The sequence below is a fragment of the Vipera ursinii genome (genome assembly GCF_947247035.1).
Source record: "Vipera ursinii genome assembly, chromosome: W".
Lineage (NCBI taxonomy): Eukaryota > Metazoa > Chordata > Lepidosauria > Squamata > Viperidae > Vipera > Vipera ursinii.
Genome location: NC_139522.1, coordinates 37,279,526 through 37,351,614, shown reverse-complemented (window position 1 = coordinate 37,351,614; position 72,089 = coordinate 37,279,526). Strand labels below are relative to the sequence as shown.

Below are 72,089 nucleotides of genomic sequence, written 5' to 3'. Positions count from 1 at the left end.
TCTGAAGGCAACAGTCATGCTGATGCTGCTGTTCATGTTTTACCCACTTTGTTTTCAGATCCTTTCTTCAGTCACTCTTTTTTCCATCAAAATGCCAGGGGGCTGGCACAAGCTTGCCATATTCCACTTGACCAAGCCAAGCAAATTGTTTCATCCTGTCCCCAATGTTCTGGGGCATCCCCCTCGGGGGACACGGGAGTTAATCCCTGTGGTTTTGCCTCTAATCAACTATGGCAAATGGATGTCACCCATGTTCCCTCCTTGGCTCCCTGGAAGTATATTCATTTATCTATTGCTACCTATTCAGGAGCACTTTGGGCCACACCTCAACGAGGAGAAACAGCTAATCATGTTATTTCTCATCTTTTTTCAGCCATTACTGTCTTGGGCAAACCCTCCTCTTTAAAAACTGATAACAGCCCAGCCTATTCTTCATCGGCCTTTTTGCAATTTTGTACAACCTGGAATATTGTTCTTACTCATGGGCTACCCTACAATTCCACAGGTCAAGCTATCGTCGAACATGCTAATCGGTCCTTTAAGGACTGTTTTCACAAACAAATAAAAAAGGAGGGATCTCGGGTACCCAATTTGTCGTGGATAACACAACAGGTTAAAAAAGTATTATTTACCTTAAATCAATTGAATGTCTCCATTCAAAATTCGACCACTTATCAGAGACACTTTCAACAGAAAACAAGCTTGCCTCCCCCTCTAGTATATTATTGGGCATTACCAGACAAAACATGGTTAGGGCCGGTCCCTCTGATTACTTGGGGAGGAGGATATGCTGCTGTGCTTGCTCCTACAGGACCCTTGTGGATTCCAGCACGTTGCATCCGCCCAGCTAAGTGGCACCAGTCCCCGAATCCGGTTCCACAAAAATTTGCTTTCTACATGTCTGGTCCCTGTTTGTACCCCTTCTGCAGCAATTCAAAACTTCACGGGCTTGAGCAAATTTCTATTAAATAAAAATTTTAACTATGGGACTATATCTAGTTGGAGGTTGACTGCCTAAGGTCCACCCCCTGATGTAATTTCTTTGCACACACCAATAATAGCAGTCCCTGAGAATATAACATGTGCTAAAATAGTTAATTGTACATCTTCAAGTAAAAAACCTCGCTGTCTTTGTATTAGTTCACCTGTTTTAAACTGCACAGCTTTTGAGGAGACTTCCTTTAATTTTGCTCATGTTTGGATCCTGCAAGGATGGTTTTTTACATGTGGTCAAGAAACTTTTAATTACATTCCTGCTAATATTAGTGAAGCACAGTGTTGTCTCAGCCGGTTGATTCCTGTTTTGCTTTCCAAACAGCAAATTCACTCAAACCGTTCTCGACGTGGAGTCACGCTAGATAGCACTTGTGACTCTGAAACAGCTTTACTTAATAAAGCAGAATACGTAGCATTGGCTATATCTATAGTGGGTGTGCCAGCACTTGCTGCTCGCGCTCATCTTAACATTAACGCTGTTGTGTGTAATTTGGCAAAAACAATGCTACTTCTACAGATATTTTAAAGAGGAAATGTACTAAAATAATTGTGAAACAAATGTATTCTTGTCCTTAGAACAGACGCTGATCAAGGAAGCCATAATTCTGTTAGCGTAACTACACGTATTTCCCGGCGACTGTCTTAAAGAAGAATGTACTAAAGTCCTTGTTTAAGCAAACATAGTTTTGTCCTTAATGCAGATGTTGATTGGGATAACCATATCCTGTCTGTGAAATTACACGTACTGCAAGTAATTTTCTTCTGTAAACTGTCTTCGGATAAGAACTGCTAAGCTTGTAAGCCGCCCTGAGTCTTCGGAGAAGGGCGGGATATTAATGGAATTAAAATAAAATAAAAAATAAAAAAAATATTAACCACATAAGTAACAATACATAACAATGTATAACTAAGAATTAGAGGTGTATAAATATGTCTGTTCATGAGCCCTTCGGGGTTCAGACCTTTTGCTTTGTTTAAGCCTTCTGAACCTGCACATTAAACCCTTCCTTTCTTGAAGAGCTGGCGTGAGTCTCTTCTTTCTACAACAGTTCAATGGCAACCACGAAGGGACTTCATTGCGAGGCGATGTTTCGCTGAGGGCAGCCCGACCCTTCGGACCCGATGAGAGGCCACTTCTGAAACATTCTTCAGGCGCCACAGGGGAAAGCACCTCTGGGAGACAGCAGTGACACCTCTGCGGGGCCGACGGTGCTGATGGCTAGTCCAAGATCCCTTGATGGAAGGAAAGGAGGTCTGAATGCGAATCCTGGCCAGGACGGGGAAAGGACAAAGTGTGAAGCCACCTCAGGCGAGTATGTGTTAAAGGGGAAAAACTACCTATCTCATTTGAAGATAGAAGAGGGGGACTGATCACCCTCCTGAACTTGGGACTAGTCCATGTGTTAGGTTGTGTATATGTTAAAGTTGTGAAGTACCTATCTCACCTGAAGATAGAAGAGGGGGACTGATCACTCTCCTGGACTCGGGACGGTGATCCTAAAGTAGTCCATGTTAGGTTGTGTGTGTGGGAGGTTAAGCCATTGCAGTTCCTATTGGTGACCGTTGGAACGTCTGGCACCGTAGGTCAGTGGCAGTGTTCTTAGAATGGGGAGGAGAAGCAGTGTTCCCAGCACACTGCTGGAATGCATGTTGAAAGGTTTTGATGATTATTTTAATCATACGCAGTATAAAGTCCCCTATCCTAAGGTGACTAAAGAGAGGTTGAGGTTTCTATGTGAAAAGCAGTGGTCACATATGGGAGTTGGGTGGCCGCCAGAGGGTACATTCAAAAATCCGGGCCATGATAGCAGCAAATGAGGAGAAGTACCCCAATCAATATCAGTATATAGATCAGTGGTGGAATTTTATTTATTTATTTATTTATTTATTTATTTATTAAATTTTTATACCGCCCTTCTCCCAAAGGACTCAGGGCAGTGTACAGGGCAATAAATATCAAAATATAAATACAAAAGTTAAAAAGAAGTTTCGCAAGAACGCTATATTATGGAATGGAGAAAATGGATTGAGTTTATCCAGAACAAGTATAGGGTTAAGAAGTTTTATGTAGCATTTGAATAAGTCTTCTTTCGTTTTTTTTTTCTTTTCTTATTTTAGTTTCTTTTTATACATATTCAATATTACTAAGGCTTGTTTTATCCTATATAAGCTAGAGAGTGATGGATTTTAGAGTTTATAGTTGTTAGTATATGATTGTTTATGATTGCTTTTTATATATATACCTTGTATTTAGCTCTGGGAAGTCGGGGGGGAGGGGGGGAGGGGGGGAGGTAGGGGGGGGAGGAGGGAGGGGGAAGGGGGGATTTTTAAAGGAAAATTGTATCTTAAAACTTTTCAATAAAAAAAAAAGTTAAAAAGAAGTTAAAAAGAATTAAATAATTATGCCCAATATAATACAATAATAAAACTGTGTTAAAACTAAATCCAACCCAAAACCCATCAGACCAGGCCAGATTGTTCAAATAAATAAGTTTTTAAATCGTGCCGGAAGGAGCGAAGGTCGGGGGCCATCCGGAGCTCAACCGGCAAGCGGTTCCATAGGTCTGGCGCACCCACAGAGAATGCCCTCCCCCTGGGGGCCACCAATCGACATTCTCTGATCGGAGGCACCCTGAGGAGGCCCACTCTGTGGGAGCGCACTGGACGGAGGGAAGTTGATGCCGGCAGCAGGTGCTGCCGTAGGTAATCCGGACCCATGCCATGTAGGGCTTTATAGGTCATTACCAGCACCTTGAATTTCACCCGGAGGGCAACTGGCAGCCAATGCAGCTCGCGGAGCAGAGGTGTAACATGGGAGTATCGGGAGACCCCCAACACAACTCGCGCGGCTGCATTCTGCACCAGTTGAAGCCTCCGAGTGGTCCTCAAGGGCAGCCCCATGTAGAGAGCATTGCAGTAGTCCAAACGAGAGGTCACGAGCGCATGAGTGACTGTACGCAAGGCATCCTGGTCTAGATAGGGCCGCAACTGGCGCACCAAGCGAACCTGGGCGAAGACCCCCCTAGTCACAGCTCCTATATGATCTTCTAAGGAGAGCTGTGAATCTAGAAGGACCCCCAAGTTGCGAGCCCGATCTACGGGGGTAATAACTCACCCCCCATATTAAGAGATGGGATATTCTGCATTTCCCGAGATGCCAACACGCACAGCCACTCAGTCTTGTCAGGGTTGAGCTGAAGCCTGTTCCTCCCCATCCAGACCCGGACTGCCTCCAGGCAACGGGACATCACGTCGAGGGCATCACTGGGGTGGTTTGGGGTTGAAATAAAAAGCTGGGTATCATCAGCGTACTGATGATAACCAACTCCAAAACCACGAATGATCTCACCCAGAGGCTTCATGTAGATGTTGAACAGGAGAGGCGAGAGGACCGATCCCTGAGGAACTCCACAAACAAGGGGCCTCAAGGTCAACCTCTGCCCTCCTGCCAACACTGACTGCGAACGCCCCAGAAGGTAGGAGGAGAACCACTGAAGAACTGTGCCTCCCACTCCCAACCCCCTGAGGCGCTGCAGTAGGATACCATGATCGATGGTATCGAAAGCCGCTGAGAGGTCTAATAGGACTAGGACAGAGGAACAACCCCTGTCCCAAGCCCGCCAGAGATCATTCACCAGCGTGACCAATGCCGTCTCCGTGCTGTACCCGGGCCTGAAGCCCGATTGGTACGGGTCTAGATAATCAGCTTCCTCCAAGAACAGAGGGAGCTGATGCGCCACCACGCTCTCAACAACCTTCGCAAGAAAGCAAAGGTTGGAGACCGGATGAAAGTTATTTAATACAGCTGGGTCCAGGGCAGGCTTCTTGAGGAGGGGTCTCACCACCGCCTCCTTCAAGGCGGCGGGAAAACGACCCTCCCTCAGAGAAGCAGTTATCACTGCCTGGAGCCAGCCTCGTGTCCCATCCCGGGCTGCATAAACTAGCCAGGAGGGGCACGGGTCCAACAAACACATGGTGGAGCTCAGCTTCCCCATGATCCTGTCCATATCTTCAGGAGTCACAGGATCAAACTCCTCCCAGATAATATCGACAAGACTGCCCTCGTCCTCATCGTCAGACTCTGCCCAGTCGGAGTCCAAACCAGTCTGAATCCGAGCGATTTTGTCCGACAGATGTTGACTAAACTCCTCAGCGCGACCCTGCAAGGGCTCCTCCCTCACCTCCTGATTAAGGAGGGAGCGAGTTACCTTAAACAGGGCGGCCGGGCGATTATCTGCGGACGCGATGAGGGTAGCAAAGTGATTAGACCTTGCCGTCCTCATCGCCGCGAGATAAGATCTCGTGAAAGACCTTAGTCGCAACCGGTCAGACTCAGATCGGCTGGCTCTCCAACAGCTCTCTAGGCCCCATCTCCGACGCTTCATCTCCCGGAGCTCCATGGAAAACCATGGTGCCCATTGGGATCTGCACCGGGTCAAGGGCCGCATGGGTACAACTTGGTCGAGTGCCTCCATGGCCGCCTTTTCCCAGGCTTCCACTAGGGCGTCGGCCGAGCTGTGAGCAAAGGAGGCAGGTGGGAACCCAAGCGCCACCTGGAACCGCTCAGGGTCCATTAAGCGCCTAGGGCGGAACCATCTCATTGGTTCAACCACCCCACGACGGGGAGTGGCAAAACGGAAGACCAACCGCAGGAGGTAATGATCGGTCCATGACAGGGGTATAACAATTGGAGAACCCCCACCTAGATCATGTAACCACCGTCCAGATAGGAAAACCAAATCGAGCATGTGACCCCTCCCCATGAGTTGGACCCTGAATAACTTGCGTCAGGTCCATGGCCATCATGGAAGCCATGAACTCCCGAGCTAACTCAGGTGATCCCCCCCAGGGATGGTAGATTAAAGTCACCCAAACCCATAAGTTTGGGGAACTCAATCACCAACCCTGAGAGGATGTTGAGAAGCTCGGGCAGGGCTGCTGCTGCGTGACTAGGCGAAAAGTACACCAGCAGCAAGCCCAACTGAGCTCTAGGGCCACATCTCAGGAGGAGGGACTCACACCCGACTATTTGGACAACGGTGGCCTCCCGTGGACATAAGGTCTCCCTCACAACTACCGCCACTCCTCCGCCCCTACCCTGAGCTCGAGGCTGGTGCAGCACCCGGAAACCCGATGGACAAAGATCAACCAGAGGGACACCACCCTCTGGGCCCAACCAGGTCTCCGTGATGCAAGCCAGGTCCGCATGCTCCTCCTCGATCAAATCACGTATAAGAGGAGCCTTATTAGCTATGGACCTGGCATTAAGATACACGAGCCTGAGCTCAGGTGGCTGCTCATCCTCGCTCCCGGAACCATAGGCTGAAACCAGGGGGTCGGAGCGCATCACCGCTCGAAGACAGCGGGGTCGCACTCCCAGATATTGATATGGCCCCCTGTTCATACGCCTGCTGCCATTCCCAACCGCCATGGGAATAGACAAACCCACACCCCGCTCTGGGGCCCCGGAGGCATCCAACCCAAGCCTCGTCATGGTGCGATCAATCCCAGGCCTGGTCTGAGAAACGGTTGGTGGAACCCCCCCAGTCTCCAACCAAACCTTTTGAGAACCCTCCCCCCTCCCTAACCCCACCAAAAATTGAGCTAAAAAGTGCACCAGGGGCCTCTTATTAAATTTGTGACGGAGGCTCCTGTCCTTGCCCAACCGTCTCTCAGGGTCCCAATAATTGGGCCCGTCATCAAGAGGATAGGTTAAAATAAAGGCGGGTCGTGCCCAGGAAGGGGGGGCACCCCTGAGCGCAAATAAGTCCGTGCTTGAATAAGATAAAACCATTTTTCGTGTAGATGCAGCCAGGCAGTCCCATAGTCACTCCAAAAGATGTGAAATAGAAGGTCAACAATGTCCAGTCTACCAGCTCCCTGCCACTTGAGCTGGCCAGGTGACTTCCAAGACAGATCGGGCATCTCCCTCTCACAGAGGGCCCAAACCTATCCAGAAGCGGACAGGATACCAACCCAAATAAAACATACCTTTGCAGATGATCTGGTTGTTACAGTGACCCAGCCAGAGAACTCTGTTGTGGACCTGATGGAGATAATAACACAATATGGGAAGGTTTCTGGATTTAAAGTAAATATACAGAAAACTAAAATTTTGGCTAGAAATATGACAGTTTCGCAGAAGGCTCTCCTAGAAGGATTAACTGGATTTGAGATTGTTAAAAGGGTTAAATATTTGGGGGTGATTTTGTCGCCCTCTAATACAAAGCTATATAAAAATAATTATGAAAAGTTATGGGGGAAAATTCAAAAAGAACAGGAGAGTTGGGAAAAATTGCAATTGTCTTTGTTGGGACGGATTGCAGCAGTGAAAATGAATGTCCTGCCCAAATTTTTATTCTTATTTCAAATGATACCGATTCTTAAGAAAGACTCTAACTTGGAGGAATGGCAGCGTGGTATCAATAAATTTGTGTGGGCAGGGAAAAAGCCACGAGTTAAACTTAAGATTATGCAGGATACTCGTGAGAGAGGTGGCCTAAAAATGCCTAATTTTAAATTATATTATGAAGCTGCTGCATTAGTAGGAATAAGTGATTGGATTAATTTGACACAATCGAGGTTATTAAATCTTGAGGGCCATGATCTGTTGTTTGGCTGGCATGCATATTTGTTGTATGATAAGAAGGTAGATACTGTGTTTAGGATGCATATTTTAAGACAGGCATTGCTGAGAGTTTGGAAGAAGTATAGACATAAGTTAAGCAGCAAGATACCATTGTGGGCAATCCCAAAACACGCAATAGAAAATATACATGCTGGTTTCAAACATGATGAGACTACTTACAAGGAAATTTTAAGTTTGGAAAGGAATATTTGGTGCTTGAAATCATATAGCTTCTTGCGAGAAGAGAAGGTTGTTCAGACTTGGTTTCAATATATTCAGTTACAGGCCAGGTGGAAAGAAGACCAAAAAAATGGATTTGCAACGACTGATGAAAATTTGATAAAGCAAATTAGAAATCAAGGACCAGCACATATTAAACGGATATATCTTGCATTGATAGAGATTGATTCAGAAACAGAGCTTGTTAAGGATTGTATGATAAAATGGGCCCAAAACATTCAGGAAGTTATTACAATGGACACGTGGGAAAAGATCTGGGTGAGGAATGTAAAATTCACTCAAGCTCAAAGTCTAAGAGAGAACTTTTACAAAATGTTTTATAGATGGCATCTAGATCCTAAAAAGCTTGCAAGTATGTATCCGAATTATCAGCCTAAATGTTGGAGGTGTGGTGATGAAGAGGCAACATATTTTCACATATGGTGGACATGTAAAAAGGTCAAGGCTTTTTGGATAAAAGTCTGGTGGAATATGCAGAAGATTTTTAAACGGAGGATAAAGTTTTGTCCGCAATTTTTTTTGTTGGGAATAATTGTTGACGCTACAGTTGTGGACTCTAAGTTGATGTTGAATTTAGTTACGGCAGCAAGACTTTTGATAGGTCAATATTGGAAGAAAGAGGAACTGCCGACTATACAAGAGTGGATTTTAAAGGTTTCCGACTTGGCAGAGATGGCGAAGATTTCGGCCTATTTGAAAGATTACTCGCAAGAACATTATATTATGGAATGGAGAAAATGGATTGAGTTTATCCAGAATAAGTATAGGGTCAAGAAGTTTTATCTAGCATTTGAATAAGTCTTCTTTCGTTTTCTTTTTTCTTTTTTTATTTTGTCTTCTATATATATTTAATAATGCTAAGTTTTGTTTGATCCTATATAAGTTAGAGAGTGATGGATTTTAGAATTTATAGTTGTTAGTATATGGTTGTTTATGATTGCTTTTATATATATATATACCTTGTATTTAGCTCTGGGAAGTCCGGGGGGGGAGGGGGGTTGGGGGGAGGTGGGGGGGAGGAGGGAGGGGGGGAGGGGGGGGGGAAGGGGGGAGGTAGGGAGGGGAGGAGGGAGGGGGAAGGGGGTTTTTTAAAGGAAAACTGTATTTTTTTTAAAAAAACTTTTCAATAAAAAAAACATACCTCCCTAGATCTCTCACCTCTAGGGAGATAGGAGATGGTATAGGGTGGTATAGTTGATGGTATAGCTGAGCCACCCTCTCACAGTGGCTCAGCTCCAAGACCTTCTGAGTCCAATGGGTTCGGTGGGTTCGTGGGGGAAGAGAGGAATTTGAGCAACAATTGCCCGACATAACCTGGAGATGACAAACGTTCCAATCACAGAAATCTTCTCAAAAGCGAGGAAAGCGAAGGAAGGCTGAAACAGCAGATGGATCCAAAACAGGTAGCACAAATCCAAATGGCCACAGAACACAAGCGCCGCGAGCTGACCTGCGCCGTCTGACCACCAGCGTGTAGCGCCAGAAATCCAACGCCCAGCCGAGGGTCCCCTTCGCCAAAAACAGGCGCGAAACAGACTCCCAGTAGCCATCAAACAGCGAGAAGCAAGAGCGAAAAGCAGCCATAATACTCCCTCTCGACTTTCTGCCCGCCGCTCCAGAGCCAGTTCTTCCACCATTTCACATACTTTCCAGCTTTCAGCGTTCCGCGTTCCGGAGGCCACTCTAGGCCGCGGCTCTATCGGCTCCGAACATCAGCTGCTCAGTGCCCTCCAAGCCGTGGCGGAATGCAGTAGAAGAAAAGGCAGATGATTTATTGCAATGTCAGGCTGAAATTGTTCGCCTTAGTATTGCTAGATCTAAGGGAAAGAAGCTGGGGGTTGTGTCAGAGAAATTTAAGGACCTGGAAAAAAATCTGAAACAAATGTGTCTGATATCAAGTGTTTTCTCCCAAGAAAGTGAAAAGAAGTGCAAGAGATCCAAGAGAGATTCTGAGGTTTCTGAGGAAGACAGTGGCCCCCATCAGAAGAAGGAAAAAAAAGGTCCCAGGATACAATCCGTAACTGCGAAAGAAGTGGTGGAAGCAGCGCCCGAGAAATCTGCAGTAGCAGAAGCAGTTCCCAAGAGGAAAGACATGACGTTTAGCAACTGGTCAGAAGAAGACGTTCCAGAGTGTGGGGAAATGGTTCTAGAAAGGACTTCTGAGGAGCCCCATAGAACTAGCCACCACGTGTGAGGTGAAACCATGGAGGTGGGGTCAAAGAAACTTCTCACCTCCGTCCTGCGGAGCAGAAGCGGAGCAGCAGCCTTGGTAGCAACAGGAGCCATTCTTCAAGTAGACTCCGATCACCCTCTAATGATTCTGCACATCGCAGCGGAGATGACCAGGCTGCAGTTAAGAAGATCCTGCGCAGCAGTTCCAGCAACAGAGACAGGAGATGCCTTGAGATTGCTGGCGAGCGGAAGTCCAGAATCGATCAGCTGAAATGAGGGGCTGCCAGCTGTAGCACCTCTTCTGATCGACAAGATTCAAGGAATCACAGTTCAAGGTGAAGTTCTCCTGAATCTGATTGCCAAGGCTATTTCAGATCTGGGTCATTCAATAGCAGAGAAAGAGTGTAAGACAAAGACCGACATGAACATAATCATGAACAGGAAAGAGAGAGGCGCTTTTGAAGGCAGGAAAACCTCCTGTCAATATGTCTGAGCCGTCTTTGGTAATGCAGGGAGCAGATGAAGGCCCGGAGAGTTTTTTTGCAATGGCTGATAGAGGTTTATGAGCTGTATACGCAGATAGATCTGAGACACGTAGACAATGTATGAATGTTGAATGAGAGATTTATAGCACAAAGTTATGGCGATATTAGGAAGAAGTTACAAAGGTTGGAAGGAGCTCTGGGAAAGGATACCAGTGAATTGTTAGAAGTGGCAAGGAAAGTGTATGTCAACAGAGATGAGGTGGAGAAGAGAGAGAGAGGGAAGCACGAATGCAGAAGAAAACGGAATTGTTGGCGGTAGCTTTCCAAAGGAAGACATCGCTTGGGTCAGACCAGTGTGTGTATTGTAGGGAAGAAGGTCATTGGCAGATGGAATGTCTGAAATGAGGGATGAGAGGACGAGGCTGAAGAGGAAGGATAGGTTTTGGAAGAGGAAGGTCTATAGGCACAGTACAGACTGGATTTCCCTTGAGAGGTAGAGGATTCCGAGGGAGCCGAGGAGGTAGAGGAAGAATGGAGAGTGAACGTGAGATAGAAGGGATTGGATTGGCAGGGACAAGTTGGACAGATTGACGGGGACTGGGCTTAGAAGAGGCTCCCCCCTGAGCCTTTGGTAACTATGAATAGAGGGGGCCATAAAATGACATTGATGGGAGATACAGGAGAGGGAAGGTCAGTCGTAAATAGCTGGGCGCGATGGCGCGAGCCTGTAATCCAGCTACTGAGGCTGAGGCTGGCGGATTGCTTGAGCTCAGGAGTTCTGGGCTGCAGTGGGTTATGCCGATCGGGTGTCCAAAAAGAAGATGCCTATGAACGGAGGAAACTAGAAAGGAAACTACGGGAAAAGGAAGCAGCTTATCAAGAGCGTCTTAAAAACTGGGAAATCAGAGAACAGAAGAAAGCTAGAGAATATGAAAAAGAAGCTGAGAAGGAAGGAGAAAGAAGATGGGAAATGGCAAAAGAAGCTAAACGTTTGAAAGAATTTCTAGAAGACTATGATGATGACAGAGATGATCCCAAATATTATAGGGGAAGCGCTCTGCAGAAGTGATTCTAGCTATTGCTGAACCAGAAAACAGAAGGCAACTGCAAGGCTTTTTGGGGTTGGCTAGTTTCTGCAGGATCTGGATACCTAAATTTGCATTATTGGCAGTTCAGTTTTATATAGCTACAAAGTGGGGAGACTTTGAATATTTTCAGTGGGGAGGAGAACAAAGAAGAGCTTTCAAGAACATTAAGCTTGCTCTTACAGCAGCACAAGCTATGGTTGTACTCAATTTCGAGAAAGCTTTCAATCTGTATGTAGATACAATGTTGCATTGTGAGAGTTGACGCAGCAGGCGGGGGTTAAGGTGGAACGAAAGAACTGCACTTTAAAGGTGGAACGAATGAATCGCACTTTAAAGGAGAAAATTACTAAGATATGTGCTGAGAGCTATTCTAAGTGGCCTGATGCTTTGCCCTTAGCAATATATTCTGTGAGATGTGCGCCGCGAAGACAATACAGATTGTCCCTGTTTGAATTGATGTTTAGCCGTCCTCCCACTCTGTTAAAACAAAACCTGTCAGGATGGCCAGAAGTGGGGCATAAGGGGGGAGTGTGGAACATGGAGATGGTACAAGAACTAAATAAACAGGTTGAAAAGTTTCGAGGTTATGTGCTGGAACAAACCCCTCCTAGAATAGTAACAAAATGTTATCCCTTCAAACCTGGAGACAGAGTCTGGGTGAAACATTGGAAGCGGGAACAGCTAGAAGGCAGATGGAAAGGACCGTATGTTGTTATTATGTCCTCTCCTCTTGCTGTCAAGATTGCAGAATCCAAATCATGGATCCACTGCACAAGGGTCAAAGCAGCAGCTGAACCTGAATGGGTGGTGTCTAAAGATCCAGTGGCTCCCACAAAGTTAACGTTTAAACGAAAGTGAAATATGATTTGTTTGTGTAGCTGGACTTATTTAAGAAGCTTTATTCGCTGAAAGGCTACTCTGCTGGAACCTTACCGGCAATAGGTTCTTCTACACACAGTAGTGAAGACCCCTGCTAAGTCACTCCGGAAGCTGACTTTCTACGCACGGGAGAAGAATGGAGAAAAGTTTGCTTCTGTTATGGGTGTATTGTGTTACTACCACATGTGACAATGTTTGTATTCATAATTATGGACTTTGGAGTAAGCCAGAGGAAGCACCTCAGATCGTTCGATGATATCTTGTAGGCACTGGAGATTGTGATGGAAATCCTCCACTTAGTTTTAATCCTGAATATTGGAATTACAGTTTACCACATCTCTGTCAGTACACACAGGTGTTTGATAGAATTGCTAAGGATGCTTGTCAAGCCAGGAAACCAGCCAATCCTGAAACCTGTAAGTATGTGGGCTATGTATACAGAAAGGGAATGTGTGTGTGAATATACTGGGGGAGGATATCAACGATGTAAATATTTGACTAATGTTCACCGAGTGGCTTACAGCAATCGAGTAGTACTAGAAGTCAGCCGAGAGATGCCTGACTGATATGCGTATGCCATAGGAATTGATGGGAAAGGGGAGGATCCAAAGTCCTTCATCACAGTTGTAAAGCAGTTGCTCTATGATGGGGAACAAAAATCCCTAGGGATTTTGCTCTATGATGGGGAACAAAAATCCCTAACCCTAACCCTAACCCTAACCCTAACCCTAACCCTAACCCTAACCCTATACGACACCTTGGCCCAAATGGAGCATTCAAAAGATCAATTCGAGGTTTCTATGAAAGCAACCAATTTATTTCTGTTGTTAGCAGAGGAAATAGCAAAAGCCCTGACTGTAAAGAATTGTTTTGTATGTGGAGGAACAAATATGGGGGAACAGTGGCCATGAGAGGCGATGGAAGCTAACCCGGAAATATATAACAACATGACAAGGGCAGGTAACATCACTCAAAGAATGCATGTATATGGCACAGTGTGGACTCTCACAACAAATCTGGTTGGTCGAAATTGCTTTACACGCAAAGGGGATCAGCCAGTGGGAGATCTTATCTGTTTGGGGGATTGGGATGAACAGTATAAGGTATGGACATCTTTGGGAAATGCCTCTGAACCTTTAAAGTTTGATATGACTATCATGCCCTATCTGAATTCCAACAAGGAAGAGGAATGGGTAGCCCCAGTGACATGTACTGGATTTGTGGCACTTTTGCTTATGAGGTATTACCTAAGAATTGGTCAGGATCATGTGTATTAGGTTGGATAAAGCCCTCATTCTTTCTTTTGCCAATACGGTCGCGACAGGTGCTTGGTGTGCCAGTCTATGATCAAATGGGAAATTGAAGAAAAAGAGAGGTGGACACAGCCTTCTCTAATTTCCCTTGTAGAGAATCCAATTATTATGAGAAAATGGGGGATTTTTGGAATTCAGAGAGGATAGTTTGTGTGTATGGCCAAGCAACCTGGGCGGAGGATGGCACCTATGGTTACAGAACACCAATCTATATGATAAACCATATAATTAGGCTGCAGGCTGTTGTGGATCTGGCAGGGCAACGCCTAGATAAAGCCTTAAACTTGTTAGCTGTAACTACTGATAAACTCCGAACAGCAGTCTATCAAAACCGATTGGCTTTAGATTACCTATTGGCAAAAGAAGGTGGAGTGTGTGGAAAATTTAATCTTTCAAATTGTTGTCTTCAAATTGATGAAACTGGACAGGTAATCAAACAATTAACCACTGAAATAAGACAATTGACACACAATGCAGATCAAACCTGGAAGGGTTTTAATTTCCAAGAGATTTTCAGTGGATGGTTTCCCAAACTTCCAGGGTTACAAGCAATCGTAGCTCTCATAGGACTGATAGCTGCAGGATGTGTGTTGATTCCTTGTATCTTGCCTATTTTTATAAGAACTATTTCCAATAGCTTAGCTTTACTTACTGAAAGAAAAGCTACTGCACAGGTAATGGCAATGTGGGAATATGAAAGATTACAAACCAAAGAAGACCTCTGTTGAGACTCATCATCACAAGTTGAGATAAGTCTCAAAAGGGTGGAATAAAGAGGAAATGTACTAAAATAATTGTGAAACAAATGTATTCTTGTCCTTAGAACAGACGCTGATCAAGGAACCCATAATCCTGTTAGCGTAACTACATGTATTTCCCGGCAACTGTCTTAAAGAGTAATGTACTAAAGTCCTTGTTTAAGCAAACATAGTCTTGTCCTTAATGCAGATGTTGATTGGGTTAACCATATCCTGTCTGTGAAACTACACGTACTGCAAGTAATTTTCTTCTGTAAACTGTCTTCAGATAAGAATGTGTAGAATATTAACCACATAAGTAACAATGTATAACAATGTATAACAATGTATAACTAAGAATTAGAGGTGTATAAATATGTCTGTTCATGAGCCCTTCGGGGTTCAGACCTTTTGCTTTGTTTAAGCCTTCTGAACCTGTGCATTAAACCTTTCTTTTCTTGAGGAGCTGGCGTGAGTCTCTTCTTTCTACAACAATTTCAGCAATCAACCACAAGCTGCAAGCTTTGCGAAAGGCTATTTTACAAAATCGCTCTGCTATTGATTATTTGCTTCTGCGTCAGCATTTGGGTTGTGAAAGTTTTGAAGGAATGTGTTGTTTCAACATCTCAGATGAATCACGAACCATCCAGAACCAGCTCAATATTTTACACAATTTGGCCTCTGATTTGAAAATTAATACTTTAGGATCTTGGTGGGAAAGCCTTTGGGCTTGGCTACCCACAGGTTTATTGGGAAATGTCCTACATTATTTAGTCATTATTTGTGCTATTTTGATTGGTGGGTGCTGTTTTGTTCAGTGTCTTCCTTCCTTTTGCAATATATGTTTCACAGCTTTTCGCCCTAAACCCCCTCCCACACTGCCTCAGGGTCAGGTATATGCCCTGTATAAGCAATTGCAAGGATGTTCCTCTCCTGATTATGACCCTTTCATTAACCCTTTTTACAATACCTTGTCTAACAAAAAAGAAAAGAGTGAGATGTAGAGATAGAGGTCATATAAAGGTTACAAAGTGGCCGTGTGCAGCAAACTGCCATGCCTTATGTGCTGTTACATCAGCCATAGAGTATTATGCAGTGCATATTGTGCTGCCACCATGTGGTTGTTTGGGATACTACAACATTTATGTTAATTTGTTCAGCCAACCCCTCCCATTTGTGACGTACTTCCTCCTTCTTACCCTGAACATTCTATCACTTCCTGCCACCATCTCACATGCGGTGGTCTCTACGTGCAGTCTCTCATGCTAGGAACATTACTGTCTTTTGACCTTGAAATACCGTCCATTTCATCATCTACCACACCTTGTCTGCTGTAATCTTCTCTGCATGCAAATAAAGGTCCTTTGGATGATTAAAAGGTAATTTCATGAGTTCTGCTATCTGGCAAATGCTGTTAACAGTGATACTATCTGCTTATACAGGCCAGGCACAGGGGTCTCAGCAAGGGGATACATCATTAAACAACAGTCAGAGTCAGAATAGTCAAAAGACAGTAATGATCCTCCTGTCCGCATGTATGGTGGAAGTGAAAGAACGGAGTTTTAGGAGAAGGAGGAAGTACGTCACAAATGGGAGGGGTTGGCTGAACAAATTAACATAAATGTTGTAGTTTCCCAAACAACCACATGGTGGCAGCACAATATGCACTGCATAATACTCTATGGCTGATGTAACAGCAAAATTAGAAAAAACTGATTTAGTTTTTTTTTTATTAAAGATTTTTACAAAAATATTTAGTTTTGACTACAGACTCCAGTTTGAACCCCGCACAATTTTTAGCAGGGAAAAGGGATACAAATGTAGAACTAGAACATTTCTGTATGGATGTGATAGACCTGCAAACTAAAGTGAGGAGTGATTTGCGTGATTCCCCACTTGAGGAAGGCTTACACTGGTTTATAGATGGTTCTTCTCGGGTGGTGGAAGGAAAGCATCATAATGGATATGCAATTGCAGATGGGTATGATAAAACTGTAGTAGAGTCTGGAAGTTTACCTAAAACCTGGTCTGCATAAACTTGTGAGCTGTATGCTCTTGGACAAGCTTTAAAATTGCTAAAAGACAAATCTGGCACTATTTACACTGATTCAAAATATGCCTGTGGAGTGGTTCACACCTTTGGGAAGATCTGGTTAGAAAGGGGATTTGTCACGACGTCCTCTGCCAGGAAACAAAAGCACTTCAAAAGGAACGGGTAACAAGGTTTGTTTCTTCTCCAAAGCAAACCGCGGTAAAGTCAGCGTTGAGGCATCCAGCCTCAACGCTCTTTTATCAGGTTACCACGCCCTGACCCCACCCCTTCAAAGCAAACCGGCATCCGCCCGCCTCCCCATAAATGCCCCACCCATCACCTTGCATAGCCACCACCCACCGTGTGCACCGCTGCGGCCCGCCAAGCCCCCTTCCCGGTAAGCCTCCCTCGTGCGCCCCAGTCCGTGCCGGCATTGTGGAAGCGAGCTCCCCCCCAGTCCTTCTAGGCGCTCAGGGAATGAGGGTGGCAACACGGGCATAGCCACACACCCCTCCACGTTTTGCTGGGGCGGCCCTGTCTGTCCGTTCGGTCCCGCGTTGCCCCCAGTCTGTTCCTGCCCGGACACCTCCTGCGGCCCAGAGTCCTGCCGCCGAGGTGAGACAGATGCGCCGATCAGCTGGGCGCCGGCCAGCTGTGCGGCGGGGCTGCGACGCGTCCTGCAGGATTCGGGCGAGGCCACGCCCATCGACCGAACGCCCGGGACCCGACGGAGCTGACGGTCCGGAGGGGGTGCACTGATCAACCGGGCGCTGGCCAGCTGTTCGGCGGAGCCACGGCGCGCTCCGCGGTGTTCGGGCGACGCCACGCCCATCCCATCGGCGTCCAGCTGGTCGGCGGAGCCTTGGCGCGCCTCACGGCGTTCGGGCGACGCCACGCCCATCTCGGTAGGTTCTGGGGCTTGACAAGGGGACTGCCGCCGATCCGGAGGGAGCGCGCCGGTCAGCTGGGCGCCGGCCAGCTGTTCGGCGGAGCCGCGGCGCGCTCCGCGGTGTTCGGGCGAAGCCACGCCCATCACAGCCGGTTTTGGGACTTGCCGGTGGCAGTGTCGAGGCCCGAGCGGGCGGCGGACCGGCGGGGCTTGACAGGATTGATGAATTCAAAAGGAAAGAATCTGGTGCATGAGGAATTAGTTAAAGAAGTAATGCAGGCATTACAGCTGCCTAAACATATAGCTGTAGTGCATGTAAATGGACACCAGAAGGGGACAACCTTTGAAGCTATAGGTAACAATTTAGCTGATCAAGAAGCTAAGGAAGCTGGATACCAGGATCAAGAAACCTTGATGTTGGTAACTCCAGTGCTAAAAGGGGACATTTTACCCATCTTCAGTGAAAACGAAGAACAAGTTTTGTTGGAAATAGGGGCGAACAAACAAGAGACAGGGAAATGGGTGTTACCTGATGGAAGACAAATGCTAAATAAACCCCTAACACAGGAGGTAATTAAAACACTCCATGAGGGATCTCATTAGGAAGCTCAAGCTTTGGTAGATGTGTTTTTGAAAAAGTATGGGTGTAAGGGGGTTTATACAATTGCAAAACAAGTAAGTGAATGATGTTTAGTCTGTAAGAAAGTAAACAAGCAGACACTGAGGAAATCAGGGTTAGGAGGCAGACCTCCTGCCCTAAGACCATTTGAACATATGCAGATTGCTTATACTGAACTTATACTGAACTATTGGCCGAATGAAGTATTTATTGTTCATGGTTGATCATCTCACAGGATGGGTGGAAGCTTTTCCTACAGTTGTAGCCACAGCCAATACAGTAATTAGGATCCTATTGGAACACATTATACCAAGATATGGTGTAGTGAATGTAATTGATAGTGATCAAGGAACACATTTTACATCTAAGATATTACAAGGGGTGATCTGGGTGTTAGGAATAAAGTGGGAACATCATGTTCCATGGTCACCAAATTTGAGTGGGCGGGTGGAAAAAGTAAATGAGGTGTTTATATTTCCACATTTTCAGGTGGGTTACATGATTCTCATGCTGTTTGGTTCTTCAAGGACAAATCACACAGGCATAATTTCAAAGGTACCTGTGAGGACTGAGGGTGTAAGATTTACATGGCAGCATGTAGGGGAGGGCAAATTTAACCCTTTGCTGGGGTTCTTCCCCCAGAAGATGCTCTTTGTACCAGGATTAAATTCCAAATAGCATTGACATCAATTCTGCAAGATGGGTACTGATTTGACTGGTTATCAATCCCTGTTCAGCATGGGGGTTTGGGGTTAGGCTGTTCAGTTAGACTTCATGTCTCTCTATTTCTAGAAAAAAACATAAGTCTGTAGGAAGCCAGGCATTTGAGATTGTATTTTAGAAAGCCAAGGACTTCCCACCATTGCTTCTTTCATGTTTTCGTAGTGAAATGTAGTTGTGAGATCCAGCATGTCCTCTTAGGAAATATATAATGTCTACTTATTTGAAAGATTCATGTTAAAAAAATATACTTGGTCTTAAAAGTTGAATGGGAACATTCTTCAGATCCAGACTTTTGTTAAGTTTTGAATTTGGATGAAACTTTACTGGACTTTTTCTCATCCTATCCAGAACTACAGAGAGACACAAAAAGCTGTATATGAAAAGTTGCTCACATAGCTCAAACTCTTATATCTTATATCTAACTTACTGTATATCTATCTTATATTTTATCTATTTTTATAAGATTTATAAAGGAACTTTCATTTGTATTATGCCAGGGTGATGCAATGGTCACAAATACATGGAAATCAAATCAGATCCAATCTCAGCTATGAATACCCTGAGTGTGTTACCTCTTGATTTTGTTCCTTATCCATAAAACTGTGGTCTCTCTCAGGAGGTGATTAAGAGATGAGGTAAGATGTTTTGCAAGAACCAATTTAAAAAGTTAACTATGATGGAAGTCCCACAGAACCTAGTGAACAACTAAATTACATTCCATTGCTCTCAATAGAAAGTACTGATAGATAATTTTAACTCTTTAATCTATTTGCTTTTGTTGGGGTGGGAGCTAATGAAGAACTATAAAGTGCTTCCCAGATGAAGTTGTTCCACAATTCAAGTGTTAAGGAGATGCCAAAGAACATGCAGTAATACTGAATTCAAATAAGAAGCAACTATTTTACATGGGTTTTTTTTAAGAAAATGCTCTATCTGTTTTTTGTGTGTGTGTGTGTGTGTGTGTAATTTTAGAAACTCCCACTGGTCTTCTGGAAGTAGGCCACCCACAACTAGAAAATATTTGTCAGTTCCTAAATCTGAAATCCACATTAATGTAGATGCAGATTAATGTACAGTACCTTAATTTAGAACAAAATATGCTTCATAGCACACCCTCAACTGAATCTCCCCATTTCTCTCTCTGTTTCAATATATACTTCCCACTGCGATCCAGCTAATCCTTTTCCCCAAATAGGGAGGGGAGATCAAGAGAATCCCCTACTTCTAGCATCTAGCTCCCTTTGAGGAGTTCCAGGTTCTCAGCAGCAGCAGAAGAAATATGTGCTTGTGGGGGCTGGTGGGGGAGTGAATTTAGTTTCTAACCCATTCTATTAAAAAAAAGTATAGAGAGATAGAAAGAGACAGAGGGAGGGGAAGAATATGTTTTGCCTGGAAGGGAATATTTCTGGAGCCAATTGGAATGTAGCATCCACCCTTCTCTGCTCCCTAATTAAAGGGTTTAAGCAAGCTGGCTGGGTAGGATTTCTTACACATTTTCCCTGGAGAACAGCAGCAGTAGTAGCAGCAAGAGCAGCAGCAGCAACAATTACTGGAGCCATGGCTGAGTAAGCCTACTCAACAGGTGGTGGTGGAGAGGATTTGCCCAAGTTAGTTGCAAGCCTTGCACACATTTGTTCTTTGGTTTCCTGGGTCATTTGGTGGACCTTCCATTAGTGGGCCCTTCTCATCATGAGTGGATCCTTTGATAAAAAGATTACCAGCATTTTGACTGACATTTCCAGCTCACTCAGTTGCCATGCAGCCACCAAGGACTCCCCTATGCTTCCTGAATCACCTATTACAGATCTGGAATGCTACAGCACCCCACTTACTCAACATGTATATTATACCAGTCAACCTTATACTCAACCTTTGAACCACTATGGATACCAACCTCAATTTAACTTCAATGGGATTGGGGCTGCTGGGACATATTCCCCTAAATCTGATTATCTTTATTGCACCTCGTATAGGCAATATGGATCTTTCCGGGATCAGCAGTTGCCTAGCCAAGAAACAGGTAAGGAAGTTTTTGAATCAAAGTCCAGAGTATGTGAGTTTGAGAGGTTGATTGTCCCTATTTGGGGTTCAGGGAGATTAAATACCTTGGAATCTCTTGGAATGTGGGATTTATTCTCCCCCATTCTGTTGAAAATATTTTAAAAGGTGTGTAAGAGATTTTGCCTTGCCAGAAAGTATTGTCTTAGTTAGTAGAAAGAAATGAATTAGACACAATGTCCCTTTCTATTATTACATACAAGACATCCAAACCTTTCTGGTGTTCCAATGCTAACAATTGAACCCTTGGATGGAATTATGTCCTCTCTTCCCCTAGTCTTCCTTTAGAGTTTTGTGCTTTGTGACTATTTCTGTAATGTTTGGAAAAAATCAATTGTCCCATCAGTAAAAATATCCATCAACTTTAGAGAGCTCAAATGATTTCTGTGACAGTGTTAGGACAATATACATATACATATAAACATTTATATATATACACACACACACTTCACCATCCACCTATAAAAGACAATTGAGGGATAATTGAAATATATTTTCTATCTTGGTCCTCATTTTTTTCTTGCCCAATTCAGATTTTGCCATGAAACAACTCTTACAATTGTAAGCTTGATTTTGCAGGGCTATGAAATTCAGCAATAGAAAGTCATGGGCTCTACAACCTTTTTCCTTAATGAGTGGAGATTCTCTGAAGAACTGATTACTGATCCATTGTGGATCAAGATTTGTGTTTTGCTCCCGTCCAGGATAAGGGTAAAAAAAGAATCAAATCAGCCTTTCTCCCCCTTCCCTTGAATTATTTCTTCCATGTTCCTGGGCAAGAAAATGTCTGCACATTTTTTTTCAATTTTTGTGTGCTAGTTCATGGATTATTTTTTAATTTGCAAAGTGCAAATGCTACTGTTGCAACAGTACCTGACATTCCATCTTTTGTTTAAGGAAGGGAAGATTGGAACTTTTCTTAGAGAAAAAAATATCAGTGCTAAGTTTGAGACTTTTTTCCTGAGGCAAAAAATCTATTTTCCCCTTCCCCTTAAAAAGAAAGGTCCCTTCCCCCCCACCCCCCAAAACACTATTTCACCAAATGTGATATTTTTAGTAGCTTGTTTTTCTCCCACACACAGACCTGTGATGTGTGCAAAATTTGCTCATTTTCTGCTTAAACTCTTGACACTATTGTCCACAATTTGATATGTTTGAAGGCACCTGTTTATTTTTATGAATTAAAAAACAGGGAAAGAAGTAGCATAAAAGTTGTAAAACTGAAAGACAAAATACACAACTGTGAAAATGGTAAAGATAAAAAAGAATGCTATCTTTAAACAGAACTGGCATGTAGATTCTAGCTACAACTGTCTGAGGCCTACAACTCATGCCCTCATTCCCCACAAACATTTCAGGAAGGGTGTATGCCGGGGTTGTGTGGTTCCAACTCTTCTGATTTAACTGGCCAATGTTGCCTGCAAAGGAGGAAAAAAACACATCAAGGATCTAGTGAGACAGAGAAATAACAAATTCTGTTTTTTAAAAAGAAGCTAGGTCAAAATGGAAGAACGGAGAAGTCCATTTGTGAGGCAGAAAGTTTGAGATGGAATAAAGCACCTAGGCTGAATCCTGCAATGGTCTCCTATGTTGAACTATTTCTTGATCCTGTTAAAAATATCAGGGGAACAAAAAATGAAAACTAAAAGGGGTAAGGAAGGGGAGAAAGGAGAGGCTAACAAGAAAAATTCAGTGGAAAAGTAATAAAAAGCAGTCGTGGGGGACAGATATCAAGCAAAAGGAGAGACCAAATAAAAGTTTAATCAATTTCCAAAAATCTTTCTTTTAATGGAATTCCACCTTCTAATTCTCCAGTAAATTGAATGGTAGAAAGCCTCTGAACTTTAGGAGTTTAACTTTTTTATGCCAACAAGCAAGTGATTGAATTAATTTCTGAAGTACAAATAGGTGGATTGATTGATTCAAACAATCTTCATACAAACTACATATAGCTGCCCTTTGATACAAGTTACCTATGAGTAAATTCTACTGAGCTGAGGGAGGCTTATTCTGAATATATTTGCTCAGCACCTGCTCAGATTGTTCTGTGTTGTATTGTTGGGAATTAATAAAGACAATAGATTCATTCTCATCTCCAGCAGTTGAGTGACTGTGAATTTGTATTCTTCTGCTGAAACAAAGCATGTGTTCTACAAATGGAACAGACTATGTTATTTTATAAAAGCAAAGGTTTAGAAACCAGCAGTACTTTGTTTTTGAACATCATTGCAACATTTCTCTCTGCTATTTGGGTTTTTCCCCCCAGTGTATTTCATTTGTCTCAATTCTCCAGTTTCAGTGAAGGAAGAATCTGAAGTGCAGATAGTCAATGGAAAACCCAAAAAAATCCGAAAGCCCCGCACAATTTACTCCAGCTACCAGCTGGCTGCTCTGCAAACACGATTCCAAAAGGCACAGTATCTGGCATTGCCAGAGAGGGCAAAATTGGCTGCACAACTTGGACTGACCCAAACTCAGGTAAAACTCTAGAAACGGGAGGGAGGGAGGAGGGGGAGAGACAGAGAGGAAGAGAGAGAACTTTTGTTTAGCCTTTTGGGAACATGAGTGTATATCTGTGTGAAACTCCAGCAAAATTTCAGGGAACTGCAAAATTTAGTGCTTTAGACAGGCTGGTTGAATTAAAATCAGTTCAGTAACTTCTAGTTATTAATTTTTTCCCAATCCATTCATTCTTTTCATTATATTTTGTAATTGATTTTTCCATATTTGTCCTCTGAAATATTTCATTTCTTTATCCCAGTCTTTGTGTATCCCTAGATTTGTTTAAAGTTTAAAAACAAAAAAGAGTCTATTGTTTTTCAGGATTGTTAACCATTTACAGTAGATAACTCTTTGCATGCTGAGAAGTAAAATATTTGTGTGAATTCTATGATAACACAGTGATGATTTAGGATTAAGGGGATCACAGAAAAGAGGTGGTGAATTCATCTGTTGTCATATGGAAGGTAAACAATGATGATCACAATAATTCTAATTAAGAGAAAGCATAAGTTGTCATAAATACAAAATGTAATAATAGAACAACAGTAAGCAAGCTGGGACAAGTTACAATATTTTGCAAAAATACTTGGGAGGAATTAACCTGCAGGGTAGTTCTGGGAAATCTTGAAGGGATACATGAGTCTGCAGTCTTAGACCTTGGAGTCTAGCTGATCAAAGTCAGTGGGATGTTTTTCCAAACAAGCATGGATGTCAGGACCCACCCCAAACCACGTCTTAGGAAGACAAAAACTCTTGGAGTCAGGATTTTAGTCCAAAAGAAATCTTTACTATGACGTGCTCGGTTGTAGGAAATGAGACAGGGCTTAATATTTCCACGATGTAAACCCTTATAAAGAGTTCCCGGTTTAACCCCCCTTAATCCCCATTTGGTCAGTCCCCCCCCATCCTTCCTCTCGTATCATCCATCTCGTGGGAAAGAGGAAGTTAGGACCCTTTTGTTTATTGCTGACAAAACCCAGATGCTAACCCCCCCTTTTGTTTCCCCAGTTCAAAAGGCTTCTCCTTTCCTTTGAAATGCCTATTGCCGGTTCAATACACATCTATCCTCTTCTCTTCGGGAGATGACAGAATCCATGGGATAATGTTTGAAACATTCCATTTATGAATATGATATAAATGGATTCTGACAATGGATATGATCTGTCAGATTGAAAACAATTCTTAAGTTCTTAGTTTTGTTTGATAAGAGCTAAAACAGTGGGGTAATATATATGGAAGAGAATGCTGCCTTTTTAAAATAACATTTGGTACTCATCCCTTCCTTAGGAAAAATCTGAATAGTAGTACTAAACTAAAACAAAACTAACGACAAAACAGAAATACTACTTTTCGAATATATGAAACCATTCAAAAGTGAGTACTAACTTTGGCTGTAATTCTATAAACATTACCCAAGAATAAGCCTAAAAATAAGTCATTTATTTTTTATGATATCTGTGTATTTTTGGATGTTGGGAGAATCAGGAATAACATTTTTATCAGGAAATTAGTGGAAAAGTTCTAATTTTCCAAAGCAGAACTTCAAGAGCTAGGTTCCTAGAACACGTGCTAAACAGTGGTTGGTTTTAACCTGAGGGTGGGAGGTTTCTTTAATGTTTTAATTTGATGACTTAGCTATATATTTCTTTGGTTAATTTATGTGGCATTGTATTGTGAGAACTGAGAAAATGGATTAATTGAATAGTGAAGTCTCATCCTGTTTGTGTCAGAGGCACCGTTTAAGGTGCTTCCAGGTTGAAAGATGCCTGTGGGGGCTCCTTTCATGTCCCTGCCTGTTGTGATTCAGGGTCAGCCTGTGGGTTCGGCAGTTGGGTCGGACGACTCAAAGGAGGAGGGGGGTGTTGAAGAGCTTGCTGAGGGGGTTGGAGAGCTTGCTGATGAGAGCCCTCAGCCAGGCCCCTCCCACCTGGTCACGACGGAGACCCAGCTGTGTGAGCCTGACAGCGTGGATGAAGATGACCCACAGCTGGCCCTGTTCAAGGACGCCCGACGCAGGAGGCAGTCAATCAGGAGTAAACAGAGGAAGGCAATGGGGCACCTCGGAAGGAGGCAGAGAGAAGCCACGCCCTGAACTGTATAAAAGGGGAATGCGTGGGAGGGCTGGTTTGCTGAAGGCAACCGCTTGAATAGCTCCTGTTTCATGGTTCGTGTCTTGTTTGCTTTTGTATCCATAAATTTGGTAGGCTTAGTTCCAGCCTCTTGCCTTCTTGTAAAAGGGGTTGTCCCTGCCTTTTCTGCAGGGCCGGTAGCAGGCTGGTACAGAACACCGCCAATGGAGTCTTTTTCTTTTTTTTATTAAAGAGTTTTACAGATACATTTTAAACATAAAAAACATAAAAACCCATCCCCCCCACCCACACCCAATTCCCCCTCCCTCTCCCTCCCCCCTGACTTCCCAGAGCAAATACAGGGTATTAACCCTAACAATCTTAAACTATAATATGCAAACTAACTATAATAACACTTTAAGTCCTATCACACTTTAACTCTCCTTAAAAATAACTAAATAATAACAAATCTTCTAAATCTAATACTCATTCAAATGCTAAATGAAACTTTTTGGTCCCATATTTATTCTGGATATAATCAATCCATCTTCTCCATTCCAAAATATATCTTTGTTGCGAATGGTCTTTTAAATATGCTGAGATTTTCGCCATTTCTGCCAGGTTCGAAACTTTTAAAGTCCATTCTTCTATAGTAGGCAAATCCTCCTTCTTCCAATGTTGCGCAACCAAACGTCTTGCTGCCGTTATTAAATTCAGCATCAATTTAGTTTCTATAGCAGTAGAGTCAATAGTAATACCCAGCAAAAATAATTGTGGAGAAAAAATTATCTTTTTCTTAAATATCTTCTGCATATTCCACCAAATTTTAATCCAAAAAGCTTTTACTTTTTTACAAGTCCACCATATATGATAATACGTTGCATCATCACAACCACACCTCCAACATTTAGGCTGATAATTTGAATACATAGATGCCAATTTCTTAGGATCTAAATGCCATCTATAAAACATCTTATAAAAATTCTCTCTTAAATTTTGTGCCTGTGTAAATTTTACATTTCTGACCCATATTGTTTCCCAAGTATCCATCGTTATTGGTTCTTGAATATTCTGGGCCCATTTTATCATACAATCTTTAACAAGTTCTGTTTCTGAATCTAATTCTATCAATGCATTATATATCCTTCTTATATGTGCAGGACTTTGATCTCTAATTTGTTTAACCAAATTTTCATCTACTATAGAAATACCAATTTTCTGATCTTGTTTCCATCTAGCTTGTAACTGCCCATACTGAAACCAAGTTTGTACTATCTTTTCTTCTTTTAAAATATTAAATAGCTTTAATTGCCAGACATTTCTTTCCAATTTAAGAATTTCTTTATATGTAGTCACATCATGCTTAAATCCCACATTTATATTTTCTATCGCATGTTTAGGTATTGCCAAATTAAAATTTTAAAGTTCAACTTATAACGATATTTTTTCCACACTCGCAACAGGGCATATCTTAATATATGTGTCTTAAAAACATTATCCACTTTTTTATCATACAATAAATAAGCATGCCAACCATATAACAAATCGTATCCTTCAATATTCAATAATCTCTCTTGTGTTGAATTGAACCAATTACTAATTGATGATAATACCGCAGCTTCATAGTATAATTTAAGATTGGGCATTTTAAGACCACCTCTTTCACGTGCATCTTGCATTATCTTAAGTTTAACTCTCGGTCTCTTCCCTGCCCAAACAAATTTGTTAATACCTCTCTGCCATTCCTCCAAATTTGAATCTTTTTTAAGTATAGGTATCATTTGAAACAAAAATAAAAATTTTGGCAAAACATTCATTTTCACTGCTGCAATTCTTCCCAATAAAGAAAAGACAATTGTATTTTTTTCCAACTATCTAACTTTTTTTTTATTTTCCACCATAACAGTTCATAATTATTTTTATATAATTTCACATTTGAAGCTGAAAGATATACCCCCAAATATTTAGTCTTTTTAACTATTTCAAATCCTGTTAATTTTTCTAGGACAATCTTTTGTTCCATGTCATATTTTTAGACAATATTTTAGTTTTTTGCATATTTATCTTAAATCCAGAAACTTTTCCATATAACAATATTATGTCCATCAGATCTACAACCGAGTAAGTCGGTTGACTTAATGTAATAACCAAGTCATCCGCAAACGCTCTCAATCTAGAATCTTGATCTTTTATTTTAATTCCCTTAATTTTATTTGAGTCATGTATCTTAATCAATAATATTTCCAATGTTAAAACAAAAAACAAAGGTGACAATGGACACCCCTGTCTTGTACCCTTTTCAATATTACATGCTTCTGTCAAACTGCCATTGATTATTATTTGAGCTGTTTGCTTCTGATATATCACCCTAATAGGTTGTAAAAAATAACCCCCAAACTCCATTTTCTCCAGTACCTTAAATAAAAATTGCCAATCCAATTGATCAAAAGCTTTTTCAGTGTCCAAACAAATCAGCGCTGCAGAGACCTGGTTATTTCTTTCCAAAAATTCCAATAAATCTACAATATGTCTCACATTATTCTTCATTTGTCTACCACTTATAAATCCTGTTTGGTCACTATGGATCCTTTGCTGCATTACCTTCATCAATGTATTTGCTAAAATCTTTGCAAATATCTTGTAATCAGTATTTAAGAGCAATATTGGCCTATAATTTTTGGTTTGGGTAAGATCTTGATCTTCCTTCGGAATCAGCGATATAAAAGCTGTTTTCCACGATGGAGGCACTTCTCCTCCAGATTGGATTGTTCTAAATAATTCTTTTAAAGGTTCCACCATTTCTAGCTATAAAACTTTATAATAAATGGCAGTCAAGCCATCTGTTCCTGGTGATTTCCCCACCTTTAATTGTTTAATTGCTAAAATAATTTCTTCAGCATTTATCAATTGATTCATCCCTTCCCTTTGGTCTTGTGTAAGAACCGGGATATTCACTTCTTGTAAATATCTATCTATATACCTTGAATTTTATCCCTAGCATATAACTTAGAATAGAATTCAACAAAAGCCTTTTAAATAAGATTTTGCTGAAACACTTCTTTTCCCTTATATTCTATTTTATCTATGATACGTGACCTTTGTTTTTTCCTTAACAAATAAGCTAGCCACCTACCCTGTTTATTAGCATTACAAAAAGTATTATGTTTAACATACCGTAGGTTGGTTGCCACTTGATCTGTCATCAACATATTAAACTGACCTCTTAACAAAGTAATTGCTTCTTTCATCCTCTTGTCAGATGGATTCAAAATTAGAGCCTTCTGTTTCCTCTTAATTTCCTCCTCTAACTCTTTACACTTATATTCCAATTTACGCCTATATTTATTATTCAAATATATTAACACTCCTCTCATATAAGCTTTACTTGCATCCCAAACCATTTCAATAGAGGTACCCTTATGCATGTTTATATTAAAAAAATTCATCTGTTTTTTACATTCATCCACATTTTGTTGATATCTAAACAGATTTTCATTCAATCTCCAAGACCTCCTATCTCCACTCTCTTTATCCAATTCCAACCATACTGGACTATGATCTGATAGTATTCTTGGACATATCTTAATCTTCTTAATCCTGGAAAAAAATCATTAGTAGTTAATACAAAATCAATCCTGGAAAAAGATTGATGTCTATCAGAAAAAAAGGTAAAATCCTTTTCATCCACATTTCGTTCTCTCCAGACATCTCTCAATTCCAAATCATCTTTCATCTCAAAAAAAGATTTAGGCAATTTAGCATGATTTGGTGTACTTTTGAAAAGGCCTTTTTTGTCTTTCTGTGTGTCCAGGACTCCATTCCAGTCTCCCATCAAAATACACAATTTATAATCACATTGAATTATCTTACTATGTAAAAGTTTATAAAATTCTCCTTGCTGTTGATTAGATGCATATAATCCAACTAAAAGTATTTTCTTGCCTTCTATTAAAAGTTCAATTATAACATATCTTCCTTGTTTATCAGTTTCAATTAAGTTAGCTGTTAAATTCTTCTTCACATAACTACTCCATTTTTCTTATCTGAAGCAGACGCGCTCAACTGTGTACCCAATCTAGAGTTTATCAAATATTTTTGATCTGATGCATGAATATGCGTTTCCTGTAAACAAATAACATCATTTTGAAATTGTTTCAAATACTGAAATACTTTCTTTCTCTTTTGTGGGGAGTTTAATCCATTAACATTCCAGGTTAGAAACTTTGTCGCCATCTTTTGCGACCTGAAGCTTTCAGAGCGCATCTTGCAAAACCAACTGCACCTGCCACTTCGGTCTCGCTCCTCCCACTGCTTCACTTTAGGTAGATTCTTGAGATATGATTGTAGCTTTCTGTTGTTCTTGTTCTTGTCTCATTCGTCTGATTGCAGCCCGTGTCATTCTTTGTTCCTTAACCTCTTCTGACAACGTCTGGGGCTGCTCAACTTCTAAAATTTGCTGGGATTCTTTAACCATCTGTGAAACAACTTCTTCATCTCCTTGAGGAGTCTCCATTGGAGTCTGACGCGCTCCTTCTTCCTTCCTTCCTTTAAATTCTGGAGATGGTGGAGGACCTGCCTTCAATACATTAGAATAAAAATCTCATGCCTTCAAAACTGTATTAAGACGATATCTTGTACCAGCATAAGTCACCACCAAGCCTGCTGGTATCTCCCATCTAAACTGAAGCTGCCGTTTCTTTAATTCATCTGCCAAAAAAGCAAATTCTTTTCTTTTCCTTAAAATTCTTGGTGGAATCCCTTTCAAAATTAAAACTTCTTGCTCAGCCACTTTAAATTTATTATTGTAAAAAGCTTGAATAATCACATTTCTAACCGATCTCTTTGTAAAGTAGACCATCACATCTCTAGGTAATTTTCTTTGTCTGGCAATCCAAGAATTGACACGAAATATTTTGTCTATATCCCCCATAATATATTCCGCTTGACACTCCAAGATCGGTTCGAGAGCTTGTGCCAATAACTCTTTCAAATTTTCCTTTGGGTCCTCTTTCAATCCTCTAATCCTCAAAGCAAACTCCATATCTCTGTATTGTATCATAACTACATCATCATCAATCTTTTCCATCTTCTTTTCGGCTTCCAACATTTTAGCATCCAATCTCAAATTATTTTGATTCACCTCTTCCACCCGCTCATCCAGACGCTCAATACAAACTGCAAGCCCCTGAAATGCAGCCAAAATGTCTGCTCTTATTTCAGTATTTTTCTCCTCAATAAGTTCAGCTATTTGCTGAGATTGTATTTTTAAAGCATCTTGTAAATCTTTTAATGTTAATGCAGGTGCGGGTGCCACAGGAAGAGGCATCAATGCCTGTAATAAAGAATGCTGAACTGGTGAAACACCAGCACTTTTAGTAACAGAAGCTTTGGTTGATTTAGAAGCCATTTTAACACCCAGTTAATTTTCGTTGCACACTTTCACTTTCCACCCCGCTGTTGTGATTCAGGGTCAGCCTGTGGGTTCGGATGATTCAGAGGAGGAGGGGGGGTGTTGGAGAGGTTGCTGAGGGGGTTGGAGAGCTTGCTGATGAGAGCCCTCAGCCAGGCCCCTCCCACCTGGTCACAATGCAGACCCAGCTGTGTGAGCCTGACAGCGTGGATGAAGATGACCCACAGCTGGCCCTGTTCAAGGACGCCCGACGCAGGAGGCAGTCAATCAGGAGTAAACAGAGGAAGGCAATGGGGCACCTTGGAAGGAGGCAGAGAGAAGCCACGCCCTGAACTGTATAAAAGGGGAATGCATGGGAGGGCTGGTTTGCTGAAGGCAACCGTTTGAATAGTTCCTGTTTCATGGTTCATGTTTGCTCTCTTTGTTCTCTTTGCTCTGCTTATGTTTTTATGTTAATAAATTTGGCAGGCTTAGTTCCAGCCTCTTGCCTTCTTGTGAAAGGGTTTGTCCCTGCCTTATCTGCAGGGCCGGTAGCAGGCTGGTACAGAACAATTTGCCTTCAGCCTCCCACCCCGCACTATTATTATGGATCAGCTACGTGCTGAGAATGCCCAGCTCGCCCAGCAACTCGCTTTGTTGGCAGCTCAGGTGGCTCAATTGCAAGCTCAGGTCCATGCTGCACCCCCACAATCACCCCCACCCAGGAGAAAATGCCAAATTGCGATGTCGGATAAATTTACTGGCAATCCAGAACTGTTTCCTGCTTTCCTGGGACAATGCCAGCTCTTTATCAGCATGAGAGCAGCTGATTTCCCCACTGACCAGGATAAGGTGGGGTTTGTGTTAAGCCTTCTTTCGGGTGATGCAGCTTTTTGGGGCACGCCTCTGCTGGATCAACCTAGTCCATTGTTGGACAACTTTGTGGGGTTTTGTGATCATATGCGTCTGATGTATGAGGACCCTATTAAGACGCAGACTGCTACTCAACGCCTGAAAGCTCTGAGGCAGGGGCAATGCCCCCTACAGGGCTATATCAGCGATTTTTGGCTGCTTAGCCAGGATTCCGCCTGGAATGAGGCTGCGCTGGTGGATGCCTTCCAGGATGGATCGTCGGAGGAGATGTTGGATGAGCTGGCCCGTGTGGATATTCCCTCAGACCTGAATGGGCTGATCCATCTCTGCCTGCGGATCGATGCTCGGTTGCAGCAGCGAAGGAGTCGCCGTGCCACCCCACAGACCCCTGCAGCCCCTGTTGTGCATGAGACCCCAGTTCAAAGGGAAGAGCCAATGGAGCTGGGTGCCGCCAGGTCTTGTCTATCGGTGACTGAAATGAACAGACGACGATCGGGGGGGTTGTGTTTTTACTGCGGGGACCCTGGGCATTTGGCTGCTTTTTGCCCAAAGAAGCAACAGCGGGCATCAGTGACCGAGTCTGCCCCGAGAAAGTCCCTACTTTTCTGTCGGGAAACGCCCTGAGCCCGATCTAGATGGTGTGATAGATTGGGCATCCCACAACAACATTGAGCGACGTCTTTCCGATGCTGCCTGTGGACCTCCACGGCATCTTATATTGGAGGCACGTCTGATCCTTCCTGGCAAGCCAGAGGGGATTCCAGTCCATGCCTTAATTGACTCTGGGGCCACTACAAATTTTATGGACTCAGCATTTGTGGCCAAATGGGCTGTTCCCCAGTGCCCGGTGGATCCACCCATGTTAGTGGAGACTATCGATGGTCGAGTGCTCCTGTCTGGGCCAATTACGGCTGCCACACAACCATTATGTATGGCCATCAGTTCCCATGTGGAGGCCATCCAGTTCTATATCACCTCAGATCTGCATTTCCCCGTGGTCTTGGGACTGGCGTGGCTCCGGGCGCATGACCCACAGATCTATTGGTCACAGAACTTGGTCACCTTCCCAAGCTTGCAGTGCGTGGACCACTCCCGCCATATCTGTACCGGCCAGGTGGAGGGTTCCCCAGGGGTTTCCTTGCCTCCCGAACTGTCCGACTTTGCTGATGTGTTCAGCGAGACAGAGGCGGATCAATTACCCCCACACAGGCCCTATGACTGCCCCATTGATTTAGTCCCTGATGCGCCTCTCCCAGTGGGGCGTTTGTACTCCATGTCGGACCCCGAGTTGGCTGCATTGCAGGACTTTCTAGAGAAGAATTTGGCTCATGGTTTCATCCGGCCCTCGTCCTCGCCAGTGTCTGCAACCGTGCTCTTCATCAAAAAGAAGTCCAGCGAATTGCGGCTTTGCTGCGATTATAGGAAACTCAACGCCATCACGGTGCGCAATTGTTACCCGCTGCCCCTCATCCCCGAACTCTTGGACCAACTCCGGGAGGCTAAGATCTTCACGAAACTGGACCTGCGTGGAGTTTACAACCTCGTCAGGGTTCAGCCGGGTGATGAGTGGAAGACGGCGTTTGGTACTCGCTATGGACATTTTGAGTACACGGTGATGCCGTTTGGCCTGACCAATGCCCCCGCCGTGTTTCAGCATTTCATGAACGACATTTTCCGGGATTTGTTGGATCAGTTTGTCGTGATCTACTTGGACGACATCCTGATCTACTCCCCGTCTCGTGAGGTGCACCATCAGCATCTTCATCAGGTCCTGCAGCGACTCCGAGAACATCGGCTGTTTGCCAAGTTAGAGAAGTGCCAGTTCTACTGGGTGACCATCAATTTCCTGGGTCACCGCATTTCTCCTGAGGGCATCGCCATGGAGGTTGAGTCTTTGCAGAGTTGGCAACCCCCGCGTCGCGTGAAGGATGTTCAGCGACTTCTTGGGTTCGCCAACTATTACCGAACTTTCATCCCTGGGTTTGCTGCCTTGACAGCCCCCCTCACCCGGCTCCTGCAGAAGAAGACTCAGTTCTAGTGGAACGCTCCAGAACAACGGGCTTTCCAGACTTTGAAGGAAGCCTTCATGAAGGAGCCCATCTTTTTTTTTTGAAAAGTTTTACAATACATTTTATCAAAACAAAACCCCTCCCAACCCCCTCCCCTCCCACCCTCTTCCCACTCCCCAGCCCTCCCCAGCCCCTCCCTCCCTTTCCCCTCCCCCCCGACTTCCCAGAGCTGAGTACAGGGTATAAAAATACAAACAATCATAATCTACCTTATGCAAACAATCCTAGACTATTAAAACTATCGCACTTTAACTCATATAGATAAACTCCAAACGTATAAATATCAAATCAATAATTATTCAAATGCTGAATAATACTTTTTAGTCCCATATTTACTCCGTAGTATCTCTCTGTTGCAAATAGTCTTTCAGGTGCACTAAAGTCTTTACCATATCCTCGATATTAAAAACTTTACAGTCCATTCTTCTATAATCAGTAGTTCTACCTCTTTACTAAAAATCTTACTGCCATAGTTAAATTCAACATCCACTTGATATCCGCCACAATAGTGTCAATAAAAATACCCAATAAAAACAATTACAGGCAAAACAATTTTACATCAATCATTAAAAACTATTCTTCTTTCCAGCTGGGCTTTAAATTTCTATACTAAAACCAAGTTTATGCAATCTTTCCTTCTCCTAATATATTATACAGCTTCAAGTACCATACATTACTTGCCAAACTTAATTTTTTTTATATAGTCACCTCATTCTTATGTTTTCTATTACGTGTTTCATTATTGCCTATAAAAATATTACAAGTTAGCTTTCATCTATAATTTTTCCCAAACTTGCACCAGAACATATCACAAAATATATACCTTAAACACATTATCCACCTTCTTATCACACAATAAACATACATACCAACCAAATAGCAAATCATAACCTACAAAATTTCAGTAAACACTACTACAATTCTTCCCAATTAAGTTTTCATAATTATCTTAAAATTAAAACAGCATAAAATATTACAACACATAGTTATTTTATAAGGGTGAAAAATATATCCCCAAATATTTAGCCCTTCTAACAATTTCAATTCCCATAATCCTTATTACATTATTATCCTTCAGTTATGCAACAATCTTCAGGCTTGATTTCCGGTGGCGGCGCGGCGCCGGAGACAGCCTTTTCGGGCTGCCCGCGGCTCAGCTGAGTAATTTTCACCCGAAACAGTGCCGATCAGCTGTTCGGGTGAATTTGAAGCCCCCTCCTCGGGAGAAGAGGAGGGGGTGAGGCCCCAGGTAGGGGTCAAGTTCTCCGGGGCCGCCTGAGCTTAAAGCTTGGGTGGCTGAAGGATCGAACTCCCCCGTAGCCTGGGTCGCTCCCAGCTGGTCAGCGTCTCTGCTCCGGATTTCTTGGAGCAGAGCCAGGCGTTTGCGACCACCCCTGCCTGAAGGAAAGACTATGGAATAAAAGGAGCAGGCAGAGCGGTACAAGAGGAAAAGGTGAAGAGGATTATTATATTTTACTCTCGAGCTTAATGGACTTTTTAAACTTAAAGTGAAAGTGCGTCACAAGTGAAAGTAAAAGATGGCGGCTAAACCTCCTTCAAAAACTCTTCGGAGTGGTGGATCTTCTCCGGTGCAACAGACATCGTTGCAAGCTTTGCTTCCTCCTGCTACATTGACATCGAAGGATTTAGAAGATGCCCTTGAAAAGCATGCCCAGGTAATTTTAGTAACATTGAGTGATAAACTGGCAAAAATGGAGGAGAGAATAGAAGAGAGGATGGAAGAGAAATTTAGTGCGATGAGGGTAGACATTTTGTCTACAGTGGAAAGTGTGGCTGAATGTGTACAAGGTTTGGAAGAAAAAGTGGAAGATTTGACTCAAAAAAATGCTGTACTAGAAGTTAAGGTATTGGAGAATGAAGACAAAGCGGACAGAGAGTTAAGCCTTGTTCAGTTTCACCAGATGCAGTATGCTATCAGAATTAGGGGCTTAAAAGAAAATGTTAAAGAAGATTTAAAGCAGCTGATTTCTGAAGCCCTGGAAGCAGTATTGGGTCAGCCAGCATCTGAAATAAAGGGATGTATGGACAAAGTTTTTCGTGTAAATTCATGGATTGCCAGACAGAGGAAGCTACCTAGAGATGTGGTGGTTTACTTTACAAAGAGAGAAATTAGAGATGAAGTTATTCAAGCTGCCTATGATACTAAAGTAGTGGTTGCTGACCAAGAAGTTTTGGTTTTAAAGGAAATTCCTCCAAAGATTTTAAGGAGAAGAAAGGATTTTGCATTTCTGGTGCAGGAACTTAAACAACGTGACATAAGGTTCAGATGGGAGATTCCAGTTGGGCTGGTGGTAATGCATGAAGGTAAAAGATACCGTCTGGTTACTGTGGTACAGGCGCGTGAATTCTACAATAATGTTTTAAAAGCAACCCCACTATCACTTCTGGAAGCTGCAAAGGGATCTGGAGAAGGAAAACCTCAAGAGGCTGAAGATGGACAGACAGAGGAGAATGGTGCAGGAGGGGATCAAACTATAACTTCGTTGGCTGATGCTGGAGAGCAGAGGGTGACGCGTGCTGCTTTAAAAAGAGCAAAACAAATAAAAGAACAAGACCAGCAGAAGTTTATGGAACATTCAAAGCGCACTTACAGCGAGGCAGTGGGAGGAGCGCGGCCCAAAGGAGGCAGGGCTATTGATGAGGTGCTCCAAAAGCTTCGGGGCGATAAGAATGGCGACTAAATTTTTGACTTGGAATGTTAATGGATTAAATTCGCCTCAGAAGAGAAAGAAAGTTTTTTTATATTTAAAACAATTTAAGACTGATGTTATATGCTTGCAAGAAACGCATATTAGGGCTATGGACCAAAAGTTTTTACTGAACTCAAGACTGGGTACGCAATTTGTTGCCTCTGCAATGAATAAGAAAAATGGAGTGGTTGTTTATATTAAAAGTGCTATAACAGCGGACTTAATTGAAGCAGACAAGCTTGGAAGATACGTAATGATAGACTTGTTGCTAGAAGGCAAAAAAACGCTTTTAGTTGGACTGTATGCTCCTAATCAACAACAACAACAGGCTGACTTTTTTAGCTTACTTCACACAAAGCTTACTCAGTTGGATTACAAATCGTTTATTTTTATGGGGGATTGGAATGGCGTATTGGACGTACAGATGGATAAGGCTGGTTTTTTTAAGCGTATTCCGTGTCATGCCAGATTGCCTAAGTCTTTTTTTGAAATGAAGGATGATTTGGAATTGCGAGATATTTGGCGTGACACACACCCGCATGAAAAGGATTACACCTTTTTTTCTGATAGACATCAATCTTTTTCTAGGATTGACTTTATTTTGCTGACTAATGACTTTTTTTCTAGGACTAAGAAGGTAAAGATTTGTGCAAGAGCTATTTCTGACCATAGCCCAGTATGGTTAGAGATTAATAAGGATAACAGAGATAGGCGCTCGTGGCGCGTAAATGAGAATTTGTTTAGAAACAAGGAAAATGTGGAAGAGTGTAAACAGCGAATGAAGGATTTTTTTGAAATTAATATGAATAAGGATACTTCTATGGATATGGTCTGGGATGCTAGCAAGGCCTATATGAGAGGAGTGTTGATATATATGAACAATAAATATAGACGTACTTTGGAAGCTAGAAGGAAAGAATTGGAGAATGAAATTAAGGAAAAAGAGAATGCTTTGATTTTGAATCCATTGGATGTGAAGACTAAGGAGGCTATTAAGCTATTAGGCTATTGAGAGGACAATTTGATAAATTAATGGCTGATCAAGTGGCAACCAATTTGAGGTTTGCCAGGCATAATACTTTTTGCAATGCTAATAAGCCAGGTAGATGGCTAGCTTATAGACTAAGGAAAAAGCAGAGGGCTTCTAACATAGACAAAATTGAACATAAGGGAAAAATGGTGTTTCAACAGGATTTTATTAAGAAAGCCTTTGTGGATTTTTATTCTAAATTATATGCTAAGGAGAAGATTAATGAAAAAGACATTGATGAATATTTGGAGAATGCTAGCATCCCGGTGCTTACACAAGTACAAAAAGAGGAGATTAATCAATTGATTACAGAAGAAGAAATACTTACAGTAATTAAGGAATTGAAGGTAGACAAAGCGCCAGGTACAGATGGTTTGACGGCGGCCTACTACAAAAATTTACAATTAGAGATGGTTAAACCGTTAAAGGAACTGTTCCAGACAATCCAGCGAGGGGGAAAGGTGCCTCCATCTTGGAGAACTGCCTTTATCTCTTTGATTCCGAAGGAAGACCAAGATGCTACTCAAGTAAAAAACTATAGACCGATATCACTATTAAATACAGACTATAAGATATTTGCTAAGGTGTTGGCTAATAGATTGATGAGGGTTCTGCAACGGGTGATTCATGGGGATCAAACTGGGTTTATTAGTGGTAGGCAAATGAAAAATAACGTGAGGCATATAGTAGATGTGTTGGAATTTTTGGAAAGGAACAACCAGATCTCTGCGGCGCTAATTTTTTTAGACGCTGAAAAAGCTTTTGATCAATTGAATTGGCAATTTTTGATGAAAGTTTTAGACAAAATGAATTTTGGGGATAAATTTCTGCAACCAATCAGGGCATTATATCAAAAACAAACAGCCCGAATAATAGTTAACAATAGTCTGACAGAAGTATGTAATATTGAGAAGGGCACAAGGCAAGGGTGTCCGTTATCGCCCTTGTTATTTGTGTTAACATTGGAGATATTATTGGTAAAAATACGAAATTCGGAAAGAATTAAGGGTATACAGATCAGAGATCAGGATTATAGATTGAGAGCGTTCGCAGATGATCTGGTTGTTACAGTGACCTAGCCGGAGAGCTCTGTTGTGGACCTGATGGAGATAATAATGCAATATGGGAAGGTTTCTGGATTTAAAGTTAATGTACAGAAAACTAAAATTTTGGCTAAAAATATGACAGCATCGCAAAAGGCCCTTTTAGAAGGGTTAACTGGATTTGAGATTGTTAAAAGGGTTAAATATTTGGGGGTGTTTTTGTCGCCCTCTAATACAAAATTATATAAAAATAACTATGAAAAATTATGGGGAAAAATCCAAAAAGAAATGGAGAGTTGGGAAAAACTGCAATTGTCTTTGTTGGGGCGAATTGCAGCAGTAAAAATGAATGTCCTGCCTAAATTTTTATTTTTATTTCAAATGATACCGGTTCTTAAGAAAGATTCTAATTTGGAGGAATGGCAGAGAGGTATCAATAAATTTGTTTGGGCAGGGAAAAGGCCACGAGTTAAACTTAAGATTATGCAGGATACTCGTGAAAGAGGTGGTCTTAAAATGCCTAATCTTAAATTATATTATGAAGCTGCTGCGTTAGCAGGTATAAGTGATTGGATTAATTTGACACAAGAGAGATTATTAAATCTTGAGGGCCACGACTTGCTGTTTGGCTGGCATGCATATTTGTTGTATGATAAGAAGGTAGATAATGTCTTTAGAGTGCATATTTTAAGACAGGCATTGCTGAGAGTTTGGAAGAAGTACAGACATAAGTTAGATTGTAAGATACCATTGTGGGCAATTCCAAAACACACAATAGAAAATATACATGCTGGTTTCAAACATGATGTGACTACGTACAAGGAGATCCTAAGCTTGGAAAGAAATGAGTGGTGTCTGAAGCCATATAGTCTCTTGCGAGACGAGAAGATTGTTCAAAATTGGTTTCAATATACTCAGTTACGGGCCAGGTGGAAAGAAGACCAGAAAAATGGTTTTACAATGACTGATGAAAATCTGATAAAGCAAATTAGAAATCAGGGACCAGCACATATTAAACGGATATATCTTGCGTTGATAGAGATTGATTCAGAAACAGAACTTGTTAAGGATTGTATGATAAAATGGGCCCAAAACATCCAGGAAGTTATCACAATGGACACGTGGGGAAAGATTTGGGTGAGGAACGTAAAATTTACACAAGCTCAAAACTTAAGAGAGAACTTTTATAAAATGTTTTATAGATGGCATTTAGATCCTAAAAAGCTTGCAAGTATGTATCCGAACTATCAGCCAAAATGCTGGAGATGTGGAGATGAAGATGCAACATATTTTCATGTATGGTGGACTTGTAAAAAGATCAAGGTTTTTTGGATAAAAATTTGGTGGAATATGCAGAAGATTTTTAAGCAAAGGATAAAGTTTTGTCCGCAACTCTTCTTGTTGGGAATAATTACGGATGCTACGGTTGTGGACACTAAGTTGATGTTAAATTTAATTACGGCAGCAAGACTTTTGATAGGTCAGTATTGGAAGAAAGAGGAACTGCCGACCATAGAAGAGTGGACTTTAAAGGTCTCCGACCTGGCAGAGATGGCGAAGATTTCGGCTTATTTGAAAGATCACTCGCAAGAACGTTATATTATGGAATGGAGAAAATGGATTGAGTTTATCCAGAACAAGTATAGGGTTAAGAAGTTTCATGTAGCATTTGAATAAGTCTTCTTTCTTTTTTTCTTTTTCTATTTTAGTTTTTCTATATATATTTAATATTACTAAGGTTTGTCTTATCCTATATAAGCTAGAGAGTGATGGATTCTAGAGTTTATGGTTGTTAGTATATGGTTGTTTATGATTGTTTTTTTTATATATACCTTGTATTTAGCTCTGGGAAGTCGGGGGGAGGGGGGGAGGGGGGAGAGGTAGTGGGGAGGGAGAAGGGAGGGGGAGGGGGGATTGTTAAAGATAAATTGTATGTTAAAACTTTTCAATAAAAAAAAAACAATCTTCAGGCTTGGCTCATTCGTCTAGAAGCAGCACGCCTCTTCCAATTTCTAGCCTCCTCCAGTGATAATGAAATTTGATCCACTCCTGTAACTTTCTCATCTGTCTGCATTATTCCTTCAGCACCTTGTAGATTCTTTCTATATCGTTGAGACTCTCTCTCACCTTTCTTCTTTGTAGATTCCAAAAGTGGTATGGGGGCTGCTTTTAAAACATTACTGTAAAAATCACGTGCCTGAATCACCGTAGTAAGTCGATGCCTCGTCCCTTCATAGGTCACCACCATGCCCACTGGTATCTCCCATCTAAACTTGATATCATGTCGTCTCAATTCTTGTGTCAAAAAAACAAATTCCTTCCTTTTTCTTAAAATTCTTGGAGGGATCTCTTTTAAAATCAAGACTTTTTGCTCAGCAATTACAAATTCAATGTTGTAGGAGGCTTGAATAACTTCATTTCTAATCACTCTCTTTGTAAAATAAACCACCACATCTCTGGGTAATTTCCTTTGTCTTGCAATCCACGAATTAACACGGAAAATTTTATCTATATCTTCCATTATTTCATCTGCTGGTTGCCCCAGCACCCCTTCTAGAGCCTCAGAAACCATTTTCTTCGAATTTTCTTTAAGATTTTCTTTTAAGCCTCTAATCCTTAAAGCAAACTCCATCTGATAATACTGTACCGAGGTCAAATCACAATCAATTTTCTCTACCACATTTTCAGTTTCTGTCATTTTTGCTTCCAGTCTAATATCATTTTGACTGAGGTCTTCCACTCTTTCATCCAAATTCTCAATACATATAGCCATGCTTTGAAATGCAGATAAAATGTCTGCTCTCATTTCTGTTAATTTCTCTGTAATCTTTTCATCCATAACCTTAGCTAGTTTTTCTGTTAACTTCTCCTCCAACTTTTTATCCATTATCTCAGCAAATTGTTGCAATTGCTTTTCCATAGTCTCTTGCAGCACATTCTGCAAATCTTTAACTGTAAGAGCTGATGCAAATACGGGTGCTGGGGGCAATAAAGCTTGCAACGAAGACTGCTGCACCAGAGCAGAAACTTTAGAAGATATAGCCGCCATTTTCACCCACTATTGTTTGCTACGCACTTCCACTTACAAGCTCAGCAAAGTCCATTGAGTTAAAGATCAAAAGACCATCTTCACCTAGATCTCCTGTATCGCTCTGCCTGCGTCCTCGTTCTCCAGAGTTCTTCCTTGCTAGCAGGGATGGTTGCGAACGCCCTGTTCTGCTCCAAAAAGCCCCGAGCAGAGGTGCCTCGCAGTCTGGAGCATGCCCAGGCTTCGGGGGGGCTCAATGCTTCAGCCGCCAAAACTTTAATTTCAGGCGGCCCCAGAGAGCTCTACCCCTACCTGGGCGCTCGCCCCCTCCTCTTCTCCCGAGGAGGGGGCTTCCGAGCTGCTGAAACAGCTGATCGGCGCTGTTTTCGGCAGCTCTACGGAGCCGCGAGGCTGACAGCCGAAGAATGGCTGCCTCCGGCGACGCCTTGCCATCCGGAAGTCCATGAAGGAGCCCATCTTGAAGCATCCTGACCCGCAACGGCTGTTTGTCGTGGAGGCGGACGCCTCCGACATTGCCATTGGGGCAGTGTTACTCCAGGCAACGACGCCCAGCAGTACCCTCTTCCCTTGCGTGTACCATTCATGAAAACTGAACCCTTCGGAGCGCAATTATACAATCTGGGAGAAGGAGCTGCTGGCCATCAAAGTGGCGTTCGAGGCCTGGAGGCATCATCTGGAGGGAGCGTGGCATCAAATCGAGGTCCAGACGGACCATAAGAATTTGGAAAGCCTGCAGACCACACGGAATTTGAAACAACGCCAGATCCGGTGGTCTCTTTTCTTTGCGAGGTTCGACTTCCGAGTTCGGTACATACCTAGCGGGCACAATCAAAGAGCGGATGCTCTGTCCAGGAAGCCCAAATATTCCCGAGTGGAAGACAAGCTTCTGCCCAGGACAGTGATCCCCGTCGAGTCTTTTGCTGCGGTGCGGGAGCCGGTTGATATACGGGCTCGGATCCGGGAGGCACAGCAGCAGGAGGTGTGGGTGGCTCAGCGGAAGGAGGAGGTGGGGCCAGATTCTCCTTGGACGGTCATGGATGGACTCTTGTATTATCGTGACCGGCTCTACGTTCCGGGAGGGCCACTCAGGGGACTCATCCTCAGCCAGTGTCACGATAACCCGGCGGCGGGGCATTTTGGCCTGTTCAAGACCCTGAACCTGGTCTCCCGTACCTTCTGGTGGCCCCGAGTCTGACACGACGTCCAGTCCTATGTCACCTCCTGCATCCCATGCAGGCAGGCCAAGTCAGCGACAGGGGCCCCGCCTGGATTACTGCAGCCCTTGCCGACACCCAAAAGACCCTGGGGGACTGTGTCCATGGACTTCCTGACGGATTTACCCCCATCCTCTGGTTTTACGACAGTGTATGTGGTGGTGGACATGCTGACCAAGATGGTGCACTTCATCCCCTGTTGTGGCTTACCATCAGCCCGTGCCACTAGTCGTATGTTCATTTAGCAGGTGTTTCGGCTGCACGGCCTCTCTGATAGGGGGGCCCAGTTTACAGCCCGCTTCTGGCAGGAGTTGATGCATGCGTTGGATATCAAGATTTGCCTCTCATCCGCGCATCATCCTCAAACTGACGGGGGAACCGAGAAGGTCATCGGTATCCTGGAACAATATCTGCGCTGCTACGTCAATCTGCAGCAAAACAATTGGGTGGACTATCTGGCAATAGCTGAGTTTGCATTTAACAATTCGCAGCACACCTCCACACAGATGACACCGGATATTACCCCCGGTTTTTCCCCCTTTCTCCTGTGGACTCACCGGAGCTGGCAGCGAACGACTTCATGGCAGAGTTACAGGTGATCCATCGATCCATCAATTGGTGCGACGTCAGTTAGAGAAGGCCAAGGCCGATTAAAAAAGGTTTGCTGATCAGTCAAGGCGGGATACGCCTCCACTATCGATGGGAGATCGGGTCTGGTTGTCCACCAGGAACCTCCCATCAACACGGCCGGTGAGAAAGTTAGATCACTGATATTTAGGACCGTTCCCAATCGAGGCTGTCATCAATCCGGTCGCCTATCGCTTAACTCTGCCACGTTCCCTGCGCGTGCACCCAGTTTTTCATCGGTCTCTGTTGGTTCCCGAGCAACCGGCCTGTCCACTCCGCCAAGCAGAACCTCCCCCATCAGGACCTCGTGATGGAGACAGCACCCCCGAGTACGAGGTCGCCAGCATCAGGGACTCCCGTTGGCTGAAAGGTCGTTTCCAGTACCTGATTGAATGGAAGGCTACGGACCAGAGGAGTTCACCTGGGAAGACGGGACCGCCGTTCATGCCCCTGCTTTGGTGACCGCTTTTCATGAACAATTTCCATCCCGACCGCATCCGGATCGGCAGACCCGGGGGAAGGGCCCTGCGGTGCGGGATAGTGTTGTGATTCAGGGTCAGCCTGTGGGTTCGGCAGTTGGGTCGGACGACTCAGAGGAGGAGGGGGGTGTTGAAGAGCTTGCTGAGGGGGTTGGAGAGCTTGCTGATGAGAGCCCTCAGCCAGGCCCCTCCCACCTGGTCACGACAGAGACCCAGCTGTGTGAGCCTGACAGAGTGGATGAAGATGACCCACAGCTGGCCCTGTTCAAGGACGCCCGACGCAGGAGGCAGTCAATCAGGAGTAAACAGAGGAAGGCAATGGGGCACCTCGGAAGGAGGCAGAGAGAAGCCACGCCCTGAACTGTATAAAAGGGAAATGCGTGGGAGGGCTGGTTTGCTGAAGGCAACCGCTTGAATAGCTCCTGTTTCATGGTTCGTGTCTTGTTTGCTTTTGTATCCATAAATTTGGTAGGCTTAGTTCCAGCCTCTTGTCTTCTTGTAAAAGGGGTTGTCCCTGCCTTTTCTGCAGGGCCGGCAGCAGGCTGGTACAGAACACCGCCAAGGAGCTGGAGCAAATGACAGGAGCTCACTTTGCTACACAGCAGCACTCAGATCATGAACACAGGCTTGCTAACCTCCAACCCAGCGTCCTAACCACGTGAGTCACTGTGTTCCTTAATAGTGAAGTGTAATGCATAAACCTAACCAGTAGGCACCCAGGTTTTCTCTATAATTATAAATGTTTTTAAAACATATAAATGCCCTCTTGCTACATACAGTGGCCCTCAAAGCTAGTTGCATCTTTCATTGTTTCCAGTGGCTATATTCAAGGATACACTGAACTATAAATGAATAGTATTGATTAAGTTCACATCACTACAATGTCAATTTTATTTTAGCTTGCCTTGCTGTAAGAACCCAGTCTACTTTGGTATATGGGCAATTTGCAATCCAATTTGCAAAGTTATCGTGGTTTACCTAAAGATGGCAACAGAAAGAAAATATTTAGGTGATCTGTCAAATATTATTATTATTATTATTATTATTATTATTATTATTATTATTATTATTATTATTATTATTATTATTATTATTATTATTATTATTTATTGAATTTTTATACCGCCCTTCTCCCGAAGGACTCAGGGCGGTGAACAGGGCATATAAATAGAAATACAAAAGTTAAAAAAGATTAAATAATTGCCCAATTAAAACAATCAAAATGTAAAACTCATTAAAACCCTAAGGTTCCCCCATCAGGCCAGGCCAGCTTGTTCGAATAAATGGGTCTTTAACCCGCGCCGGAAGGAGCGAAGATCCGGTGCAGTCTGGAGCTCAACCGGCAGTTGGTTCCATAAAGCCGGGGTGCCCACAGAGAAGGCCCTCCCCCTGGGGGCCGCCAGTCGACATTCTCTGACCAGTGGCACCCTGAGGAGGCCCTCTCTGTGGGAACGCACAGGGCGGAGGGGAGTCGACGCCGGCAGCAGGTGGTCCCTGAGGTATTCCGGACCCATGCCATGTAAGGACTTAAAAACCATCACCAAGACCTTGAACCTCACCCGGAAGACAACTGGTAACCAATGCAGCTCGCGGAGCAAAGGTGTAACATGGGAGTACCGGGAAACTCCCAAGACAACTCTCGCGGCCGCATTCTGTACCAGTTGGAGCCTCCGAGTGGTCTTCAAGGGAAGCCCCATGTAAAGAGCATTGCAGTAGTCCAGACGAGAGGTCACGAGCGCATGAGTGACTGTACACAGGGCATCCCGGTCCAGATAGGGCCGCAACTGACGCACCAGGCGAACCTGAGCGAAAGCCCCCCTAGTCACGGCTACTATGTGATCTTCTAGAGTAAGCCGTGAATCTAGGAGTACTCCCAAGTTGCGAGCCCTATCCACGGGGGGTAAAAACTCACCCCCCATAGAAAGAGATGGAACATTTTGAATGTCCCGGGATGCCGGAATGTACAGCCACTCGGTCTTGTCAGGGTTGAGCTGAAGTCTGTTCCTCCCCATCCAGATGATGGGTAGCCTATATTTAAGGCAGGATTTGTTGAATCTACCTTACTGAAATTCCAAAATCTACCAAGATCAGAGTCACAGAATGAAGAAACAGGGTGCCTCTGAGCACATTCTAGAGGAGGTTTTGGGTCCAATATTAGAAGTGAACTGAGGCCATTGTCCTTTTATCCAAATGTCCCCTCTTGTTTACCCTAATGTTTCTTCATTTCAGTCAACTAATTTAAGATGAAGCCAAATGTAGAAGAACAGAAGAAATAACACATTCATGCATACATACCATTCCCAAACAAACCTTCATGTTATCATCTTCTGTAGCCCATCTTGATGCTGTATGTGAAGTTGTATATTCCTAGAGGGAAATAGGCTGGGAAGTTTATGAGATTAGTACAAAGCTAGAACTTAAATAGCTCTGGAAATTCCCTCTACTAAATGAGGCTAGGCATACCATATCTTGCTTGCAGATATTCAGGCAACCATGGAAGGGCAGTAAAGAGATACAGGAAACTGTCTTTACTGCCATTAGTGGTCATCCAGATTAATGCACCCTAGATATGCCCACATGAAAGATAGAAAAATAATATACAAAGCTGGATTGCCAAAAAGTACATAACTCCTTAGGGAAGGATGAAATCAGAGTAAAACGTACCTTGTTGTGTTGAAAGAAAAATCTTCATCAGGGTCCAGTCCAAGCTGGGAATAAACAAAATGGAGACTGGTTTAGAAAGAAGGTTGTAGTTTATTAAAGAGCAGAAGCACAAGACATGAGTCTCTGGAGCAGTTGACCACATGTAGCTAGGAGTGGTGGGTTTTTATACTTTCTTGGGCTTTTGTGTTTGGAGTTCCTGTTCCTGTGACATGAACTTTGACCTGAGGTTCTTTTGAGTGTGTCCTTTTTGGTATTGGTGGGTTAATCCTATTATGTCCTAAAGGTCATCTTTCCTGTTCTTAGAGTTTGGGTGGGGGATGTAGATTGTAGGGGTCTTTGTCTTTCTAATCTCATCAGATCCAAGCTTCCTGGCTCCAATCTTTCTGAAAGGATTATCAAATCTGCATTTCTACAGACCTGGCCTCTGCTTGGGGCAGAGAGACCTGGGGGTTTGGGGAAATATAATATTCTGCCTTTTTAATATTCCCCAAAATATTTCTTTCTCTGGGTGTGTGTGTGTGTGCTGTCCTACAGTTGGTTGTCAGGACTTAACTGACTATCCTTTTAATCAGGATAAAACTAAATATAAACATTGTAATAAATTATAATACAATTTATAATACATCTTAATCAAAGTCCACAACATATTTAGGTAATTGAATATGATGGTGCAAATGGCTTTTTCTTTTCTGACACCTTTCACTTTCTCCTACAAAGAAAGTATAGGGTCAAAGCAGTTTCTTTCATTGTCCTCACCAGACACAAATCAACAGTAGAGATTTTTCCTCTTCAAAACTAAAGTTCCCTTCTGCAAAGTGTGTTTATCAGGATAAATGCTATTCTGCATGTGCTAGTGTCCTTTGGCATAAAACTTCTGTCTATCTAGGACATGTGCAGAGTTTTAGGAGTCTATACCTCAGAGGTCTGAGAGAAGAACTGATAGGCAGGGTAAAGACATTTGCTTCTTTAGAAGAAAGAAGTCTTCTATAGTCTTGGTTTCCTTATTCTTTTGGCCATTTTTTCCATGTTTGAGACAGACACTGAGTGTATTCTCTGAGATACTTTTTTACATAGAGGGTAAAATGTGGGAAACTTATTGCCTCACCCTGATGTAACTTGTTTTTTTTGAAAAAAACCTTTTCTTTTTTTTATTGAAAAGTTTTACAGTACATTTTAAACATATACTCCTTCCCTCCCCCTCCCCCCCACACCCCCTCCCTCCCCCCCCTCCCCCCCAGACTTCCCAGAGCTGAATACAGGGTATTGCCTCTAACAAACTTAAGCTAAAATATGCTAACCAACTATAAATACGCTTTAAATCCTATCACACTTTAACTCCCCTTAAACATAAGTAAATAATAATACATCTTATAATTCTAATATTCATTCATATGCTAGGTGAAAGTTTTTAGTCCCATATTTATTCTGAATATAATCAATCCATCTTCTCCATTCCGAGATATATCTCTGTTGCGACTGTTCTTTCAAATATGCCGAAATTTTTGCCATTTCTGCCAAGTTTGAAACTTTTAGAGTCCACTCTTCTATAGTAGGCAGTTCCTCCCTCTTCCAATATTGCCAAACCAAAAGTCTTGCTGCTGTTATTAAATTCAACATCAATTTAGTTTATATAACAGTTTTGTTGTTGTTGTTGTTAGTTGCGAAGTCGTGTCCGACCCATCGCGACCCTATGGACAATGTTCCTCCAGGCCTTCCTGTCCTCTACCATCTTCTGGAGTCCATTTAAGCTCACACCTAATGCTTCAGTGACTCCATCCAGCCACCTCATTCTCTGTCGTCCCCTTCTTCTATTGCCCTCAATCTTTCCCAGCATTAGGCTCTTCTCCAGTGAGTCCTTCCTTCTCATTAGGTGGCCAAAGTATTTGAGTTTTAGCTTCAGGATCTGGCCTTCTAAAGAGCAGTCAGGGTTGATCTCCTCTAGGACTGACCGGTTTGATCGCCTTGCAGTCCAAGGGACTCGCAGGAGTCTTCTCCAGCACCATAGTTCAAAGGCTTCAATTCTTTGGCGCTCAGCCTTTCTTATGGTCCAACTTTCACTGCCATACATTGCAACTGGGAAGACCATAGCCTTGACTATACGCACTTTTGTTGACAGGGTGATGTCTCTGCTTTTTACTGTGCTGTCTAGATTTGCCATTGCTTTCCTCCCGAGGAACAAGCGTCTTTTAATTTCTTGGCTACAGTCCCCATCTGCAGTGATCTTGGAGCCCAGGAAAATAAAATCTGTCACTACCTCCATTGCTTCCCCATCTATTTGCCAGGAATTGAGAGGGCCGGATGCCATGATCTTGGTTTTCTTAATGTTTAGTTTCAACCCAAGTTTTGCACTCTCCTTCTTCACTCGCAACAAGAGGCTCTTTAGTTCCTCTTCACTTTCTGCCATTAGAGTGGTATCATCTGCATATCTTACGTTGTTGATGTTTCTTCCGGCAATCTTAATTCCAACTTTTGATTCATCTAGCCCTGCCTTTCTCATGATGTGCTCTGCATATAAGTTAAATAGGCAAGGCGACAGTATACAGCCTTGCCGGACTCCTTTCCCAATTTTGAACCAATCAGTGGTTCCGTGTCCAGTTCTCACTGTTGCTTCTTGGTCCGCATATAGGTTTCTCAAGAGACAAATAAGATGGTCTGGTATGCCCATCTCTTTAAGGACTTGCCACAGTTTGTTATGATCCACACAATCAAAGGCTTTAGCATAGTCAATGAAGCAGAAGTAGATGTTTTTCTGGAACTCTCTAGCTTTCTCCATGATCCAGCATATGTTAGCAATTTGATCTCTAGTTCCTCTGCCTCTTCAAAATCCTGCCTGTACTTCTGGTAGTTCTCGATCCACATACTGCTGGAGTCTAGCTTGTAGAATTTTAAGCATAACTTTACTAGCATGTGAAATGAGTGCAATGGTGCAATAGTTTGAACATTCTTTGGCACTGCCTTTCTTTGGAATGGGAATGTAAACTGATCTTTGCCAATCCTGTGGCCACTGTTGAGTTTTCCAAATTTGCTGGCAAATTGAGTGTAGCACTTTTACTGCATCGTCTTTTAAGATTTTGAATAGCTCAGCTGGAATACTGTCACCTCCACTAGCTTTCTTGTTGCTCAGCTTTTCTAAGGCCCACTTCACTTCACATTCTAGGATATCTGGCTCGAGGTCAGTGACCACCTCATTGTGATTATCAGGGACATTAAGCTCATTCTTGTATAGTTCTTCTGTGTAATTTTGCCACCTCTTCTTAATCTCTTCTGCCTCTGTTAGGTCCCTGCCATTTTCGTCCTTTATCATGCCCATTTTTGCATGAAACGTTCCTTTCATCTCTTCAATTTTCTTGAAAAGATCTCTGGTCCTCCCTATTCTATTGTTTTCTTCTATTTCTTTGCATTGTTCATTTAAGAAGGCATTCTTATCTCTTCTAGCTATTCTTTGGAATTCTGCATTCAATTGGGTGTATCTTTCTTTTTTCCCCTTGCCTTTCGCTTCCCTCCTTTCCTCAGTTATTTGCAAAGCTTCCTCAGACAGCCATTTTGCTTTCTTGCATTTCTTTTTCTTTGGGATGATTTTGGTTGCTACCTGTTGTACAATGTTGCGAACCTCTGTCCATAATTCTTCAGGCACTCTGTCTATCAGATCTAATTCCTTAAATCTATGTCACCTCTACTGTATATTGAACAGGGATATGATTTAATTCATACCTGACTGGCCTAGCGCTTTTCCCTACTTTCTTTAATTTAAGCCTAAACTTTGCAACAAGAAGCTCATGGTCTGAGCCACAGTCAGCTCCTGGTCTTGTTTTTACTGACTGTATAGAGCTTCTTTGGCTGCAGAGCATATAGTCCATCTTCCATCTTTGGCTGCAGAGCATATAGTCAATCTGATTTCTGTGTTGACCATCTGGTGATGTCCATGTGTAGAGCCGTCTCTTGGGTTGTTGGAAAAGAGTGTTTGCTATGACCATCGTATTCTCTTGACAAAATTCTATCAGCCTGTGCCCTGCTTCATTTTGTACTCCAAGGCCAAACTTGCCTGTTATTCCGGTTATCTTTTGGCTTCCTACTTTAGCATTCCAATCCCCCATGATGATAAGGACATCATTTTTTGGTGTTAGTTCTATAAGGTGCTGTAGAGCTTCATAGAACTGGTCAATTTCATCCTCTTCAGCACTGGTGGTTGGGGCATAGACTTGGACTACTGTGATATTGAATGGTTTGCCTTGGATTCGAACTGAGATCATTCTGTCATTTTGAGGATTGTATCCCAGTATTGCTTTTCCTACTCTTTTATTGACTATGAAGGCTACTCCATTTCTTCTGAGGGATTCTTGCCCGCAGTAGTATACCTGATGGTCATCTGAATTAAATTCACCCATTCCTGTCCATTTTAGTTCGCTGATACCTAAGATGTCGATGTTTAGTCTTGTCATCTCTTGTTTGATCACGTCCAGCTTTCCTTGATTCATGGATCTTACATTCCAGGTTCCTATGGAAAAAAAATCTTTACAGCATCGGACTTTCCTTTTACCACCAGACACATTCACAGCTGAGCGTCCTTTCGGGTTTGGCCCAGTCACTTCATTCTTTCTGGCGCTACTAGTACTAGCCCTCTGCTCTTCCCCAGTAGCATATTGGACGCCTTCCGAACTGAGGGGCTCATCTTCCAGCGTCATATCGTTTTGCCTTTTGGTACTGTCCATAGGGTTTTCATGGCAAAGATACTGGAGTGGTTTGCCATTTCCTTCTCCAGTAGATCACGTTTTGTCAGAACTCTCTGCTATGACCTTTCCGTCTTGGGTGGCCCTGCATGGCATAGCTCATAGCTTCATTGAATTACGCAAGCCCCTTCGCCACGACAAGGCAGTAATCCATGAAGGGGTATATAACAGTACAATCAGTAATAATACCCAGTAGAAATATCTGTGGAGTAAACCTTATCTTTTTCTTAAATATCTTATGCATATTCCACCAAATTTTAATCCAAAAGTCTTTAACTTTTTTACAAGTCCACCATATATGGTAGTACGTTGCGTCCTCACAACCACACCTCCAACATTTAGGCTGATAATTTGAATACATACATGCTAATTTTTTAGGATCTAAGTGCCATCTATAAAACATCTTATAAAAATTCTCTCTTAAGTTTTGTGCCTGGGTAAATTTTATGTTTCTGACCCAAATTTTTCCCCAAACATCCATCATTATTGGCTCTTGAATATTCTGGGCCCATTTTATCATACAATCTTTAACAAGTTCCGTTTCTGAATCTATTTCTATCAATGCATTATATATCCTTCTTACAGTATATGTGCTTGACTTTGATCTCTAATTTGTTTTACCAGATTTTCATCTGTTGTTGAAATGCCAATTTTCTGATCTTCTTTCCATCTAGCTTGTATCTGGCCATACTGAAACAAGTTTGTACTATTTTCCCTTCTTTTAAAGTATTAAATGGCTTTAATTGCCATACATTCCTTTCCAGTGTGAGAATATTTAATTTAATTTATTGAGATTTTTTTTTATACCGCCCTTCTCCCAAAGGGACTCAGGGCGGTTCACAGGGCATAAATATAAACACCAATACAAACATTAAAAAATAATTAAATTAATGCCCAAGTTAAAACCAGAATACTAAAACAAACCAATAAAAAACCCAAGTACCCCCATCAGGCCAGACCCGCTAGTTCAAATAAATGGGTCTTCAACCCGCGACGGAAGGATCGGAGGTCTGATGCCATCCGGAGCTCGACTGGCAGTTGATTCCATAACGCCGGAGCACCCACAGAGAAGGCCCTCCCCCTGGGGGCCACCAGTCGACATTCCTTGACAGGAGGCACCCTGAGGAGGCCCTCTCTGTGGGCGCGCACAGGGCGGAGGGGAGTCGACGCCGGCAGCAGGTGGTCCTCGAGGTATCGCGGACCCATGCCATGTAGGGACTTAAAGATCATAACCAAAACCTTGAACCTTACCCGGAAGACAACTGGCAACCAATGCAGCTCACGGAGCAAAGGTGTAACATGGGAGTACCGGGAAACTCCCAAGACAACTCTCGCGGCCGCATTCTGTACCAGTTGGAGCCTCCGAGTAGTCTTCAAGGGAAGTCCCATGTAGAGAGCGTTACAGTAGTCTAGGCGAGAGGTCACGAGCGCATGAGTGACCGTACACAAGGCCTCCCGATCTAGATAGGGCCGCAACTGGCACACCAGGCGAACCTGGGCAAAAGCCCCCCTAGTCACGGCCACTATGTGATCCTCCAAAGTGAGTCGTGAATCTAGGAGGACTCCCAAGTTGCGAGCCCTATCCACAGGGGGTAAAAGCTCACCCCCCATAGAAAGAGGTGGAACATCCCAGGTGTCTCGGGAAGCCGGAATGTACAGCCACTCAGTCTTGTCAGGGTTGAGTTGAAGTCTGTTCCTCCCCATCCAGACCCGAACCGCCTCCAGGCAACGGGACATCACAGCGAGGGCATCACTGGGGTGGTTTGGGGTCGAAATAAAAAGTTGGGTATCATCAGCATATTGATGACACCCAACTCCAAAACCACGAATGATCTCACCCAGCGGCTTCATATAGATGTTGAACAGGAGAGGCGAGAGGACCGACCCCTGAGGAACTCCACAAGCGAGAGTCCTAGGGGTCGACCTCTGCCCCCCTGCCAACACCGACTGCGAGCGTCCCAGGAGATAGGAGGAGAACCACTGAAAAACCGTGCCTCCCACTCCCAATCCCCTGAGACGCTGCAGCAGGATACCATGGTCGATGGTATCGAAAGCCGCCGAGAGGTCTAATAGGACTAGGACAGAGGAATACCCCCTATCCCGAGCCCTCCAGAGATCATTCACCAGAGCGACCAATGCCGTCTCCGTGCTGTGCCCGGGCCTGAAACCCGATTGGTAAGGGTCCAGGTAATCCGCTTCATCCAGGACCAGAGGGAGCTGATGCGCCACCACACTCTCAACAACCTTCGCAAGAAAGCGAAGGTTGGAGACTGGACGGAAGTTGTTCAATACAGCTGGGTCCAAGGCAGGCTTCTTCAGGAGAGGTCTCACCACCGCCTCCTTCAAGACGGTGGGGAAATAACCCTCACTCAAAGAAGCAGATATAACCGCCTGGAGCCAGCCTCGTGTCCTCTCCCTAGCTGCGTAAACCAGCCAAGAAGGGCACGGGTCCAATAAGCATGTGGTGGAACTCAGCTTCCCCATAATCCTGTCCACTTCATCAGGGGTCACAGAATCGAACTCCTCCCAGATAACATTGACAAGACCGCCCGTGTCCTGATCGTCAGACTCTGCCCAGCTGGAGTCCAAACCGGTCCGAATCCGAGCGATTTTATCGGACAGATGTTGACCAAACTCCTCGGCACGACCCTGCAAGGGATCCTCCCTCACCTCCTGATTAAGAAGGGAGCGAGTCACCCTAAACAAGGCGGCCGGGCGATTGTCTGCGGACGCGATGAGGGTAGAGAAGTAATTACACCTCGCCTCCCTCATCGCAGCGAGATAAGACCTAATGTAGGTTCTTAACCGCAATCGGTCGGGTTCAGATCGGCTGGACCTCCAGCAGCTCTCTAGGCCCCGTTTCCGCCGCTTCATCTCCCGGAGCTCCGCGGAGAACCATGGAGCTCGCTGGGATCTGCGCCGGGTCAGGGGCCGCAAGGGTACAACCCGGTCGAGTGCCTCAGTGGCTGCCCTTTCCCAGGCTTCCACTAAGGCATCCGCCGAGCTGTGAGCAATGGAGGCAGGTGGAGACCCCAGCGCCGCTTGGAATCTCTCAGGATCCATTAGGCGTCTGGGGCGGTACCATCTAGTTGGCTCCGTACCTCCACGGCGAGGGGTGGCAAAATGGAAGACCAGCCGCAGGAGGTGATGATCGGTCCATGACAGGGGCATAGTAAGTGGAAAGCCCCCACCAAGATCATCCAACCACCGTCCAGATAAGAAAATCAGGTCAAGGGTGTGGCCTCCCTCATGAGTTGGCTCAGAAATTATCTGCGTCAGGTCCATGGCCGTCATGGAAGCCATGAACTCCCGAGCAAGCTCAGATGAACCTCCCAGGGATGGTAGGTTGACGTCTCCCAAAACTATAAGTTTGGGGAACTCAACCACCAACCCTGAGAGGACATCGAGCAGCTCTGGCAGGGCTGCCGCTACGCGACTAGGCGAAATGTACACGAGCAGCAAGCCCAACTGCGCCCCAGAGCCAAATCTCATAAAGAGAGACTCACACCCGACTATCTGAGGAACGGTGGTCTCCCGCGGACATAAGGTCTCCCTAACGATCACCGCCACTCCCCCACCCCTACCCTGAGCTCGAGGCTGGTGTAGCACCCGGAAGCCTGGTGGGCAAAGATCAACCAAAGGGACCCCACCCTCTGGGCCCAACCAAGTCTCCGTGATGCAAGCCAGGTCCGCATGCTTTATATGTGGTCACAGCATGTTTAAATCCCAGACTTATATTTTCTATTGCATGTTTAGGTATTGCCCAAATTGGTATTTTATAATTTAACTTGTATCGGTATTTTTTCCAGACTCGCAACAGAGCATACCTTAATATATGTGTCTTAAAGATATTATCCACCTTTTATCATACAATAAATATGCATGCCAACCATATAATAAATCACATCCGTCAACATTCAATAATCTTCCTTCTGTTAAATTAAACTAATTACTAATTGACGATAAAGCCGCAGCCTCATAATATAATTTAAAATTAGGCATTTTAAGACCACCTCTTTCACGTATATCTTGTATTATCTTAAGTTTTACTCTCAGTCTTTTCCCTGCCCAAACAAATTTGTTAATACCTTTCTGCCATTCCTCCAAATTTGAATCTTTTTTAAGTATAGCTATCATTTGAAACAAAAATAAAAATTTTGGTAAAACATTCATTTTTACTGCTGCAATTCTTCCCAATAAAGACAGTTGTAATTTTTTCCAAGTATCTAATTCTTTTTGTATTTTTAACCATAACAATTCATAATTATTTTTGTATAATTTCACATTTGAATCTGAAAGATATACCCCCAAATATTTAATCTTTTTAGCTATTTCAAATCCTGTTAATTTTTCTAAAACTACCTTTTGTTCTGTAGTCATATTTTTAGACAAAAGTTTAGTTTTTGCCTATTAACCTCAAATCCAGAAACCTGTCCATATTGCAAAATTATTTCCATTAAATCTATAACCGACTGAGTCGGTTGACCTAATGTAATAACCAAGTCATCTGCAAACACTCTCAATCTATAATCTTGATCATTAATTTTAATTCCCTTTATTTTATTTGAGTCACGTATCTTAATCAATAATATTTCCAATGTTAAAACAAACAGCAATGGTGACAATGGACATCCCTGTCTTGTGCCCTTTTCAATTTTGCAAGCTTCTGTTAAACTACCATTAATTATTATTTGGGCTGTTTGTTTCTGATATATTGCCCTAATAGGTTGTGAAAACTTATCACCAAACTCCATCTTCTCTAAAACTTTAAATAAAAATTGCCAGTTCAATTGATCAAACGCCTTTTCAGCATCCAAAAAAATCAATGCTGCAGGGACTTGATTATTTCTTTCCAAATATTCTAATACGTTTACAATATATCTCACATTACTTTTCATTTGTCTAACACTTATAAATCCTGTTTGATCACTATAAATCATTTGCTGCATAACCTTCATTAATCTATTTGCTAAGATCTTTGCAAATATCTTATAATCTGTATTTAGAAGCGATATAGGTCTGTAATTTTTTGATTGGGTAAGATCTTGATCTTCCTTTGGAATCAATGATATAAAAGCTGTTCTCCACGATGGAGGCACTTCCCCTCCAGATTGAATTGTCCTAAATAATTCTTTCAAAGGTTCCACCAACTCTAATTGTAATTTTTTATAATAAGTGGCTGTCAAACCATCTGTTCCAGGTGTCATACCCACTTTTTGTTGTTTAATTGCTAAAATAATTTCTTTAGCAGTTATCGGTTGATTCATCCCTTCCTTCTGTTCTTGTGTAAGTGTAGGGATATTCACTTCTTGTAAATACCTATCTATATCTAAACCTTGAGTTATATCCCTTGCATATAATTTAGAATAAAATTCAACAAAAGCCTTTTTAATAAGATTTTGTTGAAACACCTCTTTACCCTTATATTCTATCTTGTCTATATTACGTGACTTTTGTTTTTTCCTTAACAAATAAGCTAACCATCTACCTGGCTTATTAGCATTGTAAAAAGTATTATGTTTAACATATCGTAAGTTAGTTGCCACTTGATCTGCCATCAACATATCAAACTGCCCTCTTAACAAATTAATTGCTTCTTTCAACCTCTTATTAGATGAGTTCAAGATAAAAGCCCTCTCTTTCATCTTTATTTCCTCCTCTAACTCTTTACGCTTATATTCAAATCTACGTCTATATTTATTATTCAAATATATTAAAACTCCTCTCATATAAGCTTTACTTGCATCCCAAACCATTTCAATTGGAGTACCCTTGTGCATGTTTATAGTAAAAAATTCTTTCATTTGTATTTTACATTCTTCCACATTTTCTTCATATCTAAACAGATTTTCATTTAATCTCCAAGATCTCCTATCTTCCTTCCCCTTCTCCAATTTCATCCATACTGGACTGTGGTCTGATAAGATTCTTGGACATATCTTGATCTTCTTAACCCTAGAAAAAACAATCATTAGTAGTTAATACAAAGTCAATCCTGGAGAAAGATTGATGTCTGTCAGAAAAAAAAGTAAAATCCCTTTCTTCCACGTTTCGTTCTCTCCAAACATCTCAGTTCCAGATCATCTTTCATGTCAAAAAAAGATTTAGGCAATCTAGCATGATTTGGAGTGCTTTTAAAAGGTCCTTTGTTATCTTTTTGTGTGTCCAATACTCCATTCCAGTCTCCCATTAAAATACACGATTTATAATCCCATTGAATTATTTTATTATGTAGAAGTTTATAAAATTCTCCTTGCTGTTGATTAGGTGCATATAATCCAATTAAAAATATTTTCTTCCCTTCTATTAAAAGTTCAATTATAATATATCTTCCTTGTTTATCTGCTTCAATTAAGTTAGCTGTTAAATTCTTCTTCACATAAATGACTACACCATTTTTCTTTTCTGGAGCAGATGCAATAAACTGCATACCCAATCTAGAGTTTATCAAATATTTTTGATCAGATACATGGATATGCATTTCCTGCAAGCATATAACATCATTTTTAAATTGTTTCAAGTACTGAAATATTTTCTTTCTCTTTTGCGATGAATTTAAACCATTAACGTTCCATGTTAGAAACTTTGTCACCATTTTGTGTGACTTGAAGCTTTCGGAGCGTATCTTGCAGATCCACAAGCATCTGCTTCTTTGGTCTCGCTCCTCCCACTGCTTCAGTATACAGTAAGTAGATTCTTGAGTTGTAATTGTAGTATATTGTTTCTGTTGTTGTTGTTGTTCCTTTCGTCTGGTTGCAGCCCGTGTCACTCTTTGAGCCCTTGATTCTTCTAATGGAGCCAAGGGCCGCGCAATTTCCAAAGTTTGCTGTGTTTCTTTTGAAATCAGCGAGACCATTTCTTCATCTTGCTGTGTATCTTCCAATTGTGTCTGTCGCACTTCTTTTTCCTTTCTTCTTTTAATTTCTGGGGATGTCGGTGAGTCTGCCTTCGGTATATTACAATAAAAATCTCGTGCCTTCAGAACTGTATTAAGACGATATCTTGTACCAACATAATTCACCACTATCCCAGTTGGTATCTCCCATCTAAAATGAATCTGTCATTTTTTAAATTCATCTGCCAGAAAAACAAATTCTTTCCTATTTCTTAAAATTCTAGGTGGTATTTCTTTCAAAATTAAAACCTCTTGATCAGCCACTTTAAATCTGTTGTTATAAAAGGCTTGTATGATTGCATTTCTGATTTTTCTCTTTGTGAAGTAAACAACCACATCACTTGGTAGTTTTATTTGTCTAGCAATCCAGGAATTGACATGAAATATTTTGTCTATTTCCAGTATAAAATCTTCAGCTCGCCAACCCAAAATAGGTGCCACAGCTTTTGCCAACATCTCTTCCAAGTTTTCTTGTGTATTTTCTTTCAGACCTCTGATCCTCAAGGCAAACTCCATGTCTCTACATTGTGTCATTACCACCTCATCATCAATTTTATCCATTTTATTCTCAGCTTCACTGATTTTAGCTTCCAATATCAAATTATTTTGCTTAACTTCTTCCACACGTTCATTCAGATTCTCAGTACAAACTGTCAGTCCCTGAAATGCCGGCAAAATATCCTCTCGTATTTCCTTATTTTTCTCATTATTGAGCTCAGATATTTGCTCATATTGAAGTTTTAAAGCATCTTGTAAGTCTTTTAATGTCAATGTGAGTATAGGTGTAGGTGCTGCGGGGGTGGCATCAATGTTTGAAGTCCAGATTGTTGAACTGGTCAAGCCCCCGCACTTTTAGAAGCAGAGAATCTAGGTGGTTTGGAAGCCATTTTAACACCCAATTAACTTTCGTTTCTCACTTTCACTTTTCCGCCCAAATTGCAACTTAGTTGCTTCACTGTTAACTATCCAAGACTTTTAAATCACTTTTGAGCCAACTTCAAATGTTTTTAACAGAGTCTTTTACAACTTTAAAAATCCACTTTATATCTTCCTCCTTCTTTTATTTTATTTTCCTTATTCTTTGTTCTTCCCACTTTCTCTAAAGATTTATTCTGGCGCTGTTTCAATATTCTCCTGCTCAGCTCTGCCTGCATCCAAGTAATCCAAAGTACAATATTGGGAGCAGGGATGGTTGCAGCGTCCTGTTCTGTTTCAAAGCCTTGAAACAGAGGAGTCCCCAAGTCTGGAGCCAATTCAGGCTCCGAGGGAGCTCTCACCGTTCGACCCCCAGAGTGATAATTCTGGGGGTCTAGGGGAGCTCTACCTCTACCTGAATGCTCACCCCCCCTCTTCTCCCGAGGGGGGATTCCCAAACCGCGAAACAGCTGATTGTCGCTGTTTTCGCAATTTAAACGGGGCAACGGGGCTGACAGTCAGAAATGACCGCCATCGACGGAGCCTTGCCACCTGGAAGTGCTGAAAAATTTTGAGGATAGGAGAGGAAAAGCAACTTAGAAAGAATGAGATTGAGATTTGTTCCATTAGAAAATTAATTAATTAATTATAATTAATTAATTACACAAAAATATCTAGCAAAAATTGTGTTAGCAGGGCCTCAGCAGATTAAAGGCCTCAGCCTCAGCCTTGAAAAGAGTCGTCTTTTAAATCACAGTTCACAACAAAGGAAACGCTAGGATGGTTACCAAAATAGAAAGGAGTCATTTATCACAAGCTTGGATTTTAGGCAAACATGGATTTAGTTCTGTGGACATGTTACCTCTTAATTAATCTGATAAAAACTAAACTTTTTGGACTCCTATTAAAATATTATGGTCTTTTGTCAAATGCTCACTCACCATGCTTGACATGATATTCTTAAACAGATGTAAACCAAACATGTGATTGGATGTACACACACAGCCAAAAGAGTTAGCTTCCTGTTTCAGCTCCCACATTCAGACATAAAGCTGCCTTGTTTGCCATCCTCTCCCACAAGCCTTCCCTCCTAAGCAGGTCATGAGGAGCTGGTAAAGAAGTTGAACTGGAATGTGGAGCCAGTCAAGCACCCTGAGGACAACAAGGCTTCTTAACTGCTTTGATCTAAATCATGGGTGTTAAACTTGCAACATCACGTGTCATGACGTATTGTGAGTTTTTTCCCATTACCCGCAATGGGGTGGGCGTGGTTTCGCCATGACACATCCGGCCTGTGGGCCGGCAGTTTGGCACCCCTGATCTAAAATAAGGGAGCAAGTTGGCATGTGTCCGGATTCTTTTTTTTTTTTTATTGAAAAGTTTTAAAAATACAGTTTTCCTTTAAAAAACCCCCTTCCCCCTCCCTCGTCCCCTCCCTACCTCCCCCCTTCCCCCCCCCTCCCCCCCTCCCTCCTCCCCCCCCCCTCCCCCCAACCCCCCTCCCCCCCGGACTTCCCAGAGCTAAATACAAGGTATATATATATAAAAAAGCAATCATAAACAACCATATACTAACAACTATAAATTCTAAAATCCATCACTCTCTAACTTATATAGGATCAAACAAAACTTAGCATTATTAAATATATATAGAAGACAAAATAAAAAAAGAAAAAAGAAAACGAAAGAAGACTTATTCAAATGCTAGATAAAACTTCTTGACCCTATACTTATTCTGGATAAACTCAATCCATTTTCTCCATTCCATAATATAATGTTCTTGCGAGTAATCTTTCAAATAGGCCGAAATCTTCGCCATCTCTGCCAAGTCGGAAACCTTTAAAATCCACTCTTGTATAGTCGGCAGTTCCTCTTTCTTCCAATATTGACCTATCAAAAGTCTTGCTGCCGTAACTAAATTCAACATCAACTTAGAGTCCACAACTGTAGCGTCAACAATTATTCCCAACAAAAAAAATTGCGGACAAAACTTTATCCTCCGTTTAAAAATCTTCTGCATATTCCACCAGACTTTTATCCAAAAAGCCTTGACCTTTTTACATGTCCACCATATGTGAAAATATGTTGCCTCTTCATCACCACACCTCCAACATTTAGGCTGATAATTCGGATACATACTTGCAAGCTTTTTAGGATCTAGATGCCATCTATAAAACATTTTGTAAAAGTTCTCTCTTAGACTTTGAGCTTGAGTGAATTTTACATTCCTCACCCAGATCTTTTCCCACGTGTCCATTGTAATAACTTCCTGAATGTTTTGGGCCCATTTTATCATACAATCCTTAACAAGCTCTGTTTCTGAATCGATCTCTATCAATGCAAGATATATCCGTTTAATATGTGCTGGTCCTTGATTTCTAATTTGCTTTATCAAATTTTCATCAGTCGTTGCAAATCCATTTTTTTGGTCTTCTTTCCACCTGGCCTGTAACTGAATATATTGAAACCAAGTCTGAACAACCTTCTCTTCTTGCAAGAAACTATATGATTTCAAGCACCAAATATTCCTTTCCAAACTTAAAATTTCCTTGTAAGTAGTCTCATCATGTTTGAAACCAGCATGTATATTTTCTATTGCGTGTTTTGGGATTGCCCACAATGGTATCTTGCTGCTTAACTTATGTCTATACTTCTTCCAAACTCTCAGCAATGCCTGTCTTAAAATATGCATCCTAAACACAGTATCTACCTTCTTATCATACAACAAATATGCATGCCAGCCAAACAACAGATCATGGCCCTCAAGATTTAATAACCTCGATTGTGTCAAATTAATCCAATCACTTATTCCTACTAGTGCAGCAGCTTCATAATATAATTTAAAATTAGGCATTTTAAGGCCACCTCTCTCACCAGTATCCTGCATAATCTTAAGTTTAACTCGTGGCTTTTTCCCTGCCCACACAAATTTATTGATACCACGCTGCCATTCCTCCAAGTTAGAGTCTTTCTTAAGAATCGGTATCATTTGAAATAAGAATAAAAATTTGGGCAGGACATTCATTTTCACTGCTGCAATCCGTCCCAACAAAGACAATTGCAATTTTTCCCAACTCTCCAGTTCTTTTTGAATTTTCCCCCATAACTTTTCATAATTATTTTTATATAGCTTTGTATTAGAGGGCGACAAAATCACCCCCAAATATTTAACCCTTTTAACAATCTCAAATCCAGTTAATCCTTCTAGGAGAGCCTTCTGCGAAACTGTCATATTTCTAGCCAAAATTTTAGTTTTCTGTATATTTACTTTAAATCCAGAAACCTTCCCATATTGTGTTATTATCTCCATCAGGTCCACAACAGAGTTCTCTGGCTGGGTCACTGTAACAACCAGATCCGGCATGTGTCCGGATTCTGATAGGTCAAGAGCATAGCATAGTGGTGACAACCTGACACATTGAAAATTGCACCCGACAAAATGCTCTCAGGGTGTACAGAAGTGTTTTTGTTCCTACAAACAGACTGCCCCATGACAGAAACAAATTTTCCCCTAGGGTCATCATGGTCAGTGATCCAGTGTTTTTTTTGTTTGGACTTTTTTTTGGGGGGGTGGTAGCCTAATGCTTTGCCTTCCAAAGTAATGGACTACTATCTGATTTTGTTATATATGGCTATAATTATAATGTAATACCTCTGGAGGAGGCTGGTTATGAAATCCATTACTTTGGAAGGCACAAGATTGGGGTCAGGTGTCATAAACTTCTCTAGCGGTTTGATGATCTTGGGGTAGATATAAGCCAACTTTACTCTTGTGGGCTATTCATTTAATAGAACCCCCAAGATCCGCCAATCAGAGTTTTTTGCCAGCAACAAATACTCATAATTGAGTAAGAATCTGAGAATATGTTCTGAGAATCAAAATTGTATGAAGCTTGCTGTCTTTTCATATATTTTCCACCCCACCCATTCCCAGTTTTGGTTACTTTAAACTTTCATTTCTGTACTGTAAATTATGGTAGCCATTTTATTATTATTATTATTATTGATAAATTATTGGGAATCAGAAATTCTTATCAATGAATTACACCTGTCCCAATAGATTGGGTTTTTTTAACAAAAAAATCCCATGGATGTGTATATTCCATATCATAATGTAAACCTATAGAGCAAAATGCATAAATTGTACAGTTCTATAAATGATCTCTGTAGTTCACTGGCCAAATGTTTCTTATTTTCCCTGCCCAAATTTTATACTGTCAGTGTTTTTTCTGTAAGTATCACCAAGATATATGGGCTGTGATGCTTGTCTTAATTAAAATATATCAACAAATACTACGGAAGTCTCTTCACTTCCAAGGTCAGTTTGGTAGGACCTTTTCTAAGGTCAGATTTTAGAAAATGAAATACCCAGAATGTCTTTTTCTTTGGACATGAGGAGGAGCTCTTTCTTTAATCTTGATAGATTGTAAAATATCTCTTAGTTGATCAGTTGTCTTTCTACCTCTTCTTTAGCATTTCTTTTCTGTTGTTTTCCTGACTGTCTCACATACATACATGCTTGCATACACTCATATGGTTTAGCATACTTCCTCCCCTTATGTACTATTGGCCCTCTAAAATGGAATAATACTAGAAGAATTATATATTAATTGCAGTTTGTTTACTACACACATTGTACCTTTTTACCTTGAGCAGAAGTACAGTAGATTTGATGCACCTTTCCTGAACTAAAAATGTCCAGATATGCCTTTGCTCTTCTGCTTGGGGCTTTGACAGTTGCAGTCCAACACATATAAAAAGTACCAGACAGGAGGATGCTCCTCAGGTTAAAGAGTTATCAGACAGTCAGTATAGCTACAATTTAATTGACTGCTCAGAATATGAACTTGCCAATTTCATAGCATTGGTTACCAACTGCAAAGAATTTTTCCCTACCCCCAGAAGAAATATGGATGTTTGTCAAACACAGCAGACTTTGTTCCTAAGTCTTCTTGCTTCCTTGTTTTGATTAGAGTTTCTCTTTTCTACTATCTTTGATCCTTTATTCTTTCTTCCCATTTGCCACCCACTTTCTTTTGTTTTACTTATACTCTTTCTCTGGAGTGGGTTGTGGATGGAGTCACACAACTCTACAATGGTATTGAGGAGACTTCCAGCAAGCTAGGCCACTGTTCTAGTCCTGCCCTAAGTTTCATCATGGCAGTCTTCCCAATCCCAATGTTTTAGCATCCTTGAAAGACTTGTAAAACCTTTTGAGCAAGCCTGTCATCTGACTTTTTGCAATGACCCAGAATTCCCTGTTTCTTTCATCAAATCAGTTGGCAGACCATATTAGAAACTAACATGCAGCCCCTCTTTTCAAATGGAATGGGGGATATGTTTATTTTTTTCTGCCTATTCCTCAAATGAGTTTTGAGCAGAGCTCATTGTTATCCCTCTGATTTATTCTCACAAAAGTTCTGTGTTTTAGGGTCAGGTTGAGGGACAGTAATTTGATTCACTGATTATGTCAAGTCAAAACTAAGCAAAGTATTGCTTATTAGGCATAATTGTGGGTCATGGTTTAGTGCAATGTGTGAATCTACATTCCAAACCAGACTTTTGAACCATTTAATCCAGTCTTTCCTAGCCTTACTTGAAAATGCCAGGATTTGAGCCTGTTACCTATTTCATGAAAAGCGTTGAATGTGCCCAACCACTGAGCCACAGTCCTTCCCTTGAACTGAACAAGTAATACTTTTCCTTGTGCTGGTGGAGAAAGTGCAGAATCCCCTAGCAGAGGGTTTATCTTTGGTGGGAAAAGGACTGGCTTCAAGTCACATGTGGATGCAGCCTATTCTACAAATTAAATAATTTTCTCTCTTTCTTCAGGTAAAAATCTGGTTCCAGAATAGAAGATCCAAATTTAAGAAATTGTACAAAAATGGAGAGGTCCCCTTGGAAGACAGCCCAAATAACAGTGACTCCATGGCTTGCAATTCTCCACCATCTCCCACCGTCTGGGACAATAACTCTCATAATAACCCAGCCAGCAGGAGCCAAATCCCCCAGCCACTCTCTTATAACTCTCCCCCAAGCTACTTGGAACATCACAATTCTTGGTTCCATCATCAGAACTTGAACGGGCCTCACATACAACAACAGGGACCTCCGCCCACTTCTGGCTCTATGCCTCCTCCCAATCCTGGAGCGGTTTATTAATCTCCTTTCCCTCCTCAATGAAACCAGTGGAGCAGGAAAAAAGGAATGAGGGAGAGGGAGACAGAAGGCAACATGTTAAAACTCTTTGATGTGTTTCACAGTACACATTCCATCTCATCTCAGAAACAAGTGAACTGCAGCAGGGTTAAGACTTTGGGGGACAGGGAATAAATATGAAAGGGAGAGAAACTGCTTGCAGCCTATGTTGTATCTATATCAAATCGGTTTCATCAAGATCTACGTTACCAACTTCCTGGATGATTTATCTCCGGGCTAATTGTTTCCAATCACTACCATCAGCTTTGTTTACAAGACATATAGTTGGGTGGCTCTCACCATGGTTAAAGAAGAGCAAAGTGTTGCATGACAAAGGAGAAAAGGTACCACTGATTTCCTATATCCTCCTTTTCTCTGGTTCTGTTGGATTTTTTTTTAATTTCCTGATGCCCTCCCCAAGCAGAGTGGTTTTGAGAGGTGTCAACTTCATGTCCCCTCTGAAAGACCTGTCGTGGCTCTAAATACCAATCAATTATTGGCACCTGTGACAGGAGTAGGATTATGTTATTTCATCCATGCAATTAGGAATGGGGTACAATGTAAGACATCCACCTCTCATTTTTATTCACGTCCTTGGAAATGCTATCCTGTTAGAAATTATAGCAATCTTTTACATAATGAAAGGGAGAGGTAGATGTCACAAACTTTTAATGGATAGATTTTTGTAATGAATGTAGGGTTAAAGTCAATTTTAGTTGTGTAGATGTTATACAAAACTGGTCAGTATATAGTGTTAATTTATAGTAGTGCTATTGGCTAGCACAGAAAAGGGGTCAGGGAACTTGGAAAGAAACAATTCTGATCTTAGTAATGTTTGTTTTGGATTTATACTAAAAGCACTCCAGGGAGGATTATTCAAGATTAAAAAGAAAAAGAGAAAACTTTTGTGCTGGTTTTTCAGCTGGTGATAAAAGAGGAAAAAAAAGAGGAGATTTCAACGCAATAATAGATGGAAAAATTGATTATAAAAGCAATAAAACAGGAAAAACTGGAAGAAGAAGGTTACCTAAGACATTTTTTGATATGGCAGAGGAAATTGGAATCCAAGACGTCTGGAGGGAGATTAATCCACAAAAATTGCAATACACCTTTTATTCAAATAACCAAAAATCTTGGTCAAGGATTGATAAGATTTGGATGACTGCTGACGTGAGAATGAACATACAGGATATTGAGATAGAAATAGGCGCATGGGCAGATCATAACCCTCTGAAAGTGACCTGGAAAGGAATACAAAAAAGACCAAGATGGACTTTAAATCAATCCATATTAAAAGAAAAAGAATTCATAGAGTTAGCGAAAAAAGAAATGGAATTTTTCTTCAAAGAAAATAAGAAGATACAACAGTACAAAATGTATTGGATACAGCTAAAGCATACTTTAGAGGCATAGCTATAACATATATGGCAAGGAAAAATAAACAGAGAAAACAGCAATATGTATTATTAAAAAAAAATTGGAAAGTTAGAATTAGAACTGCAAAGAAATCCACAAAAAAGACTTTGAAAAGAGAAATGGACATAATAAAACATAAACTAAATCTGTTGGACTCAGAAAAAGTGGCAGAACAGATAAAGAGAGTGAAACAGAACTTTTTCGAAAATGCCAATAAACCAGGAAGATGGCTAGCTTATAAACTTAAAAAACAGAAAGGGAAGAAAACGATATATAGCTTACTAGATGGGAAAGGTCATTTACAATATAAAAATGAAGAAATAAAAAAGATAATCAAAGAATACTATAAGGAATTGTACAATAAGGAGGAAACTTCAAGAGAGAGAACTGTAAAATATCTGGAAGAAAATAATTTTCCAAAGATCTCAGAGACATTTAAAAATATGTTAGATGAAAGGGTTACAATGATGGAAATATCAGAGGCCGTAAAAAGACAAAAAAATGGAAAAAAACCAGGTCCAGATGGGCTTCCGGCAGAGCTATATTAGAACCTCCAAGAGATACTAAGTGAACCGCTGAAAGATGTTTGCAATGGACTTTTATTAGAAGCTAGACTTCCATCTACATGGATGGAAGCAAATATTACTCTAATACCAAAAGAAGATTCCGATTTGACTCAGATTAAGAACTATACACCGATTTTACTGCTCAATGTGGATTATAAAATTTTTACTTCAATAATGGCTGAGAGATTGAAAAAAATACTTAGTCGAATTTATACATTCAGATCAAAATGACTTTTTACCAAAGAGACAAATTAAAAACAATCTAAGAGTGATAATAGACGTATTAGAATATTATGAGCTACACCCAGGGAAACAAATGGCACTAATATTCTTAGATGCCCAAAAGGCATTTGATAATCTCTCCTGGCAATTTATGATTCACCAACTACAAATAATGGACTTTGGACAGAATTTTATAAATATGATAAAAACAATATATAACAAATAGCCAAAGTGATTGTGAATGGAGCTTGCACTGAGAGCTTTGAGATAAGAAAAGGCACAAGGCAAGGATCCCCATTATCCCCTCTGTTATTCATCTTTACCTTGGAAGTTTTAAATAGAAATATTAGACAAGATACAGAAATTAAAGAGTTGGGGATAAAGGGTGAAACATATAAGTTACAAGCATTTGCTGACAATTTAGTATTTATTTTGGAAGAACCTCTGGAGATGATTCCTAAATTGTGGGGAAAGATAGAACAGTATGGAGAAATAGCGGGATTAAAAATAAATAAAGAAAAAAACTAAGATAATAGTAAAGAATCTTACAGATAAGCAAAAAAAACAAACCGATTGTCAGAATCAATAGAGGTACAAATAGTGAAAAAGGTTAAATATTTGGGTATATACTTATCAGCCAAATGCTCAACAATAAAAGAAAACAACTATATAAGGCTATTGAAACATATAAAATTAGACTTGGAAAAGTGGAAGAATTTGCAACTGTCAATACTAGGAAGAATTGCTACAGTTAAAATGAATATATTGCCGAAGATTTTATTTTTATTTCAAACAATTGCGATAAAACTTGAGAAAAAATTCTTCCAAGATTTAAATTCATTATTTTTGAAGTTTGTTTGGCAAGGAAAGAAAGCTAGAATAAAGATGAAAACGTTGCAAGATGCTAAGGAAAATGGAGGTTTTGGGCTACCTGCGTGGGCTTTGTACTATCAAGCATCTGTAGTAACATGGGTGAAAGAATGGATAACTCTCAGGAATAAAAGGTTGTTATATTTGGAAGGACACGATTTACAATTAGGGTGGCACACTTTTTTGTGGTACGAGAAAAATAAAATTCATAAGTATTTCCAAAATCACTATATTAGAAATGCTTTGATAACAGTATGGGAAAAAATCAAAGTAAAATATATGTAAAAATTCCAGGGTGGCTATCAACGACGGAAGCTTTCTCACATGCAAACTTGGTAGACTTTGAAAAAATTTGGACATATAGAGATAATAATAATAATAATAATAATAATAATAATAATAATAATAATAATAATAATAATAATAAAAAGTTGGAAGGGACCTTGGAGGTCATCTAGTCCAACCCCCTGTTCAGGCAGGAAACCCTATACCATTTCGGACAAATGGCTGTCCAGTGATGGCACATTAAAATCTAGACAAGAACTGGATAATCAGGGTATCAACCTGTCATGGTGGGCACAGCTACAAATGCAAAATAGATATGAAAAAGATGTGAAACTGTATGGGTTTTATAAAGAACAAACTGTATTTGATAAGATATTGTTAACCTCTGATGAGAAACTAATTAAGAAAATGTATAATTTTTTGTTAATTTTGGAGATGGAAAGTGAACAAACTAAAGAAACTATGACAAGGTGGACGAAAAACTTTGGTTATAATATAGAACTAGAAAAATGGCAAAAATTATGGGAGAGAAATTATAAATTGACAATGTCAACTTCGTATAAAGAAAATCTATATAAAATGTTTTATAGATGGCACTTGCCACCAGCAAGATTAGCAAAAATGTTTAAAAATATGTCAGATAGATGTTGGAAATGTAAACATAATTCAGGCACATATTATTATATCTGGTGGACATGTGATAAAGCAAAGGCTTATTGGAAAAAAATACATGCTTTGTTAGAAAAAATGTTGGGAGAACATGTAGAGTTTAATTAGGTATAATACCAGAAAAGAGTAATAAACAAAGTTTATATTTGGTTCTACACATTACAACAGCAGCAAGAATAACCTTTGCGCAACACTGGAAAAATGAAGGAATACCACCAGAGGAAGAAGTAATTAAAAAAATATTGGAATGTGCAGAGATTAACTATGAGATTGAAAGATAAAGAAGAAACAGAATACTACCAAACCTGGGAGTCATTCTACAAATGGCTAGAGGAAAGAACCAAAGATTAGGACTTGACTATGTATTAGCACTTTTGAACCCAGACTACACGCTGGTTGAAAAACGAACATATGTATGTAAGGGAAAAAAACTAATAAAATTTCTAAAAAAAGAGAGAGAGAGAGAAAGAAAAAAAGTGACCCCAGTTATACCAGCTTCAATTAATAGATTTGCCTTGAGTGTTTGGGGCAGATACTTCATACAGTAAAAGCAAATGAAGAATTCTAATACTCAAGGGAACAAAAGAATCTGATGTCCTTTATAATTTTGGGCATACAAATTGTCCTAAACCAAGGTTTTTTTAAACCATTGTTTGTTGAATAAACTCTAGTAGCCTAATTCGCTTAACATTATGGTTATGGTTAACAAAACAGAATTCCTGGCTTCATTCAACATGCTAAACCAGAACCTAACATATTACAGTAGTTGGGCTCACACAGTGTACAAAGACATGGCATAAGCATGTTTTGCCCAATTAACCTTAGTCATGGATTCATACAAAATGGTAAATGATAAACCAAAGTTTACAAACCACTGTAGCTGTATGACAATCTAAGTTAAAATCAACCAAAACACAAACCTTAGCACAAGGTATAAATTCTGTAAATATGACTTAGCCAAATATGTGAATAATATTTGAAGCTATCCACTCAAATAGAGTAACTCATAAGTTACATTGTAGAAATGCTAATTATACAGTACACAGAATTGGGACATCAAAGGTATGGATTCTCTGCTCCATGCCAACTACGGGAAACTAGTTTGGCAAAAGTTGTATCAAGGAATGAAGAGGCCATGGAGAGAAAGAAAAAGAGTGCCGGTCATCATAGGTAATTCCAGATGTACAATACAGTAAGGCTGCATATTCTTTACTCCATTTCTTGGATTTGAGTTGACTGAAGTTAATGCAATTTGCTTTCATGTAAGCACAGATAGGATTGCACTGTAGGAACCCTGATTTTCACTTCAGTGAAATGCAAACTCTGATGAAGAGGGGGAATCACTCCAAAGTTCCTTTGTTGTCTTAGTGTCTGCTTATTCCAGTTTCAGAAATGACTTACTTCGGGTTGGAATTTAGAATTACTCCAAGAATCAAAATAACAGATGCATTTGATTCCAGTTGAGAATATGACCTTAATTTAGGGGTTTTTTTCTTGAAAAGGTTGCAGGAGAAATGTTTTATTTAAAAGTTAGGGGGATATTTAAAATATTGCAGAATAATTTATTTTTTTTAAAAATCAAGTGAAAGTAGTGTGTTCTACTTAAGTCATTTTAAGCTGTTGTCAAAGAGGAAAGCTTATTTTTAAAGCAAAAGCAAGAACAAATTCATCTTGGATATTTTTAAACTAAACTCTGTGGATTTTTTAAGAAAAAAAGGGTTGCAATTTGAATAAGCATTCTCTTATGTTGTACAGTGTCAAGGTTGATGTTTATGTTGCCCTGTATAATAAATAATGAGAGACGGGTGAGGGTAATGTACAGTACATATGGCTAATTTGTGTAAAGCTTATTTTAAATTAAAAAACATTTTTCTTTTTTAAATCTTAGGGAAATGTAAAGATTCATCTCACTGAGCTGAAAACTTTGCTTGCGCTTCCTTTCTGCTTGGTAGCAAACAGAACCTTTCTGTATAATGTTAATAAAATATGTTTGATAAGACTATTTTTATTTAAGCAGCTGTGGTTGAGAAGTACGGATTTTGTAAATGTAGATCCCGAAACATTTTTTTCTTCCTTGAAGTTCTCCTCATTTGAGAATACTGTGATCATCTGTGCCAGCTTGCATAAAATATTTTAACACATGCCATATATGAGTATAGTGGATTCTATGACAGAAGATATGGAAACATGATAATTCTAATAGTCATTTCCAAATGATTTGCTTGATGTCCTTAACCTGATATTGTATAGATCTGTTGGTCTAGAAAATTTAGGGAGTTAGCACATCTGGACACTAACAGTTGGGAAAGGTGACTTTACTATTCATCATTACAATATCAGAAATTTAACCATAATCTTTTACCTGCAGGGACATATCAGCAATGTCAACAGAGGTCGTATGGAGGTATGTTCCAAATGCCAGGTCCTGGCCTTAAGATATCCAGTGTTTAGTTGACATTATGAAACTCACTCTGTCTTGTGTAGACAGTAGTGTTGAAGACACATAATAAAAATGTGAACTCAACCATTATTTTAAGATACATTTGAGAAAAAATATGAATGGAGAAAAGTTTACCTGAGTTGGATAATCAAAAAGGTTTCCTGAAAAGGTAGAGAGACAGGATGAATCCACTTCTTTCAGATTGGTTTTGAACTGGCAAGTGCACTACACATTTGTTTTTCCTAGAAGCATTTGTAGCCTTCTAGAACTCATAAGATTTAAAGCAGACAAAAATATTTCAAATGAAG

The 72,089-nt window shown here is 41.5% G+C and overlaps 1 protein-coding gene across 1 annotated transcript; it reads left to right on the top strand.

Annotated features, from left to right (window-relative positions):
• Positions 1–20,490: 20,490 nt before the first annotated feature.
• Positions 20,491–65,277, top strand: LOC310648269 (homeobox protein DLX-3-like; the record flags this gene model as incomplete). The annotated part of the gene is made up of 3 exons (XM_083376021.1): positions 20,491–20,821; positions 23,153–23,337; positions 64,948–65,277. The coding sequence occupies 3 exons, from the start codon at positions 20,491–20,493 to the stop codon at positions 65,275–65,277; spliced, it is 846 nt and encodes a 281-aa protein (XP_083232147.1).
• Between the last annotated feature and the right edge of the window lie 6,812 nt (positions 65,278–72,089).